This window comes from Salarias fasciatus, chromosome 17, assembly GCF_902148845.1.
Source record: "Salarias fasciatus chromosome 17, fSalaFa1.1, whole genome shotgun sequence".
NCBI lineage: Eukaryota > Metazoa > Chordata > Actinopteri > Blenniiformes > Blenniidae > Salarias > Salarias fasciatus.
This window is the reverse complement of record NC_043761.1, coordinates 17,555,196-17,626,210: the sequence shown is the minus strand read 5'-3', so window position 1 is coordinate 17,626,210 and position 71,015 is coordinate 17,555,196. Positions and strand designations below refer to the sequence as shown.

Genomic DNA, 71,015 nt, shown 5'->3' with positions numbered 1-71,015 from the left:
CTGCTCAGCAGAGCGCCTCCGGACGAAGTGCATGTAAGTCAAACGATACGTTAGAGCTTGCTTCAATAACGGCCTGAGGACTCCGATTATCTTCACACGACAAGCAACACAAGGTTATGATCCTGTTTAGATGAAAAGGAGATTTGAGACAGCAGTGATGATAAAAGACTTCTGCTTGAGGTGGAGACGCTCGTCTCAAGCTTCCTACAGACTTTGTGATTCCAGTAATCTGATAAAAAAGCAGCTGAATGAAAAGCCCGAGCAGATCGTGATGTTTTGAGCCCTGATTTAAAGGAAGTGAGAGCGTCAGCAGGAAGTGTGTTCCTCAGGTGAGGAGGAACTAAAAGCGACTTCACCACGTTTCCTCTGACTCTGGGAACACTTGGTAAACCTCTTCCTGCAGACCTCAGAGGTCTGCAGGTTTCAGATTCTAGTAAACCTGAGATTCACGCCTGAGACCATTCACAGCTTTACAGAGCAGAAGTCGGTTTCTGGAGTGGATCCGTTGACGCACAGGGAGTCGTACGGCTCTGATTCAGGGGAGAAACTAGACTGCTATGCAGGAAGAGGCCAAAAAGTGGCAGAAGCAGAAATATTTTCTCTTCATTTTCAGGACCTGTATGAAATGAGACAGCCTGGCTGTGTTTCCCTGAGTAACCAGCCGACTGCTGTAAGACTAAACTGAATCCTGCAGTTCAAAAAGCTACATGGCCGTTCAGATCATTTATGTTCTGCTCTGTCATCTCAGCCAGGTGCACCAGCACTAATCCTCCTCCTCTCACAGCGACACCAGCGACTACGTCACGTCTTCTGGCTTCTTTTCCAAAACAGATCCTCCTTTGATCAAACTAAAGCTCGGCCTTCTCGCTTCAACTTTGTCAAAATAGAACCTCAAGAGTCCCACAAACACCTGCCTTTGTAGTAAATCCCTCCAGAAGCTCTGTTCAGGGAACCCGGAGCGTCACAGATAAAGCGCCGTCACTGATGAGCGTGGCTGGGAAGACGCTGGCAGACGCTCCCGTCTTCTGGCAGCGAACCACAACCACAGCTTTCTGTGACCTGAACGACAATTACACATGTTCAAATATGTTTGCTTATTTGATGGTTGTTGACATTAGAGACTCTGTGCTCATTGACAAGAACTCAGAAGATATAAAAGATGTGACTATACGCCGATGATTAAGTGGTATTTTTTGTAGATTAAATAATCAGACATGACCTGCTGAAGTGTTTACCTTCTGTAAACCTGTAGAACATGCCTGATAAGTCAAGTTAAAACGCTAATTGGATGCTCTATGCTGGTATTCAGGTTTGTGTGTGTGTGTGTGTGTGTGTGTGTGTGTGTGTGTGTGTGTGTGTGTGTGTGTGTGTGTTCTTCTACATTCCTGTCCGTGCCTGCACAGAAACCCTGACGAGTCCTCCAGCCTGGTCTGCTTCTGTTTGTTCTGGTGGCAGCGTTTACCTGCGGCTGCACCGGCGGGAACGCCGCCCGACTCGGGTTACAATGAAAGCATGAGCGTGCACGTCGAGGGAGCACGGCGTGCACGTGAGCGGCAGCGGTGTCCTTGCGACAGCAGCAGCTGCCGCTTCTCCCCCCCGGTGGATCCCAGCAGGCGTCCCACCGTGGCCACATCAAAGACCCCAACCCACACACACACACACACACACACACACACACACACACACACACACACACACACACACTGCTCTCACAGTCTGTTGTGTACATTAAGTCCTGGCAGACATCGTGTCGAATCGCTGTTTCAAAGCAGACCCCGGTCTGGACGGTCTAAGTAGGACACGTCCCATTAACCCGCCTCTTCACGTTTCAGCTCTCACGCCCGGCGAGGCCGCCGTGACGTCCCGCACGTGACGGACGGCGAGCTTGAAGCGTTCGGCCAGCTTCACATCAGCGCCGAAGACACACGACGACAGCTCATTTCCGCGGGACGGAGTGTGAGAGTCTCTGCGTTGTGACCCAGATCTGCAGGAGCTGGTCTACAGATGGTCTCCAGGCCTGGATTTCACAGCTGACAGCCTCGTCCAGTCCCACACACGCTCAGTTTCCACAGACAGCCCCACTCAGCAGTTCCTGACCGGCAGGTACAGCGGGCAGACGAGGATGGAAACGCAGGACGACGTTACTGGGCCGCAAGAAAGAACAGAAGCAGACGATGAGCTCTCAATAGCTGTATTTTCAAAATAAAAAGGAAATGGGAAAAAGGAAAAAACAAGATTAATACAAAAACCAGAACATCTGTAGTGATTGCAGAGTCTTGGGTTGTATTTTTATCCTCTTCCTCTTAATCTTTTTTCATAAAAGAGGAAGATAGAAGATTGTGAGGGAACGTACCTCGTTACATAACAGTGTTTTGAAGCTGCTCTCCAGTACTTGAGGCGGTTGTCCCATTAGTTTCACAGCAGAATGTGGCTGCAGACGTCCTCACTGTGACGCTGTAGATCTACAGTCAGACGGTGTGAAGGAACCTTAAAGAACTCGACCTGAAGCGATGGAAACACAAAGACAAACATCCACAAACACAAATCAGCGAACACCGCGGCTCTCTGAAGGCGCACTGAGGAGTGTTTTGCATTTGTTTTGAGGAATTCATCACTGCTATCAGATAACGTCCTCCTAAAAACAGCCTTTGTAAGAAGTGTGAAGAGGCTGAACAGACCTCTGAGTCAGTCGAGTCCTTTATTATTGTCTGTCCTCAGATCTCAGCAGGTCTGATCTTATCTCCGTTTCGTTCAGGTGAACTACAGTTTCTCCACAACAGGTCCCGTGTGGCGGCGGCGCGGCGGCCTGTGTGGCCTGTTTTGATACCGAGTGTTTTGTCCTCCGGCCGTCTCCGCCGTTCGTACGGGACGAGCCGCCGCGGGTCATGGAGGCCGAAACCGAGGCAGCAGCGGGTCGCTTGTGAGGAGGCAGACGGCGGAACGATGGGCCAGGGGATAAGATCAGCTGTGTGTGTGTGTGTGTGTGTGTGTGTGTGTGTGTGTGAGACTTCCTGCCTGGTGACAGCGACGCAGGACATTTAAAGACAATGCGCTCACAGGCGGACGGCGTCCTCTGGGACGCTGTTGTTGGGTCTATTGAGGGAACAACAGGAGCTCAGAGTGTGACGTAACCTGCTGTTTAAACGGAGCCGCAGACGAGGTGTGTGTGAGTGTGTGAGTGTGAGTGTGTGTTTTTTTAATGCCTGTGAGCGAACGATTCTAATATAGCGCAGCAACACACATTTTAACGGGGTGATGCAAACAGCGGTGAACAGATGTGAAGGCAGCGCGATGTGCAGAGAAGCCATTTTTAATCACACCGTCAGCAAAACAAATGGAAACAGTTTTCACCTCCAGATGAAGGTAATCAACAGCATTCACTCTCTTTTTAACTCTGTTTGGTGCCTCCTAAATATAGATAATATACATGTAAAATATCTTTATGTGGAATAAAAAAAGTACATGTTAATACTAAAGTTTCTAAAATGGTAGTTACTGATTAAAGCAAATCAAATTCAATAGATTTTTCCAAACATAAGGCGGTATTTGTATGTAAAATACCATTAAAGACACTTTAGTAAATCGTTGCAGATAAATCCCAACATAAACTATTAAGAATCAAGTGGAAAACTTTGGTATTAATGCTGTTTTTAGCACAGCGAATGTGGTTAAACAGCTGACAGCAATATGAGACACAGTGAGTTAGACTGTCTTCTAACCTGAAATTAGGTTACTGAGAGATTTCACAGTGAATCACAACAGTTAGCATTTAGCCAGATGGCTAAACATGGAGGTTAAATAATAAATCTGTTTGGATTCGGCACGTTTATTGAGCTTTTTTCACTCTACATAAAGACATTTTAATGTTTGCTCACTGCTCCATCAAATCACAAAGAATGTGAGTATCTGGAAGTCTCACGTTCACCTGTAAATGTTCTTTAAACGCCTCGATTCTGTGGATTCAGCTGTATTTTCTGCCGTTGCTCATAGACAGCGTGCAGGTTACACTAGACCTGCTTTGGTTCAGTTAAGACTGAAGAAATGCTCCATTTTATCGTCTCTCAGGTCCGAGATGAGTTTTATTCCCCCTGATTATAATAGAAGTAATAAAAGTGAAGAGGTTTCTGAGCCGGCCTGCAGACACACGTTCGTCCCGCTGCTCTGGATGTTGGGTATCAGCTGATCAGAGCCGTCCAGGCTCCAGTCCCGGAGCGTCCTCGGACGTCATCCTCTCCGCAGGAGCTGCAGCTACAGCCAGGAAAAAGGAAACACGAGACAAATGTATTCCTTTCACCATAATAGTTGAGTGCATTTAATAATATAGTGCAGAATTATGAAGGAGAAGAAGAAAATGTGGGGGTGGGGGAGTAAAGCTGGTTCAGCATCGCTCAGGAAGACGTGTGAGGGAGTGTGAAACAAGCATCTGACGAGGTTTTTATTCGAATTTCTAACCTTTTCACACAGAATGAGACACTTTTGCTTTAAATTGTTCAAACTGGGGCCATCGCTGACTCATGGAGGGGGGTCGAGCCGCAACACTCCTCCACCGACTTTAATTAAAGCCATCAGGAGATAAAACTTCGTTACACAACCGTTACGTAAGGCGCCGTCCGCCGCGTCAGGAACATCGGCCCTCGGCTCAAACTCAACACCAGCGGGGACGATTAAAACACGGCGGGTTTTTTTACGGGACGGCGTTCCGTCTGCACAGAAGTGTTAACATGTTGGGGGCGAACACACACTCCGCATTCACACCCCACTAATGTTGACTTTACTGCTGAGCTCAGCTCCCAGAACCTCGTCCTCCACTCCTCCTCCGCTTCATCCAGTGAAAACACACAACCAAAGCATGACACACACACACACACACACACGTAAACACACACACACTGCCTTGATTAGCAGCGCAGCGGCCGCCTCTCAGGTTTCAGCAGGAAGCCTGACGGGTCATTTTATTTTATACAAATGATATTTGAAGATGTTTTTTCACATTTTAAAGTCTTCAATTTTTTTCTTTAAATCATTTAAATTTGCAGTGCTGAAGTATCTTGATCAGTTCTTTAAATGTGTTCACTTATTTCATTAACTAAAGACTTTATTGAGCTGCTGTCTTCACTGTGAAAAGAAGCATTAAGTATTGATAATACAGAATAAACTGCTTTCCTTCTAGTTTTCTCTCTCAGTTTGAAATGAGTGAGAAAAGAGACCAGTGTGGTGGCGAGGAGAGAAAGTCACTAGTTACTGGAATACGAAGTATTTTCCTGATCGGGTTCTTCCAGTTGCACGTCTCTTTTTCGTTTCCACATGTTTTTTTTTTTTTTTTGCAGTGGAGTACTGACGTTGCTGTTCCTCATTATAAGAACAGCTTCAGAAACAGAACAGGAAGTTGACCCGAATCTGGAGGCTCGAGTTTCACAGGCTAATGCTAATGCTAATGCTAATGCTAATGCTAATGAGCAACCTGCAGCTTCGTCACTGTAATGGTCTCCGTCATGTCGCGTCAGTCCGGTCGGCCTCGTCTCTTTCCCTCCTGTTGCTCCGCCTTCCAGTCTCAGTAGTGTTTGTTTTTTTAATCGTTGTTTTTAGCAGTTTTGCACATTTTAGGTCTTTGCAGCTGTTTTAGCCCGAGTCAGCTGGTGTAGTCATGTTTCTTTTTCTTCTTTTCAAGTGTTTGTCTTTTTTAAAAAAACAAGATTTTCGAGGCTTTAGAGCACGTTGAGCATTTTTTGTGTGTTTTTGTTGGAAAGCTAACCTTAGTTCTACAGACGAACAGCTGAGCAGAGAACAGAAAGACGAGAGTCGACTCTTTCTTTCAGTGCTTACTCTCTGAGAACTCAATATTGCCTTTAAATATCAGGGTAAACCCCTGAAGTGGCGGTCAGTCTGGCGCTCTCTGCTCTGGCAGCTGATGATGGGTTGATAGTCTTCAGTTTTTTAGACCGTCACAACTTTTTTCCTTAAAAAGCTTTTCAGTCATTTCTGTTCGCATATCAAGCATGAAACTAAACATATTTATTTATTTATCCCCTAAGGGAAATCCATTTTTCCACATCAGCCCGTGCTGTTTCGAGGAAGCCATTGAGCCACATCACTGGGCTCTGGGGAGCTGATGGGGGTCAAAGGTCATGCTCAGGGACCCGCAGTGGGAATGCCTGCTGTGGGAATCAAAGCTGAAGAGCAGCAAAGGAGTCTTTCCACATTCAGTGAAGTGATTCAGGGACGAGAAACAGTCCCGGCAGCGAAGCGAGAGCCTTGACAAGGAGCCCTGCGGGTTTCCACCGGTTCTCCTTCCACCGGTTCTCCTTCCACCGGTTCTCCTTCCACCGGTTCTCCTTCCACCGGTTCTCCTTCCACCGGTTCTCCTTCCACCGGTTCTCCTTCCACCGGTTCTCCTTCCACCGGTTCTCCTTCCACCGGTTCTCCCTCACGGTCCCTGAGCCTTTCCACCAGGTTTCCACCAGCAGCTTTTAGGAGCTCAGCGGCGCTAAAGATAGATCTCAGGACTATTTTTAACAGAAGTGGCGTCAGATTACGCAGAGCGCGACGCGCCGGAGACAGAACCGGAGAACGAAGCCCGGAGCTCGTAATGGGACTGGTGTTGGTCGATCAGCTCAACAGCTGGACGCAACATCAGGAAAAACAATTAAAACTCTGCCCTGAAAAGAGGTGAGAGAACGCAGCGCTGCAGGAGATCAGTTCCAGATCCTGGAGACCAGAGACCGAGACACAGAGGACCTGCAGAGGTTTGAGGCTTTAAGGTTGTTTTCATGCACTTCAGACAGACACTCCTGTTCTGTGGTTCAGACGTGGTTCAGAGGTCGCTGCTGCAGCTGAGTCTGCCGCGGAGCGGCGAGCTCCACCCGGAGCCGGTTCCATTCACGTCTCGCTCAGATCCGTCCGTCCGGTTTCACGGCCGAGGATCAGACGACGAGGCGTCTCCGAGCAGATCTGATGAACGTTGACATCTTACCGGCTGATTTACTGAGAACAACGCCGTGATCGGCGTCACGTGCACACGGGATTATTAAAGGTTTGCTTGGAGAAAAAAAACCTGTCAGGAAAGAAATGTGGATTTACAGCTCGGCAAGGAGCTTTCAGGAAAACAGTTTTTTATTTTCCGTTTACTAAAATCACCCTAATTCTCTTATTGGGAAGCATAGAAAAGAAATACAGTAATCTGCTCTTCTCAGGTGATTCACTGCTTCAATTCAACCATTTATCTCCAAAATAAACACAGTTTTGCACAGAGAATCATTCTCACTCAGTATTTCTTACTTTTAGAACATGTTGAACCATTTTGGTCCTTTTTGGTTTAAACAGTTTTATTAATGTCAATAAACTCACTATAGAAAGAGTGTCGACTGCAGAGCGTTAAAGGAAAAGAGCAACGTTATCGCGTCTGTTCCTGTACCGAAGCCCGTGTTCCATCAAAGGAACCGTGAAACAGGAAGTGAGTGTGGCGGTTCTGTTCTCCGCGTGCAGAGATAATAGAACATCTTGAGAGGAACCTGTCCGACCCGGGGGTCGCGACCTTTAGCGTCTGGGCTCCTCTGTGTTTGGTCTGCGGAGTCGCTGAATCAACTCCACAAACACCTTCAACTCGTGTTTCCTGCGGTCAGAGAGCGGCGGCTGACGTAGCGTCTGTTTTCCCGCTGAACCGTAGCGGCTGATGACGCACAGCTTCGCTTGGCACGCGGGCTCCTCGCTTCACGGTGAACGGGTGTGATGTTACTGTTTGTACCCAAGCAGCCGGTGACCTTCTGGATTCTAGGAAAGCTTCTGTTGGGGTGAGCGAGCGGCTTTCCCAGAAAACGCCAGAAGGAAAATATCACGGCCGTGTTGACACAGCAGCGGCGCTGCAGGTACCGCCGCCCTGCAGGAGGACGGCGGCGGCGCTGCAGGGACCGCCGCCCTGCAGGAGGACGGCGGCGGCGCTGCAGGTACCGCCGCCCTGCAGGAGGACGGCGGCGGCGCTGCAGGTATCGCCGCCCTGCAGGAGGACGGCGGCGGCACTGCAGGGACCGCCGCCCTGCAGGAGGACGGCGGCGGCGCTGCAGGGACCGCCGCCCTGCAGGAGGACGGCGGTGGCGCTGCAGGGGTGGCGCTGCAGGTAGAGCTGCGGCACGTTGCTCGTTCCTCACCTGCCGTGATGCTGTCAGATCTGTTCTCTGAGCGGTTTGGCTCCACAGCCGGTCTGAAACTTGATCACCTCAACACTTTACTGAAGGTTCTGTAGCCGAGAGACGTCTGCATCCGTTCACATCCTCTACTACATCCATCCAACATCCAACCGTCACCCATCCAACATCCATCCAACATCAGTCCATCCATCATCCATCCATCATCCATCCATCGATCATCCATTCATCCATCATCCATTCTATCCATAAATCTACCATCCATCCACCATTTACCTTCTTGTTACATCCATCCAAATTCCAACCATCATCTATCATCATCCATCCAACATCAGTCCATCCATCCATCCATCCAGCCATCCATCTATCATTATCATCAATCCACCAACCCATTCATCCATCCATCCATTCATCATTTACCTTCTTTGTTACATCCATCCAACATCCAACCATCATCCATCCAACATCAGTCCATCCATCCATCAATCCACCAACCCATCCATCCATCCATTCATCCATCCACTAACCCATCCATCATCCATCCATCCATCCACCAACCCATCCATCATCCATCCATCATCCATCCATCCACCAACCCATCCACCCATCCATCCATCTATCCATCCATCATTTACCTTCTTTATTACATCCGTCCAACATCCATCTATCCATCCATCCATCCATCCATCCATCCTTTGATTATTGGTGTTTGGCTCTTTTGCCTGAATAATGTTTGTCATATTTCCTGTTATTTGACATCATTGTTAGATCGATCTCAGAATAAATGTGTGTCATGAATATAGTTCACATAAAACTGCTGCAGATGAGTTGTTTTTTTATTACTTTTGTAATTTATATACAAAACCAGCGGAGGGGATCTGCTCTACTGCTGGAGATCACACAACAATCTGTCCTGATCTCTTTCCCTTAATGCAGGTTTTTCACCTCGCTGTAGTCTGTCAGTACTTTTCCAGGTATAAACCCTCCTGACATCAGACGCCTTCTGCTGCAAAGCAGCTGTTTACCTGTAAACACCGGTTCACCCTCACCTCCCTCTGCTCTCACTCCTTTTTGATCTTTCAGTCGTTTCTAGATTCTAAAGCCAGAAAAGTGAAAATGAGGATGAACTCTTCAGACGATGGTTTCTGAGCGGAGACAGCAGGTGAGACAGGCTCTGCTGACCTGGATCTGCTCCTCCTGACATGCGAGCTGCAACCTGAGCGCAGGAAGTAACCCACGCCGCTCAGGCCGGCCACGAGGCAGGGCGACGGGCTGAAACCCCATCCGGGCCAAACTCCACCACACATCACATTTCACCCTGTTTCACCACACTTTGGAGAAACTCAAACCTCAACGATCGCCGTGAGAGAGAATAGAGAAGCAGCGATCAGTGACCCGTGGAAAAACTAGCCAGAGACGCTGGAAAAGGACGTAGACCGGCCTCTTCTTCCAGAGGGGAGTTCTCCCCGCCGCAGAACGGCAGAACGCAAGACGAAGCAGATACAGAGATAAAGACAGGAGGAACTGAAGAGAATGAGCTGGAACTCAGAGACGCACTTTGTCCCGTCAGATAGCAGAGAGGACAAAGTGACAGCAAGGCCCGACGGAGAACAGCTGATCGGGCTGAGAGGATCAGAAAACAGCTGATCAGAGCAAAGCAGCGCTCAAATGTCCACAGTCTAAGATTCTGATTCATTTATTGACCAGAATCAGCTGGAAAAGGTAGCTTCACATTATTGTGAACATTTCTGACCTTTTATTATGTTTGAATCACACTGAGAACCACCTGATTGTGTCTTAATGTGAAAATTTTAAACAAAGAACAGTCTTGCTCGGTCAACATAAAATTCGAACACGGGTTTGGGGACTTTTCTTAATGTGTGACTTTCCTCCACTATGAAGGATTAAAAGAGAAAAAATACATTAATAAAATACATACACCATGAAATAACTACTTAAATATCTTATTAATTCATGAAAAATGTAATTAAATACTTAAATGTGTCATTATTCATTAAAATACCGTTTTAATTATTAATGTGAAAAAATGACTTCACTTCTCACTTTTCCTAATTTTTTTAACCATCCTCCTCCAAATCCCAGCTGCCAGTTTTCCTCCCAGAGGAAACGAACTCCAACTGCCTTTTAATAATTAGCGATAACCGCCTCCATCAGCCGTGACTTCCTCTAACGGCCTCTTAATGAGAAACAACAGCGTTCAGACAGAACCTCCAGCGTCCCTCTCTCCGCTGTTTCAACCAGGAAAACACTTCAACCCCCAGCAGGCCTCAGGGCAGATTAATTAGGAATCTCACGATACTGTAAGATCAGACTGAAAAACTTTCAAAGGACAGTTTTAGTAAAATGGTGAAAGTTGTTTATTCTGCTGCTCTTTATTGTTTAATCCCATCAAACTTCCACATTTCACCGCTGAGTCGATTTTCCCACAGATCCAAGAGGAAAACTCTGAATTTTGAGTTGCAGACGTGGCAAAAATCACCTCACATAAGCGCCAGCATGCAGTTGTTGTGACGTGTGAGCAGATCTCTAAAGAGTTTCTGTGTTTCAGTAAGAAGAGCCTCAGCGTTTCCACTGCTCTAAACACTAGAAATAATCCCGCGACGCGGCGTAACACCGCGTCCCGAGCTGCTTTCAGGAACCGGACGGTTTGTTTTTACCGTCAGTTCACTGAAACAGCAGCAGAGCAGAGAGACAGCAGCTCTGCAACACTTTCAGCAGACTCAAGCAGTTTCTGAAGCTGTGATGTAAAATCCAGGATGGCGATCAGCCGGGCTTCTTCGCCTCAGGACGCCTCACTTCCTGTCAGGCTAACCTCCTGCTTCTCGTCCTCCGCCCGGCGCGCCGCTCCGTCACGTCAGAGGACCGGGCGAGAGACAAAGGAGGCTTTGTCCCAGAGACGCCCGGCGACACTGAGAGGGGCTTTTTCTGACTGACAGACGGATCTGAGGCGCAGCGGCAGGTCGGACAGCTCACCTCACGCTGCCTTTGAACTCCCTGGCGGCGGCGGCGGCGGCGGGAGCTTTGATCAGGACTTCTGTCTCCTTCAGTCTCAACAGAGTCCATGACAGGAAGAGACGCCGTCTCTCTATCCAGATCAGCACAGCCTGAAGAGTCTGGATCGTCCTGATTGACAGACGTGTCAGAGAGGAAGACCTGGATCAGGACCCTGGACTGAACTGACTTTAAGACCCCTAAAGTCCCTGATGGTCCCCTCATTGTCCTCCTGTCTGTCTCTGAAGACCAGGTGTTCTCCACTCAGCCAGATGTTAACCCTCGTTCTGCTGTTTCATCTGCTGTGGACAGAGTTCCAGTCTGAACCTGGTCCATCGTGCAGAGCCCCGGTCTTTTGGTTTCTGTCCATTTGTGTAAATTTTCATCGTCATCCAGACAGTCGGACTAATTTGGAAATCAGATTTGAGTTTTTCTCACAGATCAATCAACAAAACACACAATTATCACCCATTTAAGTCATTTGAATGAGAAAAGAAATCACACTTAGTGTTTTCTTTTCTCTCTTTTCTTTGAGAATCTCTTAAACTCCTTCAGTCCTGCTTAAATCCACCAACCGATTATTCATTTATAGAAGCGTCTTTTTGTTTTAACTTTAGTTCGTTGTGTTTTTCTAACAGACCATGTTCAAGCATTGCTTTTTTTTTTTTTTTTTTGCAGCAAATGAAGTAAACCGTCCAGATTTTATTGCAGCTCTTTGGACCTTTTAGTCCTGAATGAATTGAGCAGAACGACTGAGAGCAAACTGTGAGTTTAGAGTCAAAGTGTGACCGTAGTGAGAAATGACGGTCAGCGTCCCGGCGCCCGTCGTGGTCGCTGGACGGGAGCGTCTGGACTCACATCCAGGTGGTTTTGCAGGGAGAGAGCGGGATCTCTGCGCCGGACTGACGCGGGAGGGGCCGTCCAGACGGGGGGGGGGGGCTGAGCCGGGTCGCCGTGGCGGTCTGAGCGGGTCATGTGACGCCTCGCTGTGAGAATCCGGTCTGGAACGCCGAGTGCGGCGAAGATCGTGACAAAAAAAAGGTTTGACAACAAAACAACAAAAGTATTCATTCGGGGTTATGTAACGTAGGTCAGAGCTCACATGGCCTCGCCACGCCGCCGCACCGCCGCGCCGCCGCGCCGCCGCGCCGCCGCGCCGGCCTCACACTCAAAACCCTTCAGGAACCTGATCTCCGTTTGATGTGGCGCCGCTTCCATCCCCTGCAAGTCGCATTGTTTTATGTGTTGCGTCAGTATTTTGATGCTGCTTCGCGGGGCGGAGGTGTGTGCGTTGGCAGCGGTGGAGGGTGGGGGTGGGGGGAGGGGGGTGTCGTCTCACTCCCAGCTGCTGTCTGCCGGGGAGTGAAGGTGTGAGTAATCCTGCACCGCGCTGAGTAATGCTCCCAACAATACGCGGCGCTGCCCGAGGCGGCGGACGGCGACCAGGTGGTTCGGCGGGGAAGTCTGCACGCAACCGAGCGGAGGAGAGCCTCGACCCGGGGAGGAGGGCGGCGCTGACGCTCGATTCCGACGCCACGTTAAGAAGAGGAACATGAAAAACCAGACCCAACCCGGCTCTGTTCTAAAATTATGATTTGACAGCGTCTAACTTCCTGTTTGGCGTCAGAAAGAGAGAATGAATGTCTCTCTCTCTCTCTCTCTCTGGAGCGATGGCGGCTCCCGGCCTCAGGTAATGGAGGCGGAGCGACTCGTCCGTGGCTGAAGGGCCGTGAAGGGTCGTGGTTCAAATCTCCCAGCAGGCACATCTCCGCAGAGAGCGTTGAAGATCCTCAAACTGCTCCGACGACAACAGAAGGTCAAAACCACATCAGGACGCTCTGAAGAGAGGCAAACAGAAAGAAACGGAGCTGAACACAACCTGCCCTCTGATCAAATCAGAGCAACGGCCTCATTTATACCACGATTCAAGAGAAAACAACGTTTTTGTGATCTCGTTTCAGAAGATCTTTGTCGATGGTGTCTGTTTACAAGCAGAAACACCAGAAACTCTGAAAACAAAGCAGCTTTCAGAGACTCGGAGCTCCACTGTCGTGTGAGCAGACTGATCAATGTTTTCTGGCTGTGACGTCTGCCTAGTGACTGAGAGAGAAAAAAACCTTCATTAACTCAGTTGAAAAACACAGAAAATGAGTCCCGATAAAGACGAGATGAGGCCAGTTTGACTCCCAACAGAAGATCAATTCATCGACTGACATTTCACACAAATCCAGAGGCGTCTGCTTCAGAGGATCAGCTCCAAGCAAACATCTACAGCTCAGAAACAAGAGGAGCTGCCTGGAGGGAGCTGGACTTGACACCAAATCAGTGTTTTCCACGGTTTGCTGGCCGTAAACAAACCCAGGCGACCTGAAGAGTGATGGAAGTCATGCTGACAGGAGCTGAAATCACGTTCAGTCTGCTCTCTCTTCACACGGCGAGCTGCTGAGCCATCATGACTGACACGCTTTGTTTTCTGGCTTTTACTACTCACACACACTCACTCACACACACACACACACACAGGCATGACGGCACATGTCGGTCAGGCCCTGGGCTGCGGGGTCAGTGTGGTTCAGGCCGGACTGTTATCTGAGCCTTTACAGCTCCGTGATCTCAGGTTGGACAAATTCACCCAACAGCAACACGACCAACACACACAGGCCGACAGCTCAAGAACCCTGGGTTTACCAGTGGCCCTGAACGCCTCATATACACCCCACGGTTCCCTGAACGCCTCCCTCCTGTTTGCTGATGCTCGGCTAGCGCCTCACACTGCCGTTAAGCCCCGCCCACTCCGTCTCATTGTCCCACACCACCACCTGTCCTCCGCCCGGCATACGTCCCCGTCTCACATTTCCAGTAAAAACTGAGCCCCTCGCCTGGAGACCTGCGACCTTTGACCCCGCCCAGCTGCGGCCCGGTCTCCAGGTCACAGACGAGGCGCAGCGTCCGTCTGCAGGTGGCGCTGCTCTCGTCCCCCGGCTGTCTCCCCGCCCCGGCGGCGGGCTTCAGAGACGAGCTGTCAGGCGTCACTCCTCCGGCCGACACGTTAACGAGCCGCTGACTGACGAGCGGGATTCCAAACTCGCGTTCCAGAGCGGCGTTCCCACGCCGCCGGAAAGGGAACGGTTCCACCTGAAACCGACTCTCTCGAGCGGCCAGTCCTCAGGCCCGCCGGTGGCCTCGCCTCGCTGACCCGGTGTGGCGGCTCAGACGGCGGATTAGCTCTGCCGCCGTGGGGGCTTCAGACACACGGCGTCCCCCCGCCTTCGCGGACGCTCTCGGGACGTCCGCGGCCTTTGATGTCCGGCGGCGGATCGCAGACGTTACGTAACTCTCGCTCACCTCATTTAACTTCTTACTGGATAAATATAGAGCGGCGCTGGAGGACAGGAGGGAACCAGGCAGGAGGACGAACACCTTCCTGATCTCAGGCCTCGTCCGTCTGTCTGTCCCCCGGCTTCAGAGTTTTAGAGTAGAAGACATCTGGTTCTGCAGAAAGTCTCTCATCTCTCAGCTGTTTAGAACCGACCCTCCAGATTCTCTTCTTCGTACCATAAACAAAGCGACTGAAGACATGAAGTCAGCCTCACTTTGACTCCCCGTCCCTGAAAGTCTCACATCATGTCTCCGTCTTTACGCCAGCAGGTAAATCGGTCCTCACAGCAGAGCTGAGGCAGAATCATCCGGGCTGCTCTCCACACTCTGCTCTATAGTTAGATCCCTCTCGTCTTCGGTAATCATCCTCTCAAACCAGCCTCTGACTTCATGGTCTTTGTCTCTTTTTTCCATTGTTTCCTCACGTCTGCTGCGTTTCGCCGAACGTTTAGCTTCGTTTATGAGCTTTTGGAAAGCGTTTCTGAGGAGGTCCGCTCAGATCCCAGCTCATTATTAAGCCGATTATGACTCAGAGCTTCGAGCGTGGCCTCAGCTTTCCGGCGTCCTCCACCGCGGCGGAGCGCCGAGCCCCACGGGATTTCAGCACAACAATGTCCCCTGCGTCGCCGCCGCCGCTCACTGTTTTGTCTGCCAGGCCGACTGTTATGTCGCTCCGAGCCGTGGGGGGAGGAGAGCGAGAGGGACGCAGCCTCCAGTTTCCATGTTGTGTTTTCGGTTTTTGACAGTGATCCACGTCGGTCTGACGGATTGTTTCAGGGTTTCAGCGACGTCGCCGGTTAAATAAAGAAAGTCTTTTGAAAATCCACCACCTCGGTCCTGTTGTGAGTTTGTTCTGAGTAAACAGAAGAACCCATAAAACCCCAATGGAAACAGATTTTTCATCACAGCAGCATGAGGAGAAGACGTCAGTCAGCGAGACCAGTGGGGTTTGAACGCGGCGTCCACAGCAGTGTCAGGTCGACAAACCAAGACCGTTTACAGCGTTATGTAAAAAGTTCTCCAAATAGTAACGTCACGTCAGCAAAACATCTCAGAAAAGTCAGAATATCACGAACAAAAGGAAGGAGAAAGTCGGCGGCGCTCCTGAAGTGAAGGTGTGTCACGGAAAGAAGAATCCACAGAAACACTGAGTCTGAGCTGTGTGTGCTGAGCTGCTGCAGCCTGAAGAACAGGAGACGTCCGGCGGACGGGATCTGCTCTGACCGAAGCCTCCGGGAGTCCGGCTGGCGAGCCGAGGGGTGAAGGATCAGGAGGGGGGATCAGTAATCGCCCCCCTGGTCTGTTGTTCCTGTTGCTGGTCGGACCACACAGCTCGGCAGGAAGGGATGTAATCCAGCGGTCCATGATCGTCACACACACATCATCAGACCCACCGGCCCCCCTGTGGAAAGAAGCCCCGGCTTCCTTTACTTGAACTTTCTCCACACGTTGAAGACCAGACGGTGCGATCCAGGACGAGCGTGACCTCCGCCTCGGTGATGTAACAGCTCAGGTCCGGCCTGCAGCTGCTCTTCGTTACGCCAACTATTCCCAATGTAAACCTCCAGCGTTCAGCTCATAAAGGTTAGCCAGAGCAAATGAAATCACACAGAGACAAACAACGTCCCCTCGGTTTATTACCGTCGCGGAGTTCTGTAAACTGTGAGAGAAACAAGAGAGAGAGAGAGAGCGGGTCTGATCAGATCAGCTCGTCCTGCCAGAACAAGGCTTCGGCCTGGAGACACGGAGTGAGCTGCCACTCAAAACACACAGGAGCATTCATTAGACCTCTCCTTTATGAGCTGGTGTCCTCACAGCCTTCACCTCACACACACACACACACACACGCTGCTTGGTCTAATGTGAACACATGCACAGGCGCTGGTCGTCTTGCGTAACGCCTCTGAAGGCATTATGCTGAAGAGGCGTGTCCAGAGCTGCAAACAGCTACCTGTAATGACTGCGATGTGGCTCCTTATATAAGGAAAGCAGAGCAGCGGGAAGTCAAGTCGGATGGGTTGAAGGTGTGAACACCAACAGAAACGAGGCATTGTTGACTTTCACAGCAGTCTGACGCCTTGGTGACCAGGAGAGATGCACTTTTACCCATTTTAAACTAAATTTGCAGCAGTCGTCTGTTTATCAAGGAGCTGACGACGTTTCTTCAGCTCTGGGTTTGTTTACTGCTGAATTTCAAAGGTTATTGAAACATTCCTCTGCTTTTTTTAAAGACATTCTTCAGATTTCTGTGTTCACATGCTCGAAGGCCAAACTGCGGAAACACCTGGACGCTAGAAGTCTGTAACCGTCAGCTGTCGACAAAGAGAATGACAGAAGCGTCTGACCGACGTGACACCGTTCCACAGGAAGACATCACGAGATGCTTTGATTTAGGCTGATGAGACGGACGTTATCCTGTAGATTCCTGAACATCCCACGATAATCACCTCACTGAGTTTAGAGCAGCAGGAAACTGGAGAAATCTCACCGGAATCAAACCGGGAATGTCTCCCTGTGAGAAGAGCGAGCTAACCACTGCTCCACTGTGTCTTGCAGCCTGTCCTCTGTTCGAGGGAATGGGTTTCTTTGGGCCTGGACGACGCTCCGGTTCTCCGGCGATCGGCCCGTTCGCCGTGACGACCGGCGGCGGCCATTACCCGGGAATGCGCCCGCTCCGCTGCCCGGCGGACCCTTGAAGAGCACGTCTATGAGAATCAGACTGCAGCCGGGGCCCGAGCCAGCAAGCTGCCAGAGCGTCTCACATGGAAAATGAAGTGCGGCTCCTCGACGCAGACGTGGAAACTCGGCAGGCCCATTTATGGGGCTGCGGTCGCAGCGCCGAGCGCTCCGCTGGCTCGCGGGCCGCTCTCGCTCCGATCGGAGATTATCTGAGAGTCTCGGGTTTCCTCCGCTGTCTCCTCGTCTCTTTCTCAAACGCTAATCGCCGGGCCTCGAAACAATGAGCGCCGGCGGGAAGACGGCTCAGACCTGACACAATGAGGCAATCCGCTGAGGCAGCACAGGAAGTTTCCAGGCCGCCGTGGTGAATGTGTGATATGTGGGGCAGGCGGATTCCTGAGGGAGCCGAGGAGCACCTTTCTCAAACATAACCTGCGTCCTCCCTCAGCCGGCGTCTTCAGCGCGTCCCACAGCCATCTTGTTTGTAAGTTATTGTCCCGCTCTTGGCGGGCGGCGAGCCTTCAAAGCATTTCTGCCGTCCGCTGCACTTTACATCAGCAGACAAGCAGTGATTACTCACTCCCACAACAAGGCAAGGCATTACCAGCATGCAAGCGCAACGCCGGGCCGCTCATATCTGCAAAGCCCCGGGCCGCCATGAGAGGAAATGAAAGGAAGCCCCCCCCCTCCCCGACACAGAAAGTAATATCTTGGAGGATAAAATACCATTTCACTGAGCATCACACACACACACACACACAGACACACACACACACAGACTTGTAAACATGTGTTCTGCATTTCCTTGCCGCTGGAACACTGGCTCATTCTGCTGCACACAAAGGCTAGCTTGTTAGCTGGAGGCCCGCGGGCCGCGAGCCCAGGTTTGTTTTTACGCTGAAGTCATTACAGTGAGCAGAGCTGTTCGGTCCGACGCATGAGGCTCTGCAGGAAACCACCGACAGCAAACACCAGGAGCGGAGCGAAGCTGCAGAAAGCAAGACGAAACTTTGAGGTACACAGATTCATCTGTGAAGAAGAACGATTCCTTGGTCTCTTGATTAGCTGGGTGAACGTGTGAAGTTTGATTCTCACTCTGGGAGTCACAGTCTTTGATTTCTCTGGCAAACCTCGACCCTTCCTCCTCATCGGTTGTCCTGCGGTTCATCAGATGAGCTGCAGCTTACAGTCCCTGCCACGTTATTCCAAACACCCCGAAGGTAAACACGCTCCTTTTCACCGCCGCCGACATTTTAGTGAGCCGTTAATTGACGGCCGAGTCTTTCTTTCTTGTTTTTTGAAGCCGTCTTCACAAGGTGCGCCCCGAGGCCAGAGGAAATCCCGGAGACAGAGTGATATTTGTCCGAGGGCGAAGCACACGGAGCTGACAGCTGCTTTCGGCGGCGTGTGAGTGATGGCCGAGGCAGCTCCTGGCTGTCAGGAGCAGCACAACACCAAGTATTTTCACATAAACACACACTCCAGGCTTTGATGGAGGGGTGCTCTGAACCCGGCTGACCTTCAGTCCCACCAGATGCCCCCGCCTCCGCCGGGCTCCGTGGCGTTGTGTGTTTTCAGAGCGCTTCTTCCAGGGCTTTCCAGCCTCTGCATGCTAATCACACACACAGGCGGCCCGTTGTGTGGCGTCCGGTGTGTGTGGGGCCGTGTGGCCTTTTCACCATGCATGAAGCGTGAGGAGCGAGGACGTCGCCCACGCGCTGAACCGGCCCGGCCGAGCCTCGGCTCGATTGTTTCACGCTTCGGACCGTTCCTGTCAAGGTAGCTGTTGCGTGTTGACCTTTCAGCGAAACAATTTCCTTCACGGGCCGGGCCAGGCACTTTGTGGAAGTTTACTCTGGCCTTTGTCCCGGCTAAATTAGCCCCTAAATAACTTCTCCAAACACCAGCAGCGGTTTTGCAACAAGCTGAGGGCGCTTGTGTTTCCTCCTCACTCTGAGTGGATAAAACCAGACGAGTAATTGTGCTGTTCTGGTAAAACATTTAGCACGGTTGGACGGCATCAATATCTGGGTAAGAAATGAGCTGTTGAGCTGCAGGACGAGCCGGAGGAGAAGCACCAGCGTTTTCTGACCATGAATCACAAAGAGCTGCCTGCTCCACTCCAATCCTGAGATAAAGAGCTGATATTCAAGATGCCGGCTCCCATTCGTCCGCGGAGGAAGCAGCTCAAAGCCAATCGAATCAGGTCAAGTCATGGAAGACGTTTCGCCTCTTATCCAAGTCTCAAGGGTTCTGGTTTCTCAGGTTTCCGTGGTTCTGGACTGCAGGGTTCAAAGAAGAAACAACGCGTCAAACCGGAGAGAAATATTTTTCTACTTTAACTTATTCTTTAAACTGTCGCCCATCCCACGTTCTTCCACCCTGGGCACCTGTGGCCCCTGTGGTGGCAGCGTAGACACCCCTGACACCTGCAGCGGCAGTTCGGGGACATTCAGCAGACATTTGGGCGATTGCGGCTCCTGTACTTGTGTTTTTATCATCGGCGGCTGAAAAATACCTGCTGTAGGGGCTTCGTGGTGTTTTCCCAGCTGGGAAATCATTCCCCTGTTGTTTACATGGCACTTTAAACATGGCGGCTGTGAACACTGCAGTCATGTGTTCTTCCCATTGCGGCACCTCTTCCTCGTGTGAGGGCGAAGGAAAAAGTACAGATAAGACTGTAAAATAACAGAGCCAGTCCTCCCAGAGGGGGGTGCAGGGACCAGAATGTTCTCCTCTCCAGTGGAAACACACTAAAAGCATCATCCTGCTGAAATCCGCCTCCCAAACTGCAGCAGTGAGACCAAAACACGCAGCGATAATTAGAGCCGCGGGCTTGAAAACCCCAAAATAATGAGGTGAAGCACTCTACAACGCTCCTGAAGTTCAGGAAGTGAGGTGACAGCTCTGTTTAGGCTGCTCCATACGTGTTTACTTTCACCCGCCGCACATATTTTCACTGCAGATATAAATACAGTTATGTAATGCGGCTTTATTGGATCAGCACTGAGGCCTGAAGTAATTAAAAGTTTAATTACAGAGAATAAATCCAGGGAGAACTGGCAGACATGACCATCATCATGGCTGCGTCTTAAATGTCTCTCCATGGAGAGGTTCAGAGAGGTGGAGGAGGAGGGTGGAGGAGGCAGTTTAAATTAAATTACTAAATGATTTTTTTTTTAGCATTTTTACTTTATTTTGCCATTTTCCATTTGTTTCAGCTCATTCATCACATATTTTTGGTTATTATGCACTAATTATGCCTGTAAAAGAGTCTCTGAACATTAAGTTAAATGTCTTTTTAAGGATTCAGACACTGCAGCGTTTGCAGAGCCTCTCTTGGACAGAGACGCCGTCTGTCACTGATCCAGCTGATGAAGACACGACTGGTTAAAGTCTTCACGAGGCTCCCCGCTCTGTTTACCTCGAGTTTAATGTCTCAGCAAGACAACAACCGTCTGAAACTTCAAACCACAATCAGATTTTATTCCACTTGTAACGTCACTGCTCTGATCCTTCATGTTTTAGGAATTTTAGGAGTAAACACTGAAAACAAAAAACAACCAAAAATACCCACGATTTAATTCTTTAAAAGGGCCGCTTCTCCTCTTCCAACACATCCCGTGCGTCATTTTGTTTTCCTTTGTTGCAGAAAGCACATTTCATGAAAGGGTAGCTGCACGTGAAAAACATTCTTCTGCAAGACATTTCAAATTAGGAGGTTTAGGCTTTCCAACTGATTTCTGTAGATATAAAAGGAATTTAGCAACCCTAATTTAAAAAGCATGTATAATTCTTCATGGTGCACTTATTGAAGTGTTTGTAAATGGAGAATTTCTGGACCTACATTTTTACTTTTGTGAATTTATAGACAATCCTTAAAAAAAAAAACCCAACAAATTTGTACTTATATGTAAGAAAAAAATCTGTTGTAAAATGTAAAACTAAACAGAAGTGCATCACATTTCACCATTTACAGTTAAGAAAGTCTTTAAATAGTCTTAAGTCCTGGCTGGAAGTCTTCAAAACGTTCATATAATCCTGTTGGCCATAAAAGTGTGTCCATGTATGCAGACGATGGCGTGGTAAATGTCTCTCACTCTCACTTACCGGTTATTCCTTTCCTGCACGTTCTGTATCTTCATGAGAAACCTACACAGCTCTGGACTGGGTTCAGGTTTTAAGTTGTCATTAGAGACGTCCGACACCAAGAACAACCAAAAGTAAAACTGGGAAATTTGCTGAATTGGAATGATGAAAAACTATGAAAAAATAGAAAAAGGAATAAACAGAAACAATGGCGAAAGTTATTAAAAACAATCCAAAATACAGTAAGTTAAAACAGCTCAATAGTCAAAATAGATTTTAAAAAAACTGCTGAAACCATTAAAATGTTAAAAAAAAGACAAAGAAAAAAGGAGCTAAACATCTGAAAATAGTTTAAACGAAATGGTTGAATCCATGAATTGAACATTACAAAAAAATTAGCTAATCCGAAACATTTAAAAATATAATAGAATATATATAAATTGTTGAAATCTAACTTCAAGGATGCAGCCTCACAAGCAGTTTTCATTGTATGTTTTGGGGCAAAATTCATTTATGCTAATGCTAATAATGCTAACGCTGCAACATGTGCGCTGCTTTTAGCATTAGCATTTAGTGGCCAAGCAACTGAATGACTTTTAACTTCGACATCCAAACAGATCCCAGATCTGACGCATGGAGGCGTCGATATTTCAGTATCTGCACATCTTTCTCTGCGCTGCAACTACAAACTGGCAGAGAGGAAAAGGTTTGCTCAAGCTCTGCAGGTCCTCGCGCTCCATTTGTCAGTTCTTCCGAACGAGAGCCGGGAAAAAGACTCTGTCAACAAAGCGGGCCGGGACGCCGCAGTTTGAAAAAGTAAAGCCTCTCTAATTCCTCCACTGGAAATGTTTCTCTTGGCACCTGCACCAACTCACTGTTTGGTTTGGAGTTCAGCACGGCCATAAATCAGGAGGTATCTCTCCTCCGCTCAGTCACAGCCGCCTCTCCATGACAGGCTACTTCAAAATCCACTAAACGGAGCTTAGTGGCTTAGAAATGTGCGTATTTGATCGACCTGGATCAAATGAGCATCAAATCACATTAAATAGATGAGAAAGTTACACAATTCCTTGGTTTTAGTGATATAACTTCTGTACCGATTTCAGACTCAAAGTGAAAGGAGTTTTGTCTTGAGGGATTCCACCTGGTGCTGTCCTGGGTCCTCTCACACACTGAAACCTCAAAACCATCCATTTAACCTTGTTTCCATCAATTACAGATATTATGTAGTCTTTATAATCAGGAAAGGGTTCAATCATAAGAGCAAAAAAAAAATAACATGCTAGAATAAAAAAAGTGTAAATAGTTTTAAACTAACATTTTGCTCTGATCTAAAGGGGGCGTGTCCTTCATTACTTCTGATATAAGATACACATTGATCTCCAGAGGAGTTGTATCGATTGCCTCCGACCTAGATCTGAACTGTTTTCAGAGTTACAGGTTGAATATAGGAAACCAAATCCAAGATTCTGGGTTTTCCAAGATGCTGTGAATGAAGTTCTACTGCTTCTGCGGCATATAGAAGATTTTCAGCTTTAATATTGAAGTTGTTCATCGTTTTTTGGCTGAGACCTGATCACATTCTCACATATATTCACAAAGTTGTGCTACAAGACGTGGTAGTGAATGCGGCTTCGGAGATCTTTAATCTTGGGTTGGGATCTGTGTCGTCCAGTGAGGGGGGTTCACAGACAGGCTGAGATCACCTTCTAACTGTATCTGAAACTTTCACTGCAGCTGAAAACTTCCAGTTGAAATCAGCAGGAAGCGACGATCCAATTCCTTCATTGTCATGAAACATGCAATGAGATCTGCTCGTCTTCTTACTGGACTGAAAGTTAATGTATTCGTCAGTGTCAGATTGCAGCGACGGGTTTGAGTAAAAGACTGAGACTGAGATGTTCTTCCCCAGAACCATCAGGAACAATAACAACTGTGTTTAGTCTCCATCTTCTGATCTTTTGCACGAGTTGTTCTGATAAACCGAAGTCCGCATCCAGTTTTCTGAAGTCCTGTCACACTGTGCAGCAGCTAAATAAGATGAATTCATGGAACAGTCCATTAGTTGGCAAGAAAAGACAAACAATCAGAGGTTCAGTTGCAAATCTTACACAGATCTTTATTGTTCTTTTAATTACATAGTTTACAGCAACCAAGTTGCCTCTTTCTCTTTTTTCTTCTCCAAAATCTCAACCAAAACATCTTGCATACACATGCAAAAACCATCTTCTTCTTCTTCTTCCTTCCCCTACGTACTTTTTCCATCGTTTACACTCCGGTGATTTTCACCGTCTGCAGCCAAAGCTTCATTCTCATCATCCAACTCAAAACACTTTTCCTTCAATCTCATCTTCTCGTCGTCCTTCCAACACTTTCCGAGTTTCCTCCGTCGCTCCTGTACAAACAAGCTGCTGCGTCTCTACCAGCAGCGTCCACAACTAAAGCTCCATGCAAGATGCTACACTGAAAAGTGGTCGCCTTTGTTCAGAAAAGTCAGGTTAAAAAAAAAAAAAAAACCAACGTGGCTCAGTTCAAAATTTTGTCTTGCAACAAAACTCGTCATCTCATGTCTGACGTGAGTTGAATTTGCGATGTTCCGTCACCTCCGACCTCTACCTCGGGAGTTACATTAATGCCTCTGTAGGTTAAAACAACAAACATGGCGTCCGGGTTCTGCCGTTTCAGGAATGTTTCAAAATAAGACTTGCGTCTTCCGATTAGCCGTCGAATCAGACAGGAAGACTCCAGCTTGGTGGGGGGGGGATTTTCTGTCTTCGCTGCTTTTCCTGAACATGCTCTCATTTTCTAAGAAGCCAGAACAGTGCTGCTTTACGACACCGAGAAAAATACTACCAGAAAATTTTCAGTATATAAAAATGTAAAACTTTCATTAGCCCCCCGAAACAGGCCTGACAAGATGCTTAAATATCAGATTTAGAGTAAACAAGGATTCGATGCACCACCTCTGTCTTCAAGAGTTCAACAGGCCGGCGTGCGGCACGCGGGCCTGCTGCCGCGGCGGCGGCGGCACTCGGAGGAGGGGTGCGGGTAAATAGCTGCCGAAGAGGACAGTAACACAGAACACTGATGTAATAAAACGCACGCAGACACACATAAATAGTCCCACGCTTCTCCGCGCCGCTTATGTACAAAAAAAAAAAAAAAAAAAACGAGCCAGGAGTCCGAGTCTCTCGCCGCCTCACACCATCGTCTCTTTCCTCTTCCCCAGCGGGAACAGCGGCCTCTTGGCTTTGAGCGGCGTGGGCGAGGGGAGCGGGGACGGCGTGGCGGACGAGGGCGGGGAGCAGGACGAGGGCGACGGGGCGGTGGGGCTGCCGCACAGCGAGGCGGGGGCGGACTGGGACGCCGCCTGCGGGCAGTTCTCGTCCGACTCCTCCATGTGGACGATGGCGGAGACGGAGGACGGGCGGCGGTGCGAGCGCAGGTCGGCGGGCGCCTCGCCGAGCGGCCGGTGGACGGAGATGGCGCTGCGGAGGCAGTTGAGCCACTGCTGCTTGTGGAAGACGTCGTTGACCTGCAGCGTGTGCGCCTGCCCCTGGCTCGGGTCCTGGGGTCGAACCCGGAAGATGTTCTTGGCTGCGGGGAGAAGACCAGGATGAGACTCGGGGGAATCGGGGAGGGGCGGGGCATTCGCGGCAGGGCGGTCGAATCCGGCGCTCACCTTTGTCTGCGTTGCCGAAGGCGCCCCTGAAGGAGCCGCCCATCCGGACGTCCCCGTCCTGCAGGTCCTCCAGCACCAGGTCCTGCACCGGGATGGGCTGCCGGTACACCTGGTAGCACTGGCGCTCGTTCCGGGTGACGGGCCGGGTCAGGACCAGCAGCTCGGTGAACAGGAACACGTGCAGCTTCTGCAGGGGGACACACACGGTCAGACCTGGACTTGTGGAGGCGGCGGACCGCCGGGGACTGATGGGGACGAGCGGGACGGGCGGGACGGGCCGACTCACCGTGCCGCTCTTGTTGCGCAGCTCTCCGTGACACAGCAGGCTCCTGCAGAGCTCGATGTGGGGGTCCCTCTGCCGCTCGTCCAGGTACTCCAGCTTGTCGATGTAGAACTGGCACTCCGACTCGCCCTTCTTCATGTTGATGTCGGACAGGACGCCCTGGATGACGGCGATCTGAAGACACCAGCGGCCCGGTTAGTCGTCTGCCGGCTCCTCGCCGGGCGGACAGCGGACGAGACGGCGGTCTGAGCGGGACTTACAGCTTCCTCCAGACGGGCGGCGTCGGGGTGCTCGGCCGGAGTGTGCCTCAGGATCTCTTTGAGCAGCAGCGGGTATTTGACCAGGCGGGAGCGCGGGATGTCCAGGAAGCTCCACAGGTCCAGCTTGCGGCTGAAGGGCGACTCCAGGCAGCGCTGCAGGAAGTCCTGCACTCGCCGGTCCTGCTTCTTCTGGTCCAGCAGCGCCTTGGCCGCCAGCTGGTTGCTGCAGTAGTCCTTGTAGGCTTTGAGTCTGGGCAGCTGAGGAAGAGCAAGACGAAGAGGTTTAACCCGCTGCCTTCTGGGAATACAGTCTTTGAGGAGTCGGGGGGGGGGGGGGGGGGGGGGGGGGGGGGGTGTAGATGCTTACCCAGCTCACCACGATCTGCCCGATCTGCCCCACCGTCCCGTCGGGCCCCGTGGCTTTGGAGAGCTGAGCCAGCAGGTCCTCGTGCAGCGGGATGTAGGTGTCCAGGTTGCCGAAGATGTGCGTGAGCTCCTCCTCGGACATGATGGACAGCTTGAGCATGGGGTCGTGGTACGCCTGCGGACGGGAGAACAGCCAAGCCGGTCAGATAAAAACATGCAGGATGCTAAGAATAGCTTTAAGGGCAGCAGAGAGAGACCGGGGAACAATTCCTGGCTTTTTATAGCCGCTGGCTCGGCTGCGCAGCCGGTCTGCCAGCGTTTTGATTTAATCTGTTTGCTTTATATGTACTCTTTCTGCCTCAGAGGTTTGAGAAAGTACAAACCTTGCGTGCAAGCTGGAGGTCCTCAATCAGGTCCTGTTCTCCGCGAGACAGCTCAAATATGGCCTGTGGAGGAGGCACAGAGAGAGGCTTTTTCAGAAAAACACATACGTCACCGCGCCGCTGCTTTATTACAAATGATATTCATTAGAGTATCCACAACCGCAGAGCAGCCAAGACTGCTCTCTGCCTTTCTTTATGCAGGAAAATGTAAAACCCTGAACGCGTCTGACAGCTGGCGAGCGCGAGGCAGGAGTCTGCTGGCTCGCCAGGTTTATGCAAGTTTACACAGGCTGGGAAACGAGCCCTGGACGGCTTCAAGCCCCAGTGAAACGATCAGACACGAACACTGCAGGGACTTGTGAAGCTGGTCTGGTAGACAGGTAGAACTCTCCACCGTCTGGGTTCAGACTTTGGCACGGTGGAGGCGTCGGATCACTCAGCGCGTCATGAGGGATTGCCGTTTGATCCGTCGGCACAACGAGCGCCACAGCGTTCTGTCTGAGCTTTCTGGACTCTTGTCGGGTTGTTTTTTTTTCCCCTTTGGCTTTTGACTTTAACCGCTGCGTCTCGGTGCTAATTCTCACCTCCTGCCTCTTGATTTCTTTGGTGGAGAAAGTTCCCTTCTGGTGGACGTCCAACGTCTCCGACCACAGGGTGCTGTTCCTCCTTTTGGGCGGCGTTGGGGCCGCTGCCTTGATGCAAGGCTTCTGCGGCACGCCCGGCGACTTGCCATCGCTCCGGAAGGAGGCCTGCGAGACGGGGAAGAGGAAGCTGCGGGTGAGACGCGGCGCCGGGCGTCCTCTGGAGTCTCTCTTTGCGCCGGGCGTCAGCTCAGCTCACCTGGATGGTTTGGCCGAAGCGCCGGACGGCCAAAGTCTTCACCGGAGAGATGAGGTTGGCTAGTGACGTCACCCTGCCGAGAGGACGGACTCGCTTGGTGCTGGGTTCCTGCGGGAGCGAGCAGAGGGGGAGGAGGTTAGAGCGACGGAGTCGAAGGTCGGGACGACTCGCCGACTGAGAGACCTCGGCCGACGGTCTGAGCGCTCCCTCGTGATGAAACACATCCAGGCCATTCATAAATCAAACGCCGCGAACTGGCGGCGCTCCCGGCTCTGGACCGGGGAAAGAGGAGCCGCTGCAGCCGAGGTCGAGCCACAGGCAGACACAGAGACGGCTACGAGGAGGACGAGGACGGGGAGGGGGGGGGGGGTCCAGCAGCTGTTGACTCCATCAAGTGAAGAGTCTCAAGCCGGGCCGGCCTGCTCAGCACAAAGACCCTCTCTGACTGGGGCAGGGGGTCTGGAGGAATGCCAGGAATGCACGAGACCGTGGCTCTCAGCTGTTGGACGCCCCCCCTCTATCTGCCCCTATCTGCCCCGACAACAGCCACCACTCTGCCCCCGAGTGGACGGCTCCCAGCCCGCAAAGTGTGATAAACACTTCCTGATTGCTTCTGGTCCTTTAACCCCGCCGCCGCACGGGGCCGGGGCAGGAGGCAGTGGTCAGCGGGGCCGCCGCTGGAGTCCAGACCAGTGGTCCTGCTCCTCCGCGGTGTTTACCCTGAGCCCCGGGCTGACGGGGGGGGGGGGGGGGGGGCTGCACAGTACAGTTTACAGCTACGAGTTCAGACAAGTTCTTCAACAAGCCTCGCGTGAGAGCTGATCATCCACACCTGGGCCAGGTAGACCCCCCTCCCCCCCTCACAGCCCCCCACCCCCACCCCGCCCTCAGGCTGCGAGAAAAGAGAGAGCTGCTCTGGCCTCGTTCCAACAACAACAACAAGCCACAGGAATCAAAGAGCCGAGGATGGAGGAAGGTAATGATTTCATCCTACTGGAGAAGAAGAAAAAATAAACCAAAACATGACAGCCACAGCTGCAATTAGCGTTTCTCCCCCCCCACCCTGCAGAAAACAGCTTTGCGTCTCACGGATTCAACGCTGATGAGAGGTTTGCTGTCTGAAATGAAAAGACGAGGCTGCTGGGAGGCTTTTCCTCGAGCTGACTCAGGCCGACTGGGGTTTTTTTTTCCTTCCCCTGCCTTGGCTCAGCACATGTGGGGAACAGAGCGGCCATTGAGGCTGCGAGCCCTGCGGACACAGCTGTGCAACAGATCCCACCACGTCTGGCCCGAGAGCCGCCGCCGCTCTGCAAGCAGCCCTCTAGTGGCGGCGGCGCCTGTTACAGCCGCTTTGTGCTCGAACTTTTCAGTGTGTGACCTTTAAAAATCTGCACACAAAGAAAATAAGTGTAACAGTTACAGGCGGGCGGGGTGGGGGTGGTGGTGGTCGGGGGGCTGAAAAGTCAACACGAGAGGAGCGTGCTTCCCCTCGTGCCCTTCCTGTCCATTGGGGACTGGCCTCAGAATAACAAAGAGCCACTAGTCCTGCTCTTTGTACATCAGCTGTAAAGTGAAGCCGAGCAGATAGACGGGGGAAAGTTGCTATTTCTGGCAGCTGCAGCCAGTCCGACTCGCTCCAGGAAGCCAGACAGAGCCGGAGGCGTGCGCCGCTGCCTCGCACAGCGAGTATCAGGGGAGCCATGAGCCTTCACCCACAGCGAGCTGCACTCTCCCCAACGGTCCAAACCCCGGAGTACAGCCTCATAAACTGCCCGAGTCCGACGTCCCCCCCGGATGCCTTCCTGTGCTTCCTTCTTTGAAGCAGCCTCGTGAGCCGAGCCTCCAGATGTGATTACAGCACAGCTTGAGCCGACAGGAAGACGGCCTGCAGACCGAGGAGCTGAGGTCACTGATAAGTCGGCACGGGAGGGAGGGAAAACCCAGAAATACTGAGAAATTGGGCAACTTTGTGAGGGAAGCTCTCCCAGCGTGAACTTCTGCTTTACTGTCAATGAAACTGCACGCCGGCTTCCGAAAGGACGTGGAAGAAAGGGGAAGGGAGAAGTGAGCAGCCTGTTCTCAAACAGCAGGTTGGAAACCGAGCATCCTGGGACAATACGCCCTGCTGACTCACCGCCAACTGATCTGACTGATAACTCCTGTTTACACCTTAGAGAAGGTGCAGCTGTGATGCAATGATTAACTTCTCAAGGACCTGAGCACAAAGTTCAGAGTCCCACACCTCACGCGCTCCCATTACCAGAAAGAACCCAAACCCAGCAAAGACACGAGAAAATCAGTCCAAATGTAGCCCAACCGCTAGGAACCTTGTGGAAACATGATCTCAACTCGAGAGACCTAGTCTCAGCTTAGGAAAAGTGTTGAATACTGAATACAGGGGTGAATAAGTACTGAATTTCAGTCTCAATCCGGTCCAAACTCCAGAAAACCAATGAAATCCCCAACTAAACCAAAGCAAACCCAATGTGAGCCACATAAAGCCAGACGGTACCCCGTCCACCGTGGCCCCAGGTGAGATTAAAGCATACGCAGCGGGATTAGCTGCTGATTCACTCACACCTGACATGACTTCATGCTGTGGTCAAACATTGACAGAGTCGCTGATACGGCCGGGCCGGCCGGTCGCGACAAGTTTCGGCGTCTCACCTCCGACTCGTGTCTGTTGGCTTGGTTCTGGAAGTCTCTCGCTTGCAGAGTCCGTTTGATCGGCACCAAGCTACCCTGTTCACATAGGGTCACCATAGTTTTCAGCAAAAACAAAGTATCCTTGTAATCCTGGTGGGTTAGCTCCGAGTAATCCACATCACAGAGAGAAAAAGAAAAACTCAGGAGAGTAGGCTCTGTGTGAACGGCCTCCCCGAAAAAAGTAAATAAATAAATACACCTTCCCCCCGTCTGTCTTCTTGCCCGGCGGGACGGGGCTCCTGGAGGCTGAGCGCTCACACTCTCTCTAAACTCTGGTCTGAGGCTGGCCGGCGGAGGGAGGGCTTTATACCGGCTCAGGGGGCGGAGCCTGGCTGCTGCACATGGAGGCAGGTTTACGTGGAACAGCGCACACACACACACACACACACACACACACACACACACACACACACACACACACACACACACACACACACACACACACACACACACACACACACACACACACACACACACACACACACACACACTAAACAGTAGTGAGAATTTGTAAGATCACTGCGAATGGCAGTTTACAGACAGCAGACGGAGATGGGGGCTTGTGAGAAGTTGTGCCCGGCGGCTCGGGGTGATGTGGGCTGCTTCAGGGAACTCGGTGAACGCCGTCCACACGGCCTGGGAAAAACACTCGCAGCGCAACATTCGAGGAACTGAAAGCTGCAGGATTTTTAAAAAAGTTTTCAATCAAAACATGGAAAAATAAAAAGCATCGTCACAGGAAGGGATCAGAAATTCCACTGTGGACGCTGAATTTCCTGCTACTGCCAGGTATACAGACGAGACATTCTGTATATGTCCATTTAGAGCGTGATTACTGGCAGTCATGGCTGAACGCAGCTCAGACTGCAGAAGACAGAAAAACTCTGACACTGTAAACAGTAAACCACAGTGGCTCCTGTCCCACTAAATAACGAGAATAAGCTTCAACACACACAAACTATCTGCTTAAAAGTACATTTGAGTGTTTATAAATGTCAGTTATAGCTCAGTAAAAGTTGTATTTAGAAGCTGTAATAAATGTAAAACCAGGATTACTTTTATTTAACCACTCTATAATGTTACGAACAATTTAAATAGTTAATGCATCTCACACAAATGAACTTTTAACTGGTCTGCAGTAAAGTACAAAACATTTAAGAGCAGTTCACTAATTCTGGTCGATGTAGTTTTAATACAGTGGGGGTGTCAAACATGTGGCTGCGGTCCAAAACGGGTCCACCAGAGGTTCTGATGTGGCCCATAGGATGAGCTCTAAAGGATGAAACGATGTAAAGAAAACTCATCTGATCATTTCTAATAGAAGCTTCTGATTGATTTAATGGAGCTGGATGTTCTAGTGAAGAGTCCTGAGGTGAGGGCTTTGCTAAAAAAGCAGAAATGTAGAAATCGTTGCCATCAGGAAGCTTTCTGAGAGTATTTTTACATTCTCTGATTCTTTTCCTGTGTGGAATTAAGCTCTGCTGTGCTGGTGGAGCCATCAGCTGACCGGGGGGGGGGGGGGGGGGGGGGGGGGGCGCTTACAATCTCAATAGAGTGTGTGTGTTTGTGGGGGGGTCGAAACTGGACCAGATGTTTGAACGGAGAGGTGGAAGTGGAGTGGCTCAGCAGGGGGGGGGCTCGTGTCCACATGTTGATTAGCCCGATGGGGGAGCGGGTCGATATGCGTGAAGACGAAGGTGAAGATGTGGTCCGAGCTCACCTGAGCAGAGGGTGGAGTGTCAGGCCTGGTGGGGGGAGGAGGAGGGGGGGGGGGGGGGGGTCACGGTGGGAGACGTGTTTTGGACAAATGGACGACGGCTCTGCTTCGGCCTCCTGAGTCAACACGGAGGCTGGAAATGTGACGCGGGCGCCATGCGCGCCCCCGGTGGAGGACGTGCACGTGGGGGGTGCAGGGGGGTGGGGGGGGGGGTTCTGGACAGAGCGTGAGAGCAGAGAAGGAGAGTCTGTGTTGATGTGAAAGTGAGACAGCAGACTGGGAGTCAGAGCGGAGCTCATAAAGAGCGTCTGAGCGTGCCAGCAGGAGACGGCGAGCGCAGCCCGGCTCTGACTCAGCCGCCGGGGGGGGAGACCCGGGGCTGAATCAGCTGCGTCTGGGTGCTGATGGCGGCGTGGCCGGGCCTGCCTGCCCCCCCACTGCAGCCGGAGCGGGGAGGGGGGGTTCACCGCTGTCTAACCTCTGCAGCGCCGCAGACGGACCGGCCCGAGGCCTGGAGGGGCCGGCTCAGACTCACCTCCACCAGAGCCTGCTGGAGGAGCTGCTGGAGGAGCTGCTGCCCCCTGCTGGTGGAGGCCTGCAGCTCCAGGACACACTGCTCTCTGGGTCACGATGGCCACGACTACATGACACTTTAAATAATCCTACAGTTCAGAAGAAAAGCTAAATCCTGCTTCAAAAGATTAAAAACAGCCTTGTAAAAACCTAATTCTGAATGAAAATGACCAAATCAAACTTAAATCTGGAGCAAGTGTCTGGTTTCTTCTGATGTTAAAGGCGAGCTGAATAATTACTCCATCCTGGAAACCTCCATTCAGCTTCCAGTTAAATCATTCTGCTGTCTGGTCGCAAAGAAAAAACATATTCCAAGATGGCCGCCTGGAGCAAGCACTGGACTCAAGCCAAGACGATCTGACTGGAAGAAATGGATATAAAGAAAAGAGAAAATGGACAGAAGCAACAGAATGCAGACCTTTTTAAAGCTGAAGCGTCAAAGTGAATCAATGAAAATAAACAGGAAGCAGAATTTGTTTTCTTCCTGTACATGTAAATACGCCACTTTCTCCTTCTGTCCAATCAGAGCCCTTCACTGCCCACAGATCTTTAGCAAAATTAAACACAAAGGAGAAGACTTTAATTCAGAATTATTTCATTTGGAATTAATAATTCAGAATTAAAAACCATCCAGTAACTGAGGCCACTGAGTCCTGATGGGCCTGATGGGATGAGGAGGGGGAGTGAGAGTGAATTCATGTCGCTGGACTGACATTAAGTGAGGATTAACACTCCGCCATGTGTGGCAGCTCCTCTGATCCTCCGTGTTCTCACTTCCCCGTTTAGACCCACACCGTCTTTACCAGCAGTCGGTGAATCACGCTGCAGTCATGCTAATGCTATCTAGCTAATGTACAGTATGGCTGAGGGAGTGAAGGGGCGGAGCCTGAGAAACAGACTGCAGTGAAGTGGCCTGGTGGGTTTTCATGCATCGAGTCTCAGGACTCTGCACCTGCTTTACATATCAAAGAGCTGAAAACAGCTTCCAGGGGGGAACTTTTTGAAAATGTCCGTCGCCATGTAAACAAAGGAAAACGCAACTTTTCTGAAACGCTGCTGCCACGGCCGAAGTAAGCCGCTTCTCTGCACACATGCTCAGAAACAGCGAAGACGACCACAACCTGACAATGGCAGATAAAACTCCATCCTGTCTTCACTCTCACTGAACGAGGCCCAGACTGTTGCTAAGCTCAAGCTGATGATCTAAATATTTGCAGCGAGTCTTGTAAAGAGCAGTAACGACACAGCTCTGAGCTATAATTAAAGCTAATATTGTCCCTCAGCAGATCCACCGGGTTAGCTCTGAACCGGCTGAGCGCCTCCGGAGGCCACCTCCTCCTGTGCTCCTCAGGGTTTCCAGGTCAGGGGTGGGTGAAACCTCCACACTCTGAACGCCACCCTGCAGGTTTCTGTCCAGAAAACACTGATCTATAAATATCCTCAGCTGTCTGCGGTTACTCAAAAAAAGATGAAAATATTGATTTAATCTTTCCAGAGCAAATAAAACCCACACAAGCAGAAACACACCTCTGGATTACTCAACGCCGTCTCTTTCCGGTTTTCTTTGTGTCACCAGTGTTCACACCCCCTCCCAGTCCTGGTTACCAACAAACAGTAAACAGTAGCCGCGGCTCTGCGACGCTGCGAGCTGATAAAGAAACCCTGAGTTTAATATTCGATCGGATGCTGCAGCAGCTCCAGAGGAGAAAATATGACATTTTAACCTCGCGCACTTCTTGACGCTCTGTGATGAGTGTGTGTGTGTGTGTGTGTGTGTGTTCAGACATGTGTGCACATCTACAGACTGTTAACTTATTTTCTTTCTGAGAAGAAAGTGAAAGAAAAATAGGTTTCTTTATGTCTGGTTGCCTCAGTTGTTGCTCAATCGTGCTGAACGTCATTTTCCGGGGAAACTCTGGTCGTGACGACACCGAACAGTTTGACAGGAACACACTCCGGCGGATCTGGAGGCAAGACGGGGCCTGTGCAGGGGCAGGTCCACGCCTCCCACAGACTCTAAACACCCACACACACACACACACACACACACACACACACACACACACAGGTGAAACAGCATCAACATCAACACACAGCTGAGGTCACCCTGAAAACAGCCTACAAAACAGGACAGAAACCTTTTCCCATGACGTTAACGCCACTGGGCATTGTGGGTAAATACATGAGTGGATTCCACCACTTCACTAATGGTTAAAGAACATTATCAGTGTGAACGACTGAGTGCAGCACACACTGGAAACAATCACTGTTTACTATTTCTGTCTGACAGAAAATCCTTTAACTTTATTGTTTAAATGTCTGACTGAGCAAAACAACATGGATCGTCCCTCCGTCGTGTCTAAACCCTCATACTGAGGCACTGAAAGGTTGGTTATGGCAGGGTTACACTTCTCCACTGCCTCACACTGTTCATCACAAACCACTTCAGCTGATGCTGATAGAAAGCATCACTTTGTGCAACATATGTTAAGATGTCGATGTTAAACGCTGGGATGCAAAATATCCATCAGTTGTTGAGGCAAAGTTGTCCACCAACGGTGTGTGTGTGTGTGTGTGTGTGTGTGTGTGTGTGTGTGTGTGTGTGTGTGTGTGTGTGTGTGTGTGTGTGTGTGTGTGTGTGTGTGTGTGCCGGGGATTAGCCTGCGCTCAGCGAGCAAAGAAAATAAAGCCGGAGCAGAACACAGGGCTGTTGTGATGAGAAAGGGGAGCGGCCCCAGCAGCAGCCTTGTTTGGCTGAATCACAGCGACTGACCCGACTGGTTGCAGCAGTCCGGGCGCTCCGCCGCCGCTAAGCGCTCACCGCTAACCGCTAACAGAGGGAGCGCACCCAGCAGGCCGGGCAGCGACACTGGCCCGCGGCTAAAAGGCGTCGGGCTGTCACAGCCGAACGACAGGCACATCTTCGTGTGTGTGCTGGAAGGTGTGCTCATTAAACACCCACACACTGAGTGAGGTGTACTTTCCAGCCTCTGTGTGTGTGTGTGTGTGTGTGTGTGTGTGTGTGTGTGTGTGCGTCCCGGCTCTGAACTCAGCAGCAGCTCGGTGTTGCAGTGCTGTGCAGACTGTCACTAATTCAGAGTGATCAGATCCCGAGGCCTGCCTCTCAACGATGAACAGCGGCAGCGGCGAGGCGCTGCCCAGAGACTCCTGGACGGACGGGCGTCTCGCTCTCTGGTCTCTGAAGCAGCGCAGTAACGACAGTGAAACTGCAGGGGGGTTTTCTCCCAGCTGCTGTGGAGCCGTCACGACCTCTTCACCTCTCTCGCTCACGTCGTTCGGCTCGAGTGTCAAACTGGTCTGTTTGGTTTACGACGCCACGGTGTGAACAGTTTGTGAGGAAGATGCTCCGTAATGTGAAGGTCAGAGTTTCATTTCTTCCAAACAGACCGAAACAAGGAACAGAGAGTCTAAAGTTGCTTGAAAGTTTTCGCTTTCACAGTTCTTGACTCTAAATCCTATATCCTAAAATTATTTCCATCTAGACTTCCTGAAATTCCCAAATAAAACACATGATGGCTGTGATTACATGCTAAAGGAAGTCTTGCACTTTTTGTGCTGTAATGCCAAGTTGAATAAAATTGAACTAATGAAGGTAAACAGCATTTTCCTCTAAACATTTCTGAATCAAATCACTGTGTAGAGGTGGAAAAGTATTATGAGTAAAAGTATCTTTTTTTTGTAGGAATTCCATTTCAACAGAAGTAAAATAACCCATCTAAGAATCTACTCAAAAGTAAAAAAGTAGTTATTCAAACTTTACTTTGAGCAAATGATTCATCCTGGAGGCCACAGAAGAGCCCAGAATCTGAGTGACTTTAATAAAACAAGGATTTGGAGCGGTCGAGTCAAAATCCAGACTCAAGCAGTGTTCAGTGAGCTTTCATTTCAAGAGTTTGGTTCAGGAATCTTTATTCCGTCAATATCCTGAAGTCACAGTGGGAAATGATGAAGAGAAAAGCAGAGACTGAAGACTGATTTGTTCTTTGAAGCATGTTACAGTTTTCACTCTGTCACGGTGAAATAGGTCAACAAACACTTAGTGAAGTAATGAGTCCCTCTTCTCAGTGAGCAGCGTTCGGATGTGTCGTCTGAGGCGATCAGACCCTGAAGAGACCCTGGAGTCTGACTCTACTGCTTCACGTTGTGCTGCTGAGACCCGACAGGCAGAAAAACACACCTGAGAGTCGTCTGCATAGAAACACAATCTGAATGAAACCGTTTCCAGCAGAGGTGGCTGAGAATCAGACCCACTTTCATTCATTTGATGTAGTTTATTTACAACATTTCACTCAACCTGCGCTCCAGAATTTTGTCTGGATACGAAGAGAAAAACTGTGTTTTCGGCCATTTCCATGCCGACAGACACCGATTTCCAAACTTTTGTGAGAGGAAAACGTCATGCTGCTGAGTGAGCTCCTGATTCATGACGGCTCTTTGGGAGTCTAGTCAAACAGTGCGGAGGCTGTTTGATTCATGTCACAGTGACAATCATCTCTTCCCAGCTGTCCCCTGGTTTCATAACAGCGGTCGGACTTTGAGAAGAAACTCTTACCTGCAGCTTTGTGGAGCAGTGGGACAGCGGCGGATGTTCGCCACAGGACAAAGAAAACATTTAGAGGACAGGCTATCGTTTGGCAGTGTGAACACGCTGGGCCTAAACGTTCCCAGACTGTGTGCTGGGACGATTCCTGCGGCCATATCGGGCTCCTGCGCCACAATGAAAGCCGCCAGCTGGGGACGTTCGGCGGGGGATCGGTTTACCGAGCACTGACAGCCCGAGACAATCAGCATCCGCTCTGTGAAAGCACAATGTCATAACAGACGGACGGCTGTTGACAGGCGTCTCACGCCGTCAACAAATCCAGGCCATGTTGCATAAATCCAGCTCAGTTTGGCTGTGAGTGTTTGAGGCTGGACCGCGGTCGCTGCAGAGACGGTCGATTCAATAACGGTTCCCTCAGGTGAGGAACCCACCGACCGGCCGGGGTGCCGGTGCCACGCTGGAGTGTTACTTAACAAAACCCTCGAACTCACGCAACCAGACGCTTTGGGCGTGACCAACCCGCTCCACCGTTCTTGGCATTTTGCCTTTGGCAGAGAAAAGAAAGTCGAGACGCAAACAGGAACTGAGGCTAAACTATCGGATTCTTCAGAAAACTCATCCCATTTATTGACCTCTTATCAACGCTGGCAGCTTCTGTTGACGTTTCTCTCTTTGGGAAGAAGCTATAAGACCCTGAAAAAGCTGCACAGAGCAGCTTTTTACCCAGAAACCATCACAGAACCAAACTATCGTCCCCCTCCCTCTTCATTCCCGGGGATTTAAGCAAAGACTGCCAGGCTGCACTTCACATATCTGTTTGTGTTTCAGCATCGGGGACTTCTGGACTTATCTCAGAGTTTCAGAGCGTGTTGTTCCGGAACACGAGGCCGAGCGTGTCTCAGTGAATCGCATCTTTATTCACTGACGGCTGATATTTCATCGTATGGGAAAGTGTAACGACAGCAAAGGCTATGAGGAATCAAGTCCTACAGGTTTTAGGTTTTAGGGCTTCTCAGTGAGCTTTCTTGGGAGTAGATTTAAGTGGGCTGAGGGAAAGACCTAAAACATGGAGGACGGGAGGCCTGCAGGACCAGGGTCGGACACCACTGCCTGATGGCGTCCCAACAGGTAGAAGTTCTCCTGCTGTCGTCATTTTTTAAATCTGCTTGTGAAAGTAGAGTGCAGTGACACAACATGACTGTGTGTGTGTGTTTGCTGGTTTCTGCCTACACACCGTTCAGACAATGTTTTTACTGCCATGTGATTTGAACACTGGAGTACATGATGTTGACGTCTCTGTACTCTGAGATCAGGTCTTCCAAATAACAGCGTTCTTTCTCTTGCCCTCTCATTTACTGTTACCAAACCGCTTTTTCTTCCCTTTGTTTGATAGTTTCCCACAACATGTGCGTCTACAACTCCCACCAGCAGCGCTTCAGGAGCATTTCTGTTCAGTTTCTCTGAGCTTTTTGCTTCTGATGATGAAATAACGCTGAAGTGATGAAGGGAGTTTAATGCCAGATGTGTTTATTTGATCTTTCCTGCACAACTTGACGACGCAGCTCCCAGGAACTTTGAGCTGCTCCAGTTTTGAACCACCAGTTTGAGCCTAAAGTGATTTACTGGTTTGCCAGAACGTTTGCCCAGATTTTCCACGCTTGCCCGCCTCCGGAGCCACCGGAGCTGCGGAGTCAATCCCATCTTTATGAGCGTGAGGAAGACTGTCTGTCTCCGCGCTGCTCTTACCTTGAAGTCGAAGCTGCAGAGGCTGACGGCGTCGCACTCATCCTTCGCTCGCCGCTTCCGCTTCTGTGGAGAGACGGACGGACACATTTACAGCTGGCTGGCCCCGCCGCCGCCGCAGCGCCTGCTGGAGGGCCCTGCTGGGAACAGGAAGGGGTCGACGAGGCGGCGGGCCGCTTTAACGCCGCTCGGTTAGCAGGTGAGAGTCCGGCCCCCCGCGGCGCCGTCACTGCGCTCCATTGAACACACAGGACGCCCGGACCCGGCGGAGTGTGGGGGCTGTTCCTCCCCCTCAGGTCAACCTGCTTGTTTTCCCACATGTGTAAATCAGACTGAGGAGGCCGGCGAGCCTCCAGCTCCTTCAGAGTCGGTTGCGTCTCCTCAAAGAGCGGCGGGGAGCAAACAAAAGGTTGTGTAACGCCACTTCTTCAGTCAGCAGACTTTCACCCTGGCTGAGTCAATCCAGCAGCCTCCAGGACGGGACATCAACAGAGAGAGCTGGACCGACTCCTGTTTGACTTCTCTGATGCGATGTGAAGCTGGTTAAAGATAAACCTGACAGCGCCGATAAGGACGACGACACTTAATCTCTCCTCACTGATGTTGGGACAGGAAGTTAAACACTTCCTCTAGATACAAATGACTCAATCAATCCACGGGACAAATCCCCAATGCCTAATGAAGACAAATGATTAATGTGACTTTATGTAACACTTATTATAATTAAAGTCAACACAGGCATGCCTGAGGCAACAAAACGCTCACCGCTCGACCCGTTTCACATATTTGCTCCCGAGGAAACACTCGGAGTCGTACTGAAAAGCTGTTCTGCTGTTTTTTCAACGCTTCTCTATGCGTGCTAAGAGCGAGCGCGCCCTCCAAGCTAAATATTGCCCCGGGCTGCAGGACTCACACAGCAGATAAAAATGACACGGGACTAATCTCAGTGTAGAAACAGACACGGGGGGCGGGGGGAGGGGGGGGGGGAGGAAATGAGCACCCCTGTTCCTGACACCTCTGAAAAACGCCTCCGTCAGCAACTTTCTGGAACAACACTCCTCCAAGCTGCGACTTGTTCAGTCGGAGGGCTGGGCTGGATGTATACACACACACACACACACACACACACACACACACACACACACACACACACACTGAGGATACAGAAACTGCAGCAGCCCCTGGATTACTCATCTGGCGAGCCGCGGACGGATCGGTACGTTACATAAAGAGGCGATGATCTGAGCAGACAACAAAAACATAAACAGCCGCCGACGCCGCACGCAGGTTTCAACACTTTCGGGCCCAGACAACGAGAGCCTGCGAGCCAGACGTTGGCAAACAGTGCTCACATTACAATGACTTCACGGCCCGGACGCTCAAGCAGAACCTCGTCCCGCCGCACCGCAGACCCTGACCCAGAAGTGGATCTGAGAGGCCGCGGAGGAGAAGCCAAGAAGTGTCAGAGTCACGGCGAGGGAGCGCTGAAAAGGAAGATAAATATTTGCCGAGGGGGCAGGAAGGGGTGGGGGGAAATGGAGCGATAAAAGAGATGCACAAAGAGAGGGACAGAAAGCCAAACATTTGCCCGTCCGGCTCGGCTGGCTGTGATGTGGAGTGATTTAGAGCCGAGGCCGCTGGTCTACCGCTCCCCACATGGAAGTGACAGTCAGGACCCAGGAGGCTCCACACCTCCATTTGGAAAGCATTTACACGACTGAATAGGTTGATCCTGAATCACTCTGACCTCTGACCCCACCTTTGGAGATTTGCTGTTCTTCCTCTCTCTGTCATCTTTATTGAGTCTTTTTGATAAGGCTCTGTTAAGACGACTGGGTGGAAGGCATCGTTTTGACTTTCTCCTTTCAGAGAAGTTTAGAAAACATTCTCCATACACATCTGATTTGCATACCAGGCATTTGATTAGAATTAAAAAACCTTCAGACGCTGCATTCTGAAAGCTGTTTTCACATTAAAACGACATGCTTAAAAGGCCTAAACTCTCTGTTTGTGTTGCGATCTGTCCTGATATTCACCTTTTGTCTTTTTTAACAACAGTGTCTTCCCAGGATTTCCTCCAAGTAAAGCATCACAAACACTGCAAACAGCACCCACTAGTGGCCCTCCATGAAAACGACAGAGTTTTCAGCGTTCCTGCCATCTCTGTGTAAACGTGAAACTTTTCTGAATGGAAAACCCTAAAATGAGGCGTTTCCAGGTCTCCAACCTGCAGCTTCCTGGTTCCCTGGCTGAAACCGGCTGAAGAAGGTACGCTAGCTAAAGGAGCTAAAAAACTAAAAACAAGACGGCGCCGGAGGTTTGATTGATTTGTGTGTGTGTGTGTGAAGCTCAGCAGGAAGGTAAACTTCCTCACGTGGAAAAACTTTCAATAGAGCATAAACTGAAGTTGACTCTTGAGGTCGACGGCGCTCGAGGCTAACGCTAAAGGCTAATGCTAGGTAAACACGGAAGAAGAGCATAACGGAGGTCCTGCATTACATTCTCTGGTTAGGATAATTCTACTTTCTTCTTTCACGTGCGTTGGCGCAGCCATTACACTGATATTCTTCCTTTCTGGTTTTTCTGAGCTGAGCTAAACGTCCATATTTAGAAAGGATCGCAGCCGTTCGGCCTCAGAACGATCGCTTCAAACAGCATTACAGCATACATTTCTGATTTCCTGTCAGGAACCCGTAAAACCCCGCAGGGAGCATGTGAAGAAAAGAAACAGGATGAACTTTCATTTTATTTACCTCATGTTATTAAGTATTAAAGGGCATGAAATGGAGAGGGAGCACAGCTGCAGCGCAACATCAAAGTGCGGCGAGGAGGAAGCAGCTGGACGCCCAGCGGAGCCGCATCGCCGCCGCCGCCTCACGTGTTACCGGAGCGCCGGAAAAAAAAAAAAAAACCTGAACCAGCAGATGATACGAGCGAGGCCAGCCCAACAGAGCTGTGGATGTTTGTGCGAAGAGCCTGACGCCTCTCACATTAAATCTCTCCGTCTGATTAAAGCTGGAATGCTGCTTATCAGACGCCGCCGCCCCCCCCCCCCCCCCGTCCCCCCACCCTCCACCCCCGCCGCCTCAACTTGTCTTGATAGCCGACTCTCGCCGCCGTTAATTACCTTCACATTCCACCTGAGCGCAGTCTGGTTTTTGATCTGACTCACGTTCCGGCGGTGACGGAAAGCGCCCGGGGGCTCGTGCCTGATGCCGTCCGACTGAACGCGCCAGGGTTCGACTGCGGGCCAACGCCGCGCAACCTGGAGCCGCGTCCGACCAGCCAGCGCCGCGTCAAACCAAGAGGCAGCTCCCGTCAAAGTCCTGAAAGCTGGCTCCACTTTATTCAAAGCCTTGGCAAACGCTCCCAGGCTGCAGATAAGAAGGGCGGCGAGACAAAGACGTGGACGCAGCTTCATAAATCAGGCGGCGGGCTAACAAGCTCCACATGCGGGGCTGGGTGAGCTAAGTGTGCCATGTCTGAATCAAAGGCAGCAGCCTGGCACCAGATAAAGAGCCGCCGGCCTCTGCCGGCTGCCGTTCCTCCTCCAGCCGCGGATCCAGTTTCGGGCAGCTGGAAGTGCTGGAGGTGCCCATACTCTCCTCCAACCGTCTAATCTTTTCCCGCTTTAATCAGCAAGACTGTAAAGCTCCAGCACGGCAGAGCTGTTCGCCTCCTGCTCGGTAAAGGAATGGGAGCAGGTCAGACCGAGCCCAGGATAAACAGCCGGAGAGGTAAAGCCGGCCTGGAATGTAGCTCCAGAGGCCGGAGACCGATCTGAAGGCCGAAGCCAAAGCTGAGTCAGAACACAGCGTGGCCCTCCAGGGTCCGGCGCCTGGCGAACCTGAGCGCCTCGCTAAAAGGCCTGGTGTGTTCACAGGAAGTGCCTGAGCGTTGCGACCTACCGTGGCATCGGTGCAGTGGAGCGTGTTGTTCTAGCAAAGAGCCCAACGGCGCTTGCGGCACACGCTGCACGGTTCGTGTTTGAATGAGTGAAAGCTCTCGGCACGTGACGCACGTGTCCGCCGCAGCGGCAGCTTCCTCCGCCGCCGCTTCACCCGGCGTTACACAACTGTTTCGATTCGGCGCATCCACACGTGTAAACGGCGGGCTGATCACATCCTCGGCGAGGAGCAGAGGCGATAACTCCGCCGGCTTGTAAATAAATAACCAGTGGATCAAACACACGTGAGGAGCGTAAACAACTCAAGCCGAGCCCGGCCATCCATCCTCCGGTCAGGACGGTTTACGGTCCGAGGCCGCCGGCTGACAGCGAGCCGCCTCTCCTCCTCGCCGGGACGATGAGCAGTGCCACCGCTTCCCAGACTGGGAGGAGGGATTTAAAACGGCGAGCGGTGACGGGAAGAGGCTCCTGCGTTCCACGCCAGAGGAGGCAGCCGATGCATCATGCGGGAGTAAACACAGCGTGGGGCCCGGGCGCCGCGGTCTGCACTCACCGGGCTGGAGTCCCAGCGAGGCCCGGGGGTCAGGAAGGAGCAGGAGCCGCCTCGACGCAGAGACCTGCGAGAAGAAAACAGGATGAAGGAGAGCTTTTACTTCATCTGCTGATGTTCCTGAATCCCTCACGCCACCCACCACAGCCTCAGCATGCTGCAGCCCAGACCGGGACCCGGAACAGGGACATCGTGATCAGGGACCTGACCCCGGCTCCGTGTGGAGGAGGAGTCTGCGACCCCCCCTGAAACCCGCCGGTCGAGGTCCTGCCGCCACAATGAGGGCAATTCCTCAACAGGCGGGTGGACGGACGGCCTCGCGGCCCGAGGACCCGCATGAGAGCAGCTCAACCTTTTACTACGGCTCTATTTCACTCCGATGAGGCGAGGCTCCCGCTGCCGTACAAGGCCCGGCTGCGGCTGTGTCAACACCTCACACGCGCCAGGCCGTCGTTCTGAAGACGGACGCCGCCCGCCAACCCCGGCTCTCTGCAGAACAATAATCCAATAAGCGGAAAAATGTGAGATGAAGGAAGACGCTAAGGGGGAGAAGTGGCGAGGATTCAAACAAAAGCCGCCGCGTTGGGGCCGGGTGGAGTGTTTAGAGAGGCCGTCGGGTCGAGTGATGATTTAACACCAGCTACACTGAAGGAATCTACAGGAGCCGTGTCAGATGAGACGATAATGAGGAAGATGGAGGAGGACGAGGGGGGGGGGCAGACCCAAAAAGGCATCAGCATTTGGAGAATGCGGAGCTGCTCAGAAACACTTGTCCTGTGTGTGTGTGTGTGAGAGAGTGTGTGTCCAGCGAGTGCTGCTGGTAACACTGAGTCACCCCACTCTGACTCCAGCTGGCCTCCTGCAGTCAGCTGGAGCAGCTGCAGCCGGGCCGCCGCCGCCGCCGCCGCCGCCGCCCCGGCCCCTCCGTGACGCTCCACACCTTCGGTAACGTCACGGAGGTTCAAACACGTCCGAGGAGCTCAGACGGCGGCCTGACTGAATCCGACCGCGAGGCGTCGAGACGTACCGACGACTGACTTCACAGTTTGACTCAAACTCATGACGGGGTCCGTTTTAACTTTAACTGTTCAAAGAGAAATTTAACAAAATGCAGGAAATGCTCCAATATTAACCTACACCAACCGCAGGAACCTCAGTATTATCAACCAATGGCTTTTATTATGTAAAATCTATATTCCGATTATCTCAATTCATCCCGTTTTCCAAGCATTTCCTTTTCTGTAAGACCATCCCCAATTTAAATCTAAACTCTTTTTCGATACATGAGTTAACCTGGGTGTGATGTTACTATCTGAGCAAGATATTACAATAATATTCACCCAATCATCAACGTTTGAACCATTTTCCTCCATCAGTATCGACACTCAGAGGGCCACCTGTGAAGAATTAAGGTTCTTTGCTCTGATTTAAAGGATTTCATGTCAAGTTCTGTTCTTAATGTCTTTAGAGGAACACTGAAGACGACGGTCGCCGTTTGTGAGGCCCAACATGAGCCGCCGGGTGGTGGAGGACCACCCATGCTGGGAGTGGGGGGCGCTGCGGATAAACAGCATGTGTCGGCGGTAATAATAGCGGCCGGGGAGGACAGAGGACAGCGTGGAGCTGTCTGGGTGTCCTGGAGGCCGGCCGGGGGTCAGAGGTGGCTGCAGGTGGTGAGCCGAGCGGAGGGCGGGGCTTAAAGCGTCAGATGGCGGCTTCATGGACGAGTCCACTGCACCACAGTAACGCTCCGGCCCGTTCCCCTCCTGAGAACGACGGGCCGCTCGGAGCTCTCGACTCTTCCAGTTCCTGGGAGTTTCCCTGAACATCCCTGAGGGGGCTGCAGCTCTGGAAGTGGGCCTCGACCACAGAGGCACCACGCATGATGATCGTACCGGGAATCTCGTGAAGGTCAGAGAGTACCGTGGAAGAAAGACGGCTCTTCTCCTGAAAGCGGTTTAAAGGGAACATTAAATTAGTGGTGGGATGTGATCAGCGCAGGGCTCCTCTCCGCCGGCGTTCTGCAGGACTCAACAAGTCCTTTTCCATGAAGACGCAGAGCAAATCAGTTCGAGTGAAGCCTGCACTCATTATCAATACCCGTCAGAGCAGATAAATCGTCCTCGTACGTAACAGGATGATGTAATTCAATGTCTTGCTGCTTCTTGGAAAGTTCAGAAATCAGGAGATTACATTTGTAGAAATAAATCAGTATCTTCATATGAACAGTTAATGAGAGAAAACCATTCCTGGAAACGACAGCGGCTGCTTTAAACACTAAAATGTTATGTCTGCTATTTTTTTTTTTGGCCATACTGAACGATTTTGTGCAAATTTGGGAAGCGATGCTGTGAATTCTGCAGATCATTCTGCATGCGCTGACCTAAAACTCCAGGTTATATCATTCGATATGTTTCATAACAGAGGAATCATCCAGGCCTTCGCTCCAGCGGCTGACTCAGGCTCTGCTAATCCTCCATAAGCTGACGGCTGTTTGCAGCGACGGTGCGGTCAGTATGGAGCGTCTGCTGAGACCTGCTCTTCCTCCCGTGATGACGACGAGGGCCAATCACGGCGAACGGCTTCCAGAGAAGCAGGGTGTGTGTGTGTGTGTGTGTGTGTGTGTGTGTGTGTGAGGCCAGTGACGCCGCGGCTGAGGCTTCTGGGGAATGTGAGCAGACAGTCACTGTGGTTGATGATCGGTGCGGGAGCCATGTCGGGCCACACACACTCTCTCACACACACACTCACACACACTGTTACATCACCCGGCTGCCCGACAGAGGTGTTATCCAGTTTCTCGCTCTGGACTGAAAAGCGGCGTGCTGAGAGGGCCAGAGTCTGCAGAAATTAAACACAAGCGCTCTTCCGCTCAGAGACTTCAAGCCTCGGTGTTGAGTCTGCAGCAGCCGGGGCCGGAGGGGGGGTCGGGGGGGTCGGGGGGTCTGGAGGGACCGGGGGGGCCGCCAGCCACTGCAGCACGGGGATTAGGTAAGCTTGGATTATCAGAGGGGTGAGTGACGGCGGGACCACAGGGCCTGTTAAGACCAGCAGCTGGTTTAAAGAAACCCTCATGGCTCAGTTTATGTCGAGTCAGTGAAATGTCCTCAAACTTTAGAATCTGGGTCACCGTCTGCGCAGAAAGTCTCCGGTTCTGCAGCAGCTGTAGGGAGTCCTGGACTGACGGGGCGGCGTGGTTTACGGCAGAGAAGTGAACATTCAGTCCACAGGAAGCAGGCGGCGGTGATAACGGCTCTCCACACCGAGCTGCGTGATAAAACCGCACGTGCTCAGTAGTCTGTTTTATTGTGTCCGGCCCGAGCCTCACCTGGGCCGTCACCCCGCCACGCCTGTGACGATCGTCGCTCACAAACACACATTTAGACACGACTGGGGACAAACAGGCCTGTTGTGTCCACAGAAAAAGGGTCAGCTCTTCAAAACTGAGGAACAAACACTAAAGAGCTGCATTTATATTATATTTCAGTGTCTCTGTCATCTGCTGCGCTGCTAAAGTAACCGAGGGTTAAAGCTGGGTGTGAGCCTGACAGGAAAAACATAATTATTTTACATCAACGTCGACCAAGAACTGGAGTCGCTTGATGCTCACTGCTATAAAGTGTAGAAATGACTGGAAATGCTGTGTTTTATTGGTTTATGGAACATCAGCGCAATCAAAGACACACTTGAGGAGGAAATCTGATAAAATATGTCTTAAAGCTGCAACATTAGGAGGTAAAACTCAAGGTGGCGTCAAAGTGAGCTCAAACTCTGTGGCAGTACAACAGAGAAAACCGTGGAGTTGGAAAGAAAGCTGTGTGTATGTCAAAGCTTACTAAACCGTTACTGAGTTCGAGGCCTCTGATAAACCCCCCCAAACCCCCCGGAGAATCCCAGAAACCCTCAGACCTCTGACTGACCTCCTTACAGGGTGAATCCAGCTCACCCATCCAGACTGTGGAACCTGGAGCCTGCAGCTCTTTAACCATTAACCTTTTAATGGCCGCTAACGAGACCTGAAACGACGCAACTCCAATAACAGAAAGAAGAACTGATACAAACTGGAACAGATGACTCAGTCTGTTCTGCAGCAGAGCGGCGTGGCGCGTTCGGGTGTGAGGCAACGCCATGCATTTTGAAGCAATGACAGCCGGGTTCATATCGCAGGGTGCGACCCCGACCCCGCCTCATCCAACCTGAGGTTTACCGGCAGGATTTTCACACCTGCGAGGAACCGAGGGCCTTGATCAGCCGACGAGCCTGCTGGTGCAACCCTGTGTGCGTCGGCTCACACTTCAGATTCAGTTTCGTTTCTGGGTATCTCCTCAAACCATCAGCTCTTAACGTGACTCACGCTGAAATTCTGGTATTTCCTAAACAGCGACTTCCGAAAACCAGGTGGGAACGGCGGCCGGTCACACAGGGGTTAAAGGTCGCTCCTCTTCCTGTACCTGCTGTGGTTTATAGAAACACACACACAGATACTTCTAGCGTCTCTTCTCAGTCCAGGTTTTAGTTCCGGTCCAGCCTTCCCAACGACTGAACCTGATTTTTGGGAAGAAATGCAGAGTTTTTCCAAATATGGTCCAACAGAGACGTGAAACTAAGGCGCTTAAGAGAGATTAAATTTTAAATCTTCAGAACGAGGTGAAAATTCCTGAGGGGTGAATCACACGGTTTCGTTCATTCTCAGAAGGTCCTTTCAAAAGTTTATTTAAATAACTTCATTTTCCTGTTACACAGCTGATGTTATCACACCAACGAGCATGGGAATGACTCCTTCCTGCTTCATTGCGTTGAAATATACAACCTTTATAAATAGTACGCTGGTATATTTACATGTTCTAGCACGTCAGCATGCTCCTGCATTTAAAAAGTATTTATTTATAGAGTCTTGCTGCTTATAAGACTGACTGTGACCAATGAAGTTTTGTTTTTGGAGCAACGACAAAGTCTCTCAATCTCATTTCTAAAATAAAACTTCCCAGATGCTGCAACGCTGTGCAAACGTTTCCCAGCTTCATGCATCCACCCGACTTCGAACTACAGACCTTGACATGGGCGAAGCCTTCCAGCAGTGACTTCACAAGCATCCCATCCAGCAGGTTTCTTGCAGGCTGCACGTTTGGCTAAAACAACACCCGAACATTCAGATTCCTCCGTCAGTCTGGTATTTAATGCCCATCTCATGTGGGAAATCAGCGGCTATGTTCTCTCCCTCGCCGCATTCGAGTGTTTTTCCACCGGCCCCGTCATGGAGGCCGCGGCCCGGCTGATGTTTTTCCATGTTTGTCCACAGAGCGGGCCGGGCACGGGGCCGGGCACCGGGCCGGGCCCAGCTGGCACGCGGCGTGGAAAGCTTTTCAGAACGCTCCAACATAAACGCTCCCGGGGGAGCATCCAGTCAAAACAAGCCGATCGCTCTCATGCTGGCAGCCGGACTGATGAAACCTGGACTCCGAGGTTCAAGACCAGGAGGTGAAGGAGGACGATCAGAGAGACAGAGGGACCGGAATGAAAAAACAGCACTAATTGACTTCCTTGGAAAGAACAAAGATATCAAATGACTATTTGAAAACATTAAAGTGACCAGAACCCCAGACCGAGCTGATCCTTCACTATTCCTGATTTCAGCTCCTCCTGCTCACAGCCAGGTCAAGAGACAGACCAGCCTGGACCCATTTATAGCAGAGCTGCTACAGGTTTATGCTTCAGGAAGACCTTCTTTAAAGCACTGAGCTTCTCTTCTTTCTAATATTCGGTTTCTAAGTTTCTCTTCTGTTGTTTCCCTCGTGTATGCTGTCATTTTCTATAAAAGGGAAGGAGATTAATAATTACAGTAGTGAGTACTGTTTCGGGGAAGAGGGAAGGAAACGAGTTTGCACTTGTGGTTTTATGGCCTAGATTGTTCTGGTCAATATTATAATCATCTGGCTGTTTATACATATAAACTACATTCTGGCCTCACAGTAAGGTCCCTGGTTTGGGTCTCGGGGGACTTTCAGTCTGGAGTTTGCATGTTCTCTCCAGGTATTCTGGAGAAACGTGTTTTGGAAATGTGACGGTGGCCTGCAGTCTTCTGCATTTTGCATCCTCTTAGAAGAAGAATCAGTCCAGACACGGAGCTGAGGAGAACCAGGAGGCGGAGCAGCTCCTCTCACACTGCTGTCCTGTGGCGCCATCATGCGGCCACAACGCGCAGCTGAGACGCTTCACAAGCGCCTCGACCACAGACAACACAACCGGGAGATCATTTAAAGCTCTATCTCTGTTAAAGAAAAGTTTTAAAAGTCAATATTGTGTCTTTTGTGAAGTACTGACCTCCTGAGGCTCGTGCAGCGGCTCTCCACGGACCACGACCCTTCTTCTTCTTCGGGGGGAAACTTCCGCTCTTTCTGCGGGTTTTCGGAGCGGGGAGCGGGCGCGAGGCGTCCAGCAGGTTCGCCCATCGGGAGTTTCACTGAGATGAGCTTTAATTCACGTCCTCTGAGGGCGAGAAAGTCAATAACAAGTCCAAAACAAAAGCACGCGCCGGGGATGTTTTTTTTTTTTTTTTGAATATGGCGGAAGTCCAAAAGTCCACCAATCAGGAGGAGACGGAACGAGGTTGCTAGGATATGACGTAAAGTGGGCGTGGCCAGTCTACTAGCAAGCGCATAAATAGCTAAAAAATGATTATAAATAGGATATATTTTGCCTAAAAAGTGTATCAAAAAGTCTTTGAAAAGTGTGTAATTACTGTCTAAAAAATAATAAAATATGAATGGGAAATGTATTTTAAAAAGCGTGCAAAAGAGTATAAAAACTGGATTAAAAAAGTGTGTGGAAGTACAAATAAAATAAATAAAGCTGAAATGGATTTAAAAAAAAACTTTCTGTCCTGCTCCTGAATCCCATCCACCGCTGTGCCTGGGTTTGCAGGTTTGGTGGAATTCCTGAGTTTTTCTCTGTAAAAGTGTCTTGAAATGGCATGATAACAGTTTAATTTGGCTCTACACAAAACTGAACTGACTTATGTACCATGTGTACGTCAATCTGTTCCACAACTGCTTACTTCTTATTACATTAATCTATTTATATTTCACCTGAAACACTAGAATTACGTAATTTTGCCTCCCTTTTAAATAATGTCCTGAGTTTCTTCAGAAATGAAAAGTTCAGGAAGCATGCATTAAAGTCCTGCAAGCTGCTCCTGATCTTCTCTGCATTCAGCTGTGGGTAGTTCCAGTGTGGCATCCCGCTGAAATTTAATGTTTATAGTGTTCATGTATAAAATACGCATCATTGCGTGTTTAAAAAGCACAGAAATGATTATTTGATGCATTTCATGTCCATAAATGTTCTATTATTTTAAAAATATGTAAGTCTATCATTTTTATTAAATAGCACAGCAACATTTCAAAATGAAATGTGTATAAAGATTTATTTCATGTAATAACATATAAGATGAGAGAATGTTTAGCAAGCTAAACCAATTTAAAAATAATTAAAGGATGTTGAATAAGTGACAACTCACAGCAGGTGAAATTAGTTTCTCTGTCTAAACATGGACTCTTCATCTTTCTTCTGCAGTTTGAATTAATGCTGAACTTCTCTTTAAAAGTTTGAGGTGATGTTGAGTTCAGTCCACAGTCGATGTCTTGTTTTCTTCCTTCCATTTGTCCTCTTGCTGACTGAACTCTCTCCAGCCTGGACTGTTTCAGCAGCTCCTCAATCTGCTTCATGCTCTCCTGCTTCAGCCTCTTCCTGCTTCACCTCTTTCTGAATCATCGTCCAGATTCCTCTCAGTGAAGAGTGTGTCTTGATGAAAGGAAGCTGCTGGCTCCTTCTTCTCCTTCTTCTGTTCCATTTCAGTCTCCATCAGCTTTTCTTCGGCCTCCAAAGCTCTCACTTCTCAGAAATCAGTTTGTGATTCTGGACTCAGACCTGAAACTTAAGACAAAAACTACCAGCGTATCATCTTAACACTCAGAGAAACTTGTTTATGCATTGATTTTCAGTAGTCTGGATTATTAGCTGTGTTTTTATGTGTCAGTTCCATGAGAGGCTTGACAATAAATGAAAGACTATGACAGTAAATAAACAAGATGATAAATTCAGCACAATCTTTACTTTATAAATGATGATATTCAGGAACAAAACAAATGCAAACACAGCTTTTATGTCTCCAGATAGTTCACATCTCTTTACAGTTGTGTTTTTAACTTAATCTCTTCATGGATTTTGTTTTTATTGCCTTCCTGTCCATTTGAAGTTACCATTCCTCCCACTCTGCTGGATGAGCGTCTCACATTCAGCATTTCTCAGTCTTGTTTCTTCTTGTGCTCAGTGTTTCACATTTAGAGGAACACTTATTTTGTTGTTGTTTCTAAAACTTATGTAGTTTGATTTTTTTGAGAAATGTCCATTAGCTTGGTTACTGGTGAGAAATCCTGTCTCACAGTGTGAGCATCCTGTTTTTTGAGTTTGCATCTTCTCCCTGTGTGTCCTGTTCTCCCGGTATTTCCATCCACAGTCCATAAACACGTGCTGAAGACTGACTGTTGACTGTTGATGTGTTGATGGACAGAACTGAGCCTCGGCTCCTGGTCAGCCTGGATCAGAAGCAGAGAAAACAAAGGAAATCCGGCTCTCCCAATCAAATGAGGAGGACGAACGGCTCCACAACACTGTGCTGTAAATTCAGAGGAAAGCAGTTCATGACAGGGCTGATGTGGTGGAACCCACCTCGCCTCACAGCGGCCTCTGGTGGCAGCCAGCTGGAATTACAGCAGCGTGCGGCCGTCCTCCGGATGCAGCGATCCACGGTTCCATAACCGATTTCAAATGGTGCTAGAAGGCAGCAGCGGGCTCTAAGCACCAGGAGAAATCAGTTATCTGCTGGTGGAGACAGAGGAGGGCGTCTGGCGCTCCGCGGGCTCGACTCCTCCTGGGGGGTCAGGCTGTAGTCCGGCTGTCCCCAAGAACACTGATTTCAAATGGTGCTAGACAACAGAACGGCACATCTAAACCACCACGTGAAACCAGCTTCTGGGGGAAGACGCTGGGCGGCGCTGGGCGGCGCTGGGCGGTGAACCGGCCACCTCGTCGGCACGCTCCTCTTTAAGGATGTTAGCAGTTCCATCGGTCTCTTGGACATGGCGGCCGTCAGTGTTGGTGGTGAATGGACCTCATGTCTTTAGGTTCAGAAAGGACCGTGAAAAGCCATTCGGCGTTGGTGGTAATCAGATTACCACATGTTCCATCAGAGGCTGGAGAGGGAGAAGAACATGACAGTACGTCTTATTTAAAGAAATCTCGAGCGCCGTTGTCATGGCACCGCCGCGGCGGGGACGGCCGGCACGTGACGGCTCGCCCGCGGCGGCACGCCGGGGAACTCGAGCGGAACGTGCATCCCGACATACGAGGAAGACCTCACAGGGCGCAGAGCGAGCGCCACGGTAATACTCACAGCCCGGTCCGCGGCGGCGCCGGCGGAGGAATGAATGAAGGGACGTACACAGATTCGCATTCAGGAGCGTGCCGGACACGCCCCTCCGCTCCAACAATAGCTCGTTCCGGGCGGAGGCGACTGACAGTACCTGTCCAGCAGGTATGGACGGACACACACCTCCGTCTACGTGGCGCCAATCAACGCTTCCCTCTTTAAAGCCGGTCCAGTCTGAGCCGTGTGGCGTCTTCGGGTCTCTGAGCGCAACAACAGGTCAAAGTTCACATCCAGAACAGGAAGAAACCGGCAGACGGCTCAATGGGGAAGCGATTCAATCGAAGTGTCTGAAGCTTCCAGAAAGATCTGGGAGACGCCGTCGGTCAGGGAGGCCAGTGACTCAGAGCTGCGTCTAAAAATGGCACCGATTCAGCCTTTCTGGGTAATTTCTCCGGAGACGGCCGCCTGCAGAGACACACCGAAAAGACTGAGGGGCCGCTGGATTCCAGGGCGAAGTCTGGAAAAATAAAAACTGCAGGTTAAGAAGTAAAATCTACACGAGAACAAACAAGAATACTTCATTAGATCGCAGCAGGACTCGGTGGAAAGTGCTCAAATGTCAAGAAGACTCTTTCTGTGGTGTGTTCAGTGCGACGGCCTGAAACAGTGGAGCTTGGGGTGGCGGTGTGTGTGTGTGTGTGTGTGTGTGGGGGGGGGGGGGGGGGTCCTCTGAGAGGCTTCCATGTAAAATCCATTGGTTTAACATGAAGACTGATGCACTGAGCGGCGGAGGGGGGGGGGGGGGGGGGGGGTAATCCATCATGTCAGAGAGCGATCCCCTCAGGTAATACGGTACACACACATCTACCAGACACTGTGTGTGTGTGTCACAGCACAAAAGCGGTTGCGTTGGCGCCCGGCGGCATTTGCGTAACCAGGACGTCGCCATGACAACACAGCTACAGTAAACGCATCCCGCCGCGCCGGCGGCTCGTCCGGGCGTCGGGCGCGACCCGAGAGCAGAGGAAGACTTTCGGTGAGGCTGTCGGAGCTCCGGGCTGAGGAAACCGACCGATACGCCCCACACACCCCCGACACACCGAGCAGAGCCTGGACTCATGACACAGCACACCCAGCAGAGCTCCAGACCCGAGGGCTGCACTCCCACATCCAGCCACTAGAGGGCGCCACGGCACCGAGAGGCTCCCACTGAGTCCCTGTGAGGACGCTGCGGTCTCTGGCCTGAAGCCGTCCAGGTCAGACAGCAGGCGCACGGCGGCCGGCTGGAACAGGAAGTACCAGCCTCCTATCAGATCCTCACCCTGCCGGAGGAACGCCCGGCAGTCAGAACTCCTCTCCCCTCCGTAAAACTACCCACCTGACGCTTCTGACTGGGAAACAAGACGACCCCAGTAGCACCAGTGCTCTTTCTCTCGTCCCTTCATTTACACCCCCTCTGACTGTTCGGTCGCTTCTCCTGACGAGAACTTTCATCTTTTTTTATCTTAATTTCTCCTCCTGGTAGATATGAAATAATTACAACGGGAAAAGGCCGCTTTCACATAGAGAGCAACAACGAGCTATTCAGAGGCTTGAAAGGGCCAGACGAGAAGTAAAGTACACACACACACACACACACACACACACACACACACACACACACACACACACTGGAGGGAGAAAGGCTTCCTTGTGGAGGTGAGACGAGCGTTTGTTGTTGGCTCTTGCCTGTGCTTCCTGTTCTATTCTCTCCCAGGAAGTCACACACACACACACACACACACACACACACACACACACACACGCTGGCATGCCCGCCGGTCCCCAGGCTCCCACGGTTGATGTCATGCTGTCCGTCTCCTCGCCTGCACAGAAAGGAGCGGAGAGCGGTGAGGACCGCCGGGCTACGTCTGCTTCCCGGTCCCTGGTTCCTGGTTCCTGGTTCCTGGTCTGAGAGCAGCAGTGGTGCTGAGTCACGGTACTGTACTCCACTGCACCACCGATACAGCTACTGCTGTAACACTGCTGAGTCTGTGTGTGTGTGTGTGTGTGTGTGTGTGTGTGTGTGTGTGTGTGTGTGTGTGTGTGTGTGTGAGTCACAGCGCCCTCCGGGGGAAACTCAGACTCGGTGTGCACTCCAGTTAACCCCGAGGAGGAGATGAGAGAGAGAGAGAGAGAGAGAGAGAGAGAGAGAGAGAGAGAGAGAGAGAGAGAGAGAGAGAGAGAGAGGGAGGAGGGATGGACGGATGGAGGGAGGGATGGAGGGATGGAGGGATGGAGGGAGGGATGGAGGGATGGAGGGATGGAGGGATGAGTGCAGCAGCACAGCAGCATTAATCCAGCAGATTCACAGGATGTTCACACCGTTTAGCAGCCAGTGTGAGTCAGCCTGCTGCACCGCCTGCCCTGTGGCCCACCTGAGGGCCGCAAACCAACATTTGGGTCCATCCAGACCTGAAAAGAGGGAACACGTCTGTACGTCTGTGTCTGTTTCTCATCTCTGCTGAAGGTGGAGGAATCGGTGAAGTTATTACAAACTCCACCTTTACTCCCACGACTAGGTGGACCCACTGGAAACGGGCCAGCGGCCCCCTTCTTGGCCCACGACCCACCAGTTCGGAACCACCGCTGTGGAGGATGTTAAAATCAAGCTCCATGAATGAATTCTAACTCTGTGTTTCAGCGATTGTCGTTTCAGTTTCATCCCCAGGAGTAAAAAGACTCTTCAGGTTCCAGGAACAAAAGTCTTGAACAGAGGAGAAGCGCTCCACTGACTAAACCCCATCATTCATCCTCTTGTTGTGAAATCTCGCAGCAGACTCTCCTCCAGCAGCGGCCATGAGCCTGATACTTATTCTATTCTATTTTCTATTGTTACCCTGTTGAAAAGTGATTTTTTTTGTTTTTAGCTTTCACTCATTTAAAATGGAGAATTTTCCACAGGATTTCTAATATACGTTGAGACAAAGCCAGCGGGACTTCTGTTCCGCCTCAGAACATCAGATTTACATCAGATCTGCATTTATTTCCGTCCCCCGTGAGACGACACGACTCCCGCTTCTGGTCCGCAAACGAGCCGGCGCAAATCCGTACGAGCGGTTTGAACGCTAAACATCCATAATTCACGGCTGGCGCTCCGGGCGGAGGAGTCCGATCCTGTCAGGGCTCCGAGTCTGAGGCATCGGCTTCCAATCCCCAAGCGAGAGGCTCAGAGATGGAAGGACCTGTCTTCCATTTATCTGGGCCACACTCACGCCGCCGTTTTATTACCGCGAAGGATTTATGGACGGACCGCCGCTCTAGCTCTCATCGGGAGCGCTCCCAGGACCAAAGAAGAAGAGAAAAAAAACTAAACGCTCTCGTTCTGGAGAATTTCAAACATCTGGCTTTGTTTGGGCCCAGTTTCCGGGAACGGGGACGACTCCCGGCCTTCCTCCCCCGGACGCGCGTAAACAGGCCTCACAGGGCCAATTTGGAGGGCCGCGCTAAAAATAGCGGCGTGTAGCTAACTGCCCGTAGATCTGAAGTTAACTGGAAAACAAGCCGTATTAGCAGGAGGAGGGGGGAATTTCACCTCCTCCTCAGGGACGGGCCTCGGATCTGACGGACCGACCAGCGGCGAGGGAGCGATTTTAGACGTTTACTACCATAAAGGAATCCTGGGGGTCGAATCAGACCCAGGGGTCACAGTGGAGGGGTGAAAGGTCAACGGTGGATGAAGCTAGAGCTCAGTGGGGGGTTCTGGTTAAGGTTAAGTCAAGTTTTCTTGGTTTTTCAAGAGTTAAAACAAATGATTAGCATGGTTAGCATGATTAGCATAGTTAGCATGGTTAGCATGGCAGTGCTGTGTATTAGAAGGTGTCTGGCTTTCAATCCTCAGAAAAAAGGATGGGGGAAATGAAACCCCTGATTTGTGTGTGTGTGTGTGTGTGTGTGTGTGTGTGTGTGTGTGTGTGTGTGTGTGTGTGTGTGTGGAGGGGGGGGGTCGTGATATGATCTTGACACATCACCAACTTACAGTAAAGCCGCTGAGTCATTTCTCTGCCAATAACAGCACCTTAGTCATCTCTGTAACCTTTCACACACACACACACACACACACACACACACACACACACACACACACACACACACACACACTGAGAAAAACACAATTTTTCCCAGAAATGCGGAGGGAAAAAAAAAAAATCCCTGTCACAGGAGTCCAATGCTCCCATCTTGTTGCCGGGCAGACACACAGAAGCCTTTAACGCAGTTTGGTCTCTCTGTCTCTCTCTCTCTCACACACACACACACACACACACACACACACACACACACACACACACTCACAGTGTTAGTCAGCAGAAACACTAAGAGCCAACTTGTAAGCGTCCTCGCCGTCTGGGGAGAGCGGCGCTCTGCTGACACACCAGAGCTCCCTGGTCAAACAGGCGGCGGGGGGGGGGGGGGGGATGGGGTGGGGGGGGGGCGGGGGGTTGGGGGGGCAGCGATTCCAGCTGACCTGCTGATGAGGCGTGGGCGCTCGGACCCGGGCCGACACACATTCACGTGGCGCCGGGCTTGGCAGGAGCGTCGGCGGCCTGCGTGCCCGCCGCTCCATATCGCTCTCACGGAGACGCAGATCTGTGAACGCGTCGCCATTTGTATTCACCGAGGGCTTCGCTCTGGAGCAAAGCTCGCTGTGCTGAGCGAGCGGCCAATCCCACAACCCCAGCACAGCGTGTAAACAAGCCAGGCGGGCGTGATGGATGGCCGCTCTGCAGCAGGAGAGGCGGATGTGATATTCCAAGAGTTTTATTGACGAACTGAAATTAACTGGATGTTGAATGAACACAAATACTTCGTCTGCCTAAAAATGCAAATATTAATATTTTCTGTTTGTGTTCTTCTTCCTAGTAATGAAGAGCAGCTGCACGGGGCTCTCCTCTCCTTCCACAGCCCGAGGCGGACCACCGCCGGGGATGTTACATGAGGAATTCAATGAAACGAGACAGCAGCCAGTCGAGCACGCAGCCTCACGGCGTGAATACATCAGGTTCTGCTGCCTGCTTCTTCCTTCAGGGCGGCGTTTGTTCGGGAGCTGTGAAGCGCTCCCGAGAGTCCCGGCCCTGTCTTCTGACGAGCCCGGCCTGTCGGATCAATAGAGCCGGGATGTCTCTGTCAGGATCCGTCACTCCCGCTACAGTAACACACATTCAGAGGGAAGAGGAGGAGGAGGGACCGACGGAGACGAGCGGGCAGCACTCGGTAGCTGTTCAGTCACTATCAGCAGGAACAGGGTCAGGGTCAGGGTTAGGGTTAAAGGTTAACGACTGGGCTTAAGTAAAAAACTAATTTCCATCATGTTAGGAAACATTCAGGTTCTGTGTTGTGTGACTGCTGGACCTTAATCGGAGCAAAGCTGCAGAATCCTCCACTGTCGTCTGCAGTCGACACATTATTCATGACGGCCTGCTTCCAGATTCAAATGAACCAAATCATAAATCTGAAGCGCGGCCGGGACGAAGACGGCGAGCCGGCCCCTCGGCAGCGAGCTGTACATCCATCACGGTGACTCATAGCAGTTACACAAGCGCCGGGCTGTAGGATTTAAATCCTCATGCTGCTCATTGTGTTTGAGGAAACGTCAGCCTTGCACCGGTGCCACGCTACGGATTTAAGACCGCAGGGCGTGGAAGTCCCGGAGAAAGGGTTCGGTCATGATGAAACAGGAGCCGCGAGCTTACTGAGCCACGTCGAAGAGACAACAATAGAGAGGTGGTGACGGAGCGAGGACTGCTGACGGATGTGACCACGAGGACAGGCGAGAGCCTTCATTCAGCTCAGCGAGGCCAGAGGCAGGTTCAGCGGAGAGGAAACCACGACAGACACGACAGGAAGGGAAGGAGGTGATACTGTGGACGAACGCAGGTCAGCAGGAAGACGGTCGGGCGCAGAGCCAGGAATACGCATGCAGGAGATTAATATTAGAGCTGAGGCCGATCGTGATGCGATGACGCAGGCCGAGGCGGAGCTCGGTTTTTACAGCAGAGGGAATAAAAGCAGAGAAGAGAGACGGCTGGAGCACCGGCAGTGACCTGGAGAATCGTTAACCCTAACCCTAACCCAACCTGTTAGAATCTATTCTAAATACAGAGTCCGACAAACAAACTTCCTCCCAGCAAACAGAAGAGTCGTGACGAAGACGAGGGAGTGATGGGAAGGTTTCCGGAGGAGGTGAAATTGACCACAAGGATTAGGTTCAAGAGTGAGAAGAAGAGTGAGAAATGCCAGTGTCTCATGTGTAAATACGTACACAGTGTTGAAATGCATTTTGACACACCTTTTAGTTACTCAGTAAAGTCATTTCAATAGATTCATAGTAGGGAGTCACACCACTTTTCACTTTCAGTGCAGTCATCATTTTTTATAAGATAATAATAATGAGACAGGGAGGTCTGACATCGATGTTTTAGTTATTTTAGGGTAAATTATCAGAATACAGTCTGCTGGCCCAAACATCAACCAATATGCATGCTGCATTTCATTATTTGCCTCTGAAATATGAGTGTCTACCGAGCATCATGCAGCATCAGCTGAGTCTTGATTAGTTTTAGACACACTGAGTGTTTTTATAACCGGCGCTGCGTTCAGGTGCTTCGCTATGTTGAGAGCGACGGCGTGGCTTTCCTGTTGCTTCAAGACGATCATCTGAAAAACATGCTGCCTCTCAGGCTCTGCTTTCACACACGACGCAGCGTTATTTACTCATCGATAACACGCCGAGAGCATCGGTCACTTCCTGCGCTGTACCCCATGATGCTTTTCAGCTGTCGCTTTCACTACTGCTTAATCTACAAATCAACACCAAAACTGCACCAAATAAAGTCAACAAAGAACTTAGTTTGAATAAACTCGACAAGGCGTGCGGACAAGTTAGTTTGAAACACACTCCAGTGAAAACATGTTGGAATAGCAGACGCAGGCAGAATTCGTTAAAACATTAAAAGCCTCGAATGTCAGTGAAGTCTTATCCAAACACCAGCTTTTGTCAGACTTCATACCAAATCCACCCACATGTTAGCGATGCCGCAAAGTGCAAGTTGTTTTAATGCTACGCCCAAAGCACACCTGTGATTAATCACCAGGCTGATCCCGTTCCCATCTCCACACGGAGAGAAGCTCGGCGGCCACGAAGATACCCAAAACACCCAAACGTCGCTGCAGCGGCTCCACAGTGAAAAGAATTCAAAGATTTTTTTTACTTCTTGGGCAAAGTGTGTTACGTTTCAGTACGGCTTACGTTTCTGCAGGGTCCAGGCCAATTCAGTTCAGGGAATTTTAAGTCCAAGTGGGCGGGACAAATATGCAATAATGGCGGCTAAAAAGTGCTTTAAAGCACAGCTACATGATGAAAATATCATCATTCAATAATCAGTAGCATTTTGTCGATTCCTCCTGGAGGCAAACACTCTGACACGTCTTCACTTGATGTCTGTATCGTCTCTTGTAGCAAAAACCCTGAATAAAGATCTGAAATCTCTCTGCTGGCCCGAATCGCCAGACGTAGCTTCTGGGTGGAGCGTTGACGCTAACGCTACGTCACACTCATTTTCACCCCTGATCCGGAGGAGCTGCTGCCATCTAGTGTCCAATTCTGAGTCTCAAACTGATCAACAGAGTCCCCGGTGGACAGGTTAGGAACTGCAGTCCTTCTGTTGGAAAACTTTTTTTAATCCGTTTTAGTCATTATGAGGTTATCCTGAAGACCGGACTGATGTTTGACCTCCTCAGTGGACATCAGGTCCCTGGATCACTAATCAGTCAAGTCCAACGCCCAAGTCCCAGACTTCTGCCAGGAACCGCCGCAGCGACCCGTCAGATCTGTGAAAACACGACTTACTTCTGTGAGGACAGGTCCGCTGAGCGCCATCACGCCGTCGCGCCGTCACGCCGCAACGCCGCGGTCACATCACAGCCTCCTGCTCGTCCTCCGGCGCTGCGTGTGTGGAGAAACAGACAAGACGCCGGTGAGATGGCCACACTTCAGCATGGATCGTCCACAGAAACCAGTTCAGTTTTTTCTAAATGCAGGAAACTCCTCACACAGCCTGTCCTCTCCAGTATTTGCGGTCTGTTTAGAGGTCCTCACATTTCAGGAGGTTTTCATGCTCCTTTTCATTTCCTGACAGCTGAACCAAGCCTTGGAGCAGCAGCTTCGGACCCAGCCCACTTTCTTTCCTGCTCTGCCTGCTTTTTGCCACAGCGTGCCAAAACATTTCATAACCACTCCTATCCCACTGACATAACCACATCTGATCTGAGGCCCGGCCTCCGCCGAGGCCCCGCCGGGCACCGCCGGGCGCCGCCGGGCCCCGCCGGGCCGGACTCTGAATCAGCCCGACACGTGGCCGACGCTCCCTCCGCCGCCGCTGACCACACACACACACACACACGGCTCACAGCGTGTTCCTCCAGAGTCCCGGGCTCATGAACACACCCCTCTGAGACACCGACTCTCAGACGCTTCGTCCAACTCAAACAAGGCGCTGAGCGCCGCCAAGCTCCCGGCCCGCCAGGAAGCGATGCGGCCGGCTCCCGTCTGAGGCCGCCGCCGTGACGCAGATCGGACCGCGGTGAAAACACGACCCGGACCGGTCGCTGGAGATGAGAACCGTGAGGACTGAGCCGGTGGAAAGTCCCTCGCGGAAGGACAATATCAGCGCCTCCGTCCAAGTTTCAGTCCCGTCACCCGACACCACAACAAAGAAGCTGCTGACGGCGCCTCTGCAGCTCTCTGGCAACAAACCGACCCGATAGAAGGATCCTCAGAGCCGTCGACACAGACGACCGCAGAGAGCGCCTCAGGAGGCTGCAGAGAGCAGCGGAGAGTCTCCCGACAAACACAGCAGACAAGTCAGCGGGTTTGATTCCAGCTCCTCCACTGAGCCTGCTCCATCCTCAAGATTCATCCTTTCAACACTCATTCATTCATTCTCATCCCTACAGATCCACCACTGAGCTAAACCTCATCACTGTCAGCGGACTAACCCTCCATCCTCATCCTGCATCCCTTCATTCAGTCATTCATTGATCCCAATTCCTCCTCGTTCCTCTTTCCTATCGCGCTTCTTCTCACCCCATTCATTCATTCATTGATTCATTCATTCATATGAATTTGTTTAAGGGTCCGTCCTTACTTATTAAAGGAGCAATAAGTAAAATTACGTGACATAACGTCTTTTCCTCCTCCTCCTCTCCTGAGAGCATTACGCACACACAATCGTCATCGCACGTGCATCATGCACGTGCACGAATGGAGTCTCGTGCACGTGGCGCGCGTGCGCACGGCCGGCCAACAACACGGTGATAAAATACAGATTGCTGCGCTGCTTGTTTGGCAACCTCGGGAACTCGCATCTGATTGGCTCTGGAACCAGGAAGTGTAACGGTCTAGCCCCGCCTATCGACGTTGTTCCGTCCCGGAACTCTTATTTTGAAAGAGAAAAACTTGACCAAAACGTTGATGATGGAAATGACAAGTTGTTTAAAAGGAATGTTTCTTCGATGACACGTGAAAAATTGGAAAGATTTGAACTAATTTTATGGTAAATTTCTTACTTATTGCACCTTTTATAAAAACTGACGGAAAAGCAAAACTAGAAAAAGAGGAAACATTTCCATTAACTAAAATACAAATAAACTCTAAACTGTATAGTAAAACAAGAAAACAGACTGAAACAGTCTTTCCAAACCTAACTAAAATAAATTAGAATAAATAAAGACTCAACTAAACTGGCAAAAAAGGAATTAAAAACTAATTCACTCTAAATGGAAACTGGAGACATGAAAAGGGAAGAAAATCAAACAACAGATTAAAAACTATTGAAACCTTGCAGTCGGTCACCAGGTCAAAGGTCACCACAGTCCTCATCCGTCTGCTCTCCAGTCCTCAGTTAATAAACTCCCAGATTTAATCTGTGAAACGTCAGCGTGTCTGAAGAGACTGACACACACACACACACACACACACACACACACACACACACACACACACACACACACACAGTCCCTCCCTGTCAGCACTTCCTTGACTCCAGGATGCAGACGCCGTACCTCAGACGACCTGCCTGGATCCAGACGGCGGCGGTGGAACGTCAGACAGCGACCAGGGGAAAGTGGACAGCTGGACGCTTCCACACGCTGCGGAATCGAACCGCTGCCCCCGGCACACCGGATGGAGGCGTCCGCTGGATCCTCCGCCGGCCTCCAATCTGAGCACTGAGCAGCAGGAGGAGAAGATCAACTGAGGGGACGCTATTCAGAGTTTGCGTCTCCGTGGCAACGCCAGGGGCAAGAAGCAGCCCCCCACCTCATCTGCCCTCTGCAAACACAGGGCATTGTGGGAAAGCGGATGCCCCCTCGGTGGGGCGTTCAGTGGGAGCTCTGCCGGAGTCACATTAAGGAGTCATTCAGTCTGACTCCGCCCACACGGACTTTATTTTGAAAGGCCTTTAATGTGATTTAAATTCAGTAAAACAACGACAGTGGTTTTTTCTCGAATGTGAAGATCATGGTCAGTTTTAGGGATTGCAGCTGGTGTTAACGGCATTAAACACACCGATACGGATCAGCCTGTTTCAGGATGATTAACCCGGCCTGCAGCGTAACCGAGCGCTCCACGGCGAGCGGCGGCGGCAACGTCAGGGTTTACGTCCAGCTCTATAAATAACCTCCGAGGGAGTCAGAGACACGACCGCTGACATAAAGAGTCCATAGATCTGGCCTCGGGCCGCGGCTTTCTCCAGCCCCCTAGTGTGTGTGTGTGTGTGTGTGTGTGTGTGTGTGTGTGTGTGTGTGTGTGTGCGTGTGTGTGTGTTCCTCAGCTATCTGGGTCACAGCGGTAAACATGCATCCAGAAGGTGAAGGCAGGAGGACAGGAGCTGTCTCCAATTAAAGAGCGTGATCCATGGCCTCACACACACACACACACACACACACACACACACACACACACACACACACACCCGTCTGTGTTTTTACAGTCATTTCTTTGCAGGTTAATTTGTACCCGACGCTGAACGGCTGCACACCCACACCTGAGCAGGATCTCCAGCTCAGACTGATTCATGAATGAAACTGAATGTTTCCCTCCAGACAACTCGAGGCCCCGCTGACGCAGCATCGTCTCGTTTCAGACCAGCAAACCTGCCTGAACAGAAAGATCTGAGAGAACTCGAGTTCAACGCCTCCAACCAGCGCTGAGCTGTGAAAACTCCTATCGATCAGGTCTACGCGTGAAAAAAGTGAAAATTCTCCAATCAACCTAAAAGAAAGTGACAAGAAATGTTCTCTGAAGAAGTGGATCTGGTTTCATGACAGAAACAATAACAGCGCCCACTACTGACGATACAGGAGAACTGCACTGTTCTCAGCGTTTCCGTCTCTTTCAAAACGCTGCTGCAAAAACCACGACTGTTCACTGAAAACAGGTCTCAGACTTTTAGCTTTAAAACGTTTCTCCTCGTCAAAATAATGCCTTCATTTATGATCCCTTTAGTTCCAGAAGCCCCCAAAACGTCAGAGCGCCAGCAGCTAACAGTCCTCCCAGGTAAACACACACAGAGCTGGGTCGGCTCCTTACTGCGTGTGTGTGTGTGTGTGTTGACTGTACACGTGTGACCTGAGCGATGAACAGGGCTCTGTGATGAACACTAATGAGGCCGAGCTGCAGATTCACCCCCGCAGAGACCCCCCCTCCTGACGTAACAAGGCCGCCGCCGCCGCCGCCGAGCAGATGGAGGCGAGTCGTCTGACCGCCGCTCGTCACACTGGAGCAGCGCGGCCAAAGGTACGAGGGGGGCCACGCCCAGCCATTCACACACACACACACACACACACACACACACACACACCGGCCCGGTTCCAGGAAGGGCGGCGCGCCGAGTCAGCAGAGCCGGAGGCAACAATCGACGGGTCACGACAATTAGAGCTTCGTTATGGAGACGAATGGTTTTGATCGGAAGCTGCTGAGTCGCAGCGAAGCGTCTCAGCAGCAGCTTCACTCCGCAGGGAACGCCACTTCTGCTCCTCATATCTGCAGAAAAGCTGCGAACGCCGGATCCGTGGCGTCCAAAAGACGTGTAGACATAAATCCACATTTACATCTGAGTTCCAGTCAAACAGCCTCGCGGCCGTCAGTGTTTCTGGTTTCACTCAGGTTCCAGAAATAACCGCAATTTGCATAAATATAATTAAACGCATGTGGAGGTTTTTCCTGTTCGAGACAAGAAGAAAAGTGTCAACCTGAAACTCAGAACTGAGCTTAATGTACCTGCAGGTAACTTTCCTCTGACAGTTAAACTTCAATAAGACAAAGTGTTTTGTTTTAAGGTACTTTTTTCATCCCTCCTCTCTCTTTCTGCAGTTTCACACATGTCCATGTCATTTTTTTGCGTTCTTTCATAATGTATTCGTCCTCGGCGCCTGTTTCCCTTCCCTCTTTCCTGCGATCAGTCAGACTTTCAGGCCTTGGCAGCTCTTCACACGTCTGTCAGGTCTTCACTCCTCATTTCCCGGGAAGCTCCACGCCCACCTCAACTTCCCTTCCCGCTCGCTCCGTCTCCTCATCCTCCCCCCGCCTCGTGTCTCACCTTCGCACCGGCCACCTCGCCGATCCCGTCCCGTCCCGTCCCGTCCCGTCCCGGTCCAGGTTTAATCCCGTCTCTGACTGTTCCGCTGTTTTCTGGATCGATCTCCGTTTCCCTGATTTGACGTTTACGATCCGCACTGCCGGTTTCCCTTAAAGTCCTCACTTTAGCTCCATTACATAAAACGCAGGCCATAAAAATGCTGTGCAGCCTTGAGACAGCAGTACATCACACACACACACACACACACACACACACTGAAGAGAAAAGACTGAGAGGTGCCGACTGCGTCTGTCCTCTTCTCCCTTCAACAGCCTCACTCTGTGTCCGTCACGCTGCCACTGGAAACTACAGTGTGTCAGTGTGTGTGTGTGTGTGTGTGTGTGTGTGTGTGTGTGTGTGTGTGTGTGTGTGTGTGTGTGTGTGTGCGCGTGTGTGTGTACAGTCATTCATACCGCATCCCATAAAAAGTGTCGTCACACCAGCTCTGACTCAACAAGCAACAACCAAATGGTCCAAATCCCTCCCCTGTCTGTCCGATCTGCGCTCCCAAATCCACTAAAGAAACTGTGTGTGTGTGTGTGGTGTGTGGGTGGGTGTGTGTGTGTGTGTGTGTGTGTGTGTGTGTGTGTGTGTGTGTGTGTGTGTGTGTGTGTGTGTGTGTGTGTGTGTGTGTGTGTGTGTGTGTGTGTGTGCGCACATGCTCACTACTAGTACACAAACTTCACGAGGCACTCAAGCCACAAACCACAGAACTCTGCATGAAAACATGAAACGCATGCCTGTGGTTTACCCTCACACACTGTGGGCTGCTGTTTGTGTGTGTGTGTGTGTGTGTGTGTGTGTGTGTGTGTGTCACTGTTTGGCAGGTGCTAGTGCAAAATAGGAAGTGAGTTGAAGATCAGGAATTCAGTTTCGAAGAAAGGAAAAGGGCATTTGCATGAATGTACACACACACACACACACACACACACACACACACACACACACAGGCGCCAGCTCAGAATCATCACGCTTCACCATCCCAGTGTGTGTGTGTGTGTGTGTGTTTAGCCAGCCATGTGCTCACTGTGCACCTTCACCTAATTTTGTAAGGTTTCATCATCTAGACTCAGTTCAGGACTGTCCACCGCTCCAGAGCTAAACGTTTCTAGTTTTTTATCTTAAAGAAACTAGATGCTGATGAAACTAAATAAAGGAATCAACGAGGGACGGAGCCGGTCGGCGTGCCTCATGGTGGAAGTGAAACCTTCCAGGGTCAGGAGGGGCGGAAATCAAACTGAGGGGATCAATCGAGTTCAATCAAACCACGAGAGTCGAGAAACTGCTGCTGAAAGAACAAATGAGAACATTTAAAAGCCCAGAATCAGAAAAGTCTGAATCTTACAACACTGATGAGCAGGACAAAAAGATGTCTAAATTATTCAGAATCAATGAAGTCCAGGAGGTGGCGGGTCAATCAACGAGTTTACATGACTTTTATTCCTCTTTAAATCTGAATAACGCTTAATTCTGCTCGAAAGTGACCATATCAACTATGTTCACAATAAAGTGGCTTGGAGTTGGATTCGATGTACATTAGTCGTGACTTTATTGCGGTTGTTCTGCTGGTCCGTCACCATGATGTAATATTCCAAGATGGCGGCCCACGGCTCGCGGTTCGACTCGTACGGAGACGATTTATTTAACGGGAGCTTTAGAAGAAGTGGATATAATGAAAACAGCGGCTGGACGGGAGCAGAGCAATGAGGACGTTTTTAAAGCTGCAGCATCAAAGTTAAAGAAAGAAGAGAAAAATGGCCGCCAGCATGCTTTGTTTACTTCCTGGAGACGTCACTGCGCCACGACCGCCCCGTCCAATCAGAACGCTTCACAGACCACAAACACAAACCAAGGATATAAATCAACTCCTCAATATCCAAGAAATCTAAATGTCAAGACTCAAGAAAGACCAACTGCTTTGATCTGAGAGCATTAAATCTGGCGGGGATCCCTCAGGGCTCCGTACTCGGCGCCCTGAACTCCGCTCTCCTGTATCTGACTGTAGCGTTAGGCTGTGAGGCCGGAGCGCTGGACTCCGGATGATTCACTCTGAGAGGATCATGTGAAGCAGCCAGCGCACCGTGACACACTCCGACCACCCGGCGGCGGGAAAACACCGAAACACAGCCGCCGCCTCACTTCCTCCGCTCACCCCTGGCCTCCTCACATTTTCATTCCCCGTCCGCGGTGGAGAGGCCGCCAGCGGACATCACTGTCAGGTGACTGCAGAGAGAACACACACACACACACACACACACACACACACACACACACACGGAGGCCACGCAACGCTGCCAGAAGGCAAAGTTCACAGTGAGAGGGAGTGGCATGGTGTGTGTGAGTGGCTGAAGACAAACAGTCACACACCACACACACATTATTCTTTCAAAACAGGTAGGATCACGCTGTCCGCCCACACACACACACACACACACACACACACACACACACACACACACACACACACACACATTCCTCCCGTTCCACAGCCAGGTGAGCAGTGTGGTCCTAACCCTCAACCCCGATCGGTGCGCAGCCTGATTCAGGAGCAGCACGGTGAAAGACCTCACACACACACACACACACACACACACACACACACACACACACACACACACACACACACACGAAGAAAGCTGCAAACCTTTCGTCCAGCAGAGCGTCACTCCGGTCCTGCCTGCTAATTTGGAGGCCATCGGCGTGTGCGGCGTACGTTGAGCCTCCAGCGGCGCCTGCAGAGGGACAGACGGAGCTCACGCTCGGCTTATGTAAGAGGCGGCGGCGAAACGGACAGCTCCCGCCTGCCCTCGGCGATCAGCAGCCAGTCAGCCGGTCCGGCCGTCCCTCGGGAAAAAAGAGAAAGACGTTACATAAACGCCGCTCAACATAAATAAACGCGCAGGAGGCGGCGAGCGCGGCCATTAATTACACTCACGCTTTCGAAAAGTGACGAGCGGACCCGTTTTCAGCACAGTTCCCACAATGCCCGGGTTTTACCGGCTCCATCCCGGTCCATCAGCTGTGACCTTTAACCACTGTCGGAGGCCAGAACTGCCATGAGATAAAACATTACACAACAGGCCTCTCATAGGCCCAGAACATCGGGTGATCCAGCTCATTCAGCGTCTCCTCACTTCACCGGGCCGCAGTCTGCAGTGGACGATCCACTGCCTGTGGTCACTTCACTCTGTCCAGTCCAACGGCTGAGGACCACGCAACAGAAAGGCTTCCTACACCAACCACTGTCTGTGGGCAGCGTGTTGGCTGCTGTACAGGCTGGATTTTACATCATAGACCATTGCCTGTGCACACTTGATGGTTGGTATTTATAATCCACAGTATAGTCCACTGTCTGTCATATTTATTGTCAGTAGGATTACCCAGTCTGTGGTCACCCAGTGGTTGCTATTTGATATCTATACAATAGTCCATTGTCTGCATTCAGTCAGTGGTTAGACTTTATTAACAGGCTGTTGCCTCAATCATTTAATAAACAGTGGGATAATCCATTGCATCTAATAATGTTGGCCAGAATCCATAGTCTGTTTTCTATAATAGGCGTGACACTGTCCATTGTCTGTGGTCAAATCAAGGCGTAAAATCACAGCAAGACAGTTTTTCCATTTTCTCTTCTTGGTAATAACAATGGAACAACACATTACCTGAAACCACTGAGAGAGCTACAGGAGTGCTTGGTCCACTGTCTGTGGTCACTCTACACTTGATCTTTAATAAGAGCCCGATGTTCATTGGCATTTTGGTATATGACCAATCCTGGAAGAGTCAGCTGTATGAGGTTCATATTAATCATTGGGTAATCCATTGTCTGTGGTCATTCTACTGTTTGCAATAACTCTATGCTGATCTACTTTCTATTTTCTGTTAAAACAGTATATTCAAATGCTTCTGGTCAGATAATTTAGTATAGCAGTTTGTAATAAGTATATCAGCCCATTGTCTAATAATATAATGTAGCTGTAAAACACCAGGAGGACAGTCAACTGTGATCAAATTATAGTGTGTAAAAACACTGAAAAACCCACTGTCCTTGGTCATTTTGCTCCTCATAATGGCTGTGTATCAATTATCCATAAGGCAGGGCAGGCCACTGTCTGTGATCACTTTTCTAGATTAAAGAATAGTTATATATAGTATCAGGTGGGAAAGATAATATGACAGTGATGTTGTCCATTGTCTGTGGTCAAATTGTAGCATTGTCTGTGATAATAGGACAGCTGATTGTGTCTGGTGAAACGTGGACATTGTCCATCGTCAGTGATCATTCTCCTGGCTGGATTAACAGTAGAACCGTCAGGTTTTTTGGAATATTTTGTCACATCATCCATTGTCTGTGGCCATTTCGCTGTTTAAAATACCTTTAGAGCCTGTTTATCTTCTCCTGTCAGTAATGACGGGAAGGTCCATTGCCTGTGGTCACTTTAATGTCAGTGATAACAGTGGAAATATTGACAGTAGTCACTGACTGTCCAAAAAGGGCTATCCACTGTCATGGGACACTGTGAGTATCCATGGAGGTAAAGTGAATTAAAGGGGCTAATAAAAGTAATCAGTAGAGGAAAACACAAGCTGCAGTTCCTCTGCCCCGCCAGCAGGGGTCAGTGATCTGCAGAGAGCTGTCTTTTAGACTGAAGAGCCTCTGGAATCTCTTCAAACTGCTTCATTTGAATGAGAAACCGCACACACACACACACACACACACACACACACACACACACACACACACACACACCTCTATGGAGAGAGCACCCTGTGCAGACATGGACCGATGTGTGTATGGTGTCACCTTGTTTACTACACTTGTGGGATCTGATCCAGCGTTTGGCAGGATGTAGAACTCAGGGCTCCGCCTCGAACATGTGGTTTTGGAGCTCAGTGGCTCAGTGGAAGGCTAGGTTAACGCCGTGACGGCTGAGGTTAGCCCGCTGGGCTCGGCTCTACGGGGAAGGCATGTCTCGACATGTGTATTTTCAGTTTTTTCAGAAAACCCTGTGTAATTAACTCTCACTGGTTTGTCCTTTTCTAACTCAAAGTCAAATACAGAGTCCGCTCAGACCAGTGCATCATATGGACGACAAGCCGCAAAACCCTGACAGGAGACCTTATACAAGCTGCCTCAGTAAACTCTGCACCATGGGGGGACTGCAGCATTAACATTTAGATAAACGTCCAGCTTCGATACCGTTTCATGTTCCTCCAATTATTTGCGTGTCCATTCACCAGTTCCTTCACATCAATCATCACAATTAGCTCCTCTGTATTGTGCCTCATCAAAATCAGTTCATGCACGCAGATGTACTAATTGGCACTTTGCCCAATGGAGGGACCACTCCACTAGCTCGCTATCCACCATGAACCAGGGAGGAAAGATAAAACCCAGAAACCCTTGAGCACCTCTGTCCCTTTCCTATTGATCTGTCCTACTGGATGTATATTCATTGACTATCAAACAAGATTTTTAGGAACTATGGGGGGATTGCTTTGTAGCTTTGTGATGAAGTCTGAGTACTTTGTTTAAATACACCATCATCTGCATACGCCATCTTGATCCTGTCTATCACCATGTGGGAACTAGATTAATACATTGTCCACTTCATTAAGCTTTGTGTTGTGGGGGTACTGCTCAATTAGAGCTATATAAACCCCTTCCCAAAAGGAAAAAAAAAACCACTTTGGAGTTGACTCCTATTTCTGTTATCCATTTATCCATCTCATGAGTGGATAAATGCATTAATTGAATATTAAATTTATTATTTGTGACAATGGATAGATTTTTTAAATTACTTTATAACAATCTGCCAACAAAAAAGAAGTAGTCGTTCCCTTTGGATGCACTAAATGAAGCTTTGCCCAATGGAGGGACTTCCACTACCTATTCACCCTCCACCTCAGAAAATAATGAAAACCAGAAAGCTTTCAGATGTAGCACCACCCACATTAATGAGTATTTGGGACTATGGGGGGATTGTTATGTTGCTTTGAGTTTAACTATGGATCTTTTTTTACTCGAATCATCCAGACTACGA

General features: G+C 50.5%; 2 protein-coding genes across 2 annotated transcripts; both read right to left on the bottom strand.

The window, feature by feature from the left end:
• Positions 1-23,389: 23,389 nt before the first annotated feature.
• LOC115404402 (neuroepithelial cell-transforming gene 1 protein-like) lies at positions 23,390-30,101 on the bottom strand. Its single transcript, XM_030113714.1, has 9 exons — positions 29,778-30,101; positions 27,111-27,218; positions 26,855-27,019; positions 26,271-26,333; positions 25,889-26,062; positions 25,522-25,779; positions 25,265-25,435; positions 24,979-25,165; positions 23,390-24,893 (listed from the first exon to the last, which is right to left on the bottom strand). The coding sequence occupies exons 1-9, from the start codon at positions 29,871-29,873 to the stop codon at positions 24,496-24,498; spliced, it is 1,620 nt and encodes a 539-aa protein (XP_029969574.1). The 5' UTR covers positions 29,874-30,101; the 3' UTR covers positions 23,390-24,495.
• Positions 30,102-31,885: 1,784 nt separating this feature from the next.
• Positions 31,886-49,420, bottom strand: LOC115404690 (neuroepithelial cell-transforming gene 1 protein-like). The gene is made up of 5 exons (XM_030114090.1): positions 49,192-49,420; positions 42,874-42,937; positions 38,417-38,479; positions 33,976-34,088; positions 31,886-31,970 (listed from the first exon to the last, which is right to left on the bottom strand). Exons 1-5 carry the CDS (start codon positions 49,317-49,319, stop codon positions 31,886-31,888), a joined length of 453 nt encoding a protein of 150 aa, XP_029969950.1. The 5' UTR covers positions 49,320-49,420.
• Positions 49,421-71,015: the final 21,595 nt, after the last annotated feature.

What these genes read in the sequence shown, in the direction of transcription:
- LOC115404402 (XM_030113714.1), bottom strand. Translation starts at nt 29,873, where the DNA reads ATGGTGACCCTATGTGAACAGGGTAGCTTGGTGCCGATCAAACGGACT. An exon ending in GCTTCGGCCAAACCATCCAG is followed by an intron (nt 27,020 to 27,110) that starts GTGAGCTGAGCT and finishes CCCGTCTCGCAG; the next exon opens with GCCTCCTTCCGGAGCGATGG. An exon ending in GGCAGATCGTGGTGAGCTGG is followed by an intron (nt 25,780 to 25,888) that starts GTAAGCATCTAC and finishes GCTCTTCCTCAG; the next exon opens with CTGCCCAGACTCAAAGCCTA.
- LOC115404690 (XM_030114090.1), bottom strand. Translation starts at nt 49,319, where the DNA reads ATGGGCGAACCTGCTGGACGCCTCGCGCCCGCTCCCCGCTCCGAAAAC. An exon ending in CGCTGCACGAGCCTCAGGAG is followed by an intron (nt 42,938 to 49,191) that starts GTCAGTACTTCA and finishes TTCTTCTCGCAG; the next exon opens with GTCTCTGCGTCGAGGCGGCT. An exon ending in TCTGCAGCTTCGACTTCAAG is followed by an intron (nt 34,089 to 38,416) that starts GTAAGAGCAGCG and finishes GCCCCTGCACAG; the next exon opens with GCCCCGTCTTGCCTCCAGAT.